This window comes from Caloenas nicobarica, chromosome 18 (genome assembly GCF_036013445.1).
Source record: "Caloenas nicobarica isolate bCalNic1 chromosome 18, bCalNic1.hap1, whole genome shotgun sequence".
Lineage (NCBI taxonomy): Eukaryota > Metazoa > Chordata > Aves > Columbiformes > Columbidae > Caloenas > Caloenas nicobarica.
The window spans coordinates 2,188,287-2,259,478 of record NC_088262.1 but is presented as its reverse complement, the minus strand read 5'-3'; the positions used below and the strand labels follow the sequence as shown (position 1 = coordinate 2,259,478).

General features: G+C 44.9%; 2 protein-coding genes and 1 long non-coding RNA gene across 4 annotated transcripts; 2 read left to right on the top strand and 1 right to left on the bottom strand.

The window, feature by feature from the left end:
* Positions 1-29,513: 29,513 nt before the first annotated feature.
* On the top strand, positions 29,514-30,803 carry KCNJ16 (potassium inwardly rectifying channel subfamily J member 16). Its single transcript, XM_065647930.1, has one exon. It carries the CDS (start codon positions 29,514-29,516, stop codon positions 30,801-30,803), a length of 1,290 nt encoding a protein of 429 aa, XP_065504002.1.
* A 5,402-nt stretch (positions 30,804-36,205) lies between these two features.
* Positions 36,206-46,890, bottom strand: LOC135996335 (uncharacterized). Of its 2 annotated transcripts, none has more exons than XR_010607256.1 (5): positions 46,700-46,890; positions 43,964-46,062; positions 41,733-41,808; positions 38,516-41,051; positions 36,206-38,105 (listed from the first exon to the last, which is right to left on the bottom strand). It is a non-coding gene; the product is annotated as an uncharacterized LOC135996335 (long non-coding RNA). The 2 variants fall into 2 exon arrangements; XR_010607255.1 differs by having other exon boundaries at positions 46,722-46,890.
* On the top strand, positions 46,589-57,029 carry KCNJ2 (potassium inwardly rectifying channel subfamily J member 2). The gene is made up of 2 exons (XM_065648205.1): positions 46,589-46,742; positions 51,594-57,029. The coding sequence occupies exon 2, from the start codon at positions 51,810-51,812 to the stop codon at positions 53,091-53,093; it is 1,284 nt and encodes a 427-aa protein (XP_065504277.1). The 5' UTR covers positions 46,589-46,742; positions 51,594-51,809; the 3' UTR covers positions 53,094-57,029.
* Positions 57,030-71,192: the final 14,163 nt, after the last annotated feature.

Genomic DNA, 71,192 nt, shown 5'->3' with positions numbered 1-71,192 from the left:
ACTGTTGATTGTCATGCATTATTTGCCAGTGCAAGCAATATTTCTTCATTATTACCAAGGAGAATTACTGTTAGTCATTCTAGCAGAAAATTAGAAGCATGCACCATAGTTAGTAGTAAACATTAGGTATATTATGCTCTAGGAAAAAAAAAAAAAAAGATATTATGGGGACTTACGTAATATGGGACTGGGTACAAGGATTTATTGATACATCTCCTGCTATTACATTGGGGACTATCACAACAGCAGTGCCCTGAAACCAAGATTTGTGTATGTGTGAGCAAAAAAATCAGTTAATTGAAATTTCCTATTGGATTGAATTTTACTTGATTTGGTTTTTTGTTTTTTTCTGAGTGAAGTAGAATTATATTGATTGAACTCATTTGTTGTCTCTGCACTCCAGTAAAGTGTCTCTGCACTGAAGTAAAGAAAATAATAAGTAGGAAAAGAAGGAGCATCTGACCAAATCAAGGCTAAAAAGAAATGCAGAAATGCTACAATCATCAGGCAGAGCAAACGGCCATTGGTTCAAAGCAGGAGGAGCCAAGGCAAAAAAAGACGCTTCATATGCAGCTGCTTCGGTTCGAAGTGTGTGCTGTGCACATGCTACTGGAGCTCCAGCTTGTGTGACGGGAACATTCATCTGCAGGCAAAGGGGGTCTTGTATTATCTACTCCAAGATGATCTTGTTTTCATTTTTATCTTGCGTGTGTTGTCATCTCCTGCTTTGTAGTGCTACAGACTTGTCTTTGCTACAAGCATGAGGCTGCATTCAGCAGCGTGTGATAATTAAGCCCTTTGAGGGTCATGCATATTTTAATTATTACTTGTTTTATTGTCAAAAGCTTGCCCACATTAGATGCAGTCTTGCATTCCATGTGAGACTGAAATAAGGGTCAACACATTCCTTCAGAACCCCAAATATTAAACAGACATTAATTTGTTTTGAGCTCTGCACATTTTAGATGAGCATAAATCATAGATGTATAATGGTGAAAAAATTTCCTCCATATGTTGGAAAGTTGAACTGAGACACTAACTCTAAGTGACAAAAAGTGGTGGCTGCAACAGAAAATGATTAAATGATTTGTTTAGCGTTTATGTAATGTATGAATTCACCTTGTCTGTGTTAAAGCAAAGTAATGATTGGTTTTCCACCAGCAAGGGCTGTGAATTTTAGCTGTATTCCCTTTTGGGATTCTGAAGTTCTCAGGTTCCGGCTTACACAACAGCAAAGTCTAAACGCAGACCAGTTTTTCATCCATGGAATGGAAGTTAAATAACACTTGACTGAAGTAGACAAAACAAGAAGATACGTAGACTAACTGGAAACATCAAGATTTCAAAATTACCTGATAGGAAAAGGGAGGAGAGGGGGATCAAAGACGTCCCAGGGAATGAAAAATTCCTCCACAGCGCTTCCTGTTCTCTCTGTTATGCTAACCAAGGTAGGATTAGGTTTCAGCTGCCAAAAGAAATAACATTTGTAGATTTTTTTTTTGGTCTGGGGAAGTGGGATAGAAAGATTTAAGACAGCTTTTTCCAAACTATTTGCTTTTTGTCAAGCAGTCAAGTCTAGTTATTGTTATTAATTTGTATTACAGAACTACCAAACTGAGGCTGGATTTCCATTGTATAAGGTGCTGTACAAATACCCAGTCAGAGACCGGTTGTACCTCAAGGAGCCCAGAGCCTAAAGAGAGCAAACAGATAAAGGGCATTTTGCACTAAGTTGTGTGGCTGCTCAGCGCTTGAGCTGGGAATGATCTCTCCCGAGGCACAGCCTGGTGCCTCAGCTACTCGAGTGCAGTTCTGAAGAACGGAGCTGTTGTTAAAAGAAATGAGCCTGTTGCCTTGTGTCCAAACACAGGACAGCGTGAGACTGATTCAGCAAAACCAGGTCAATGTGAGTGTGCAGAAATAACTCCCATTGATGGCTGTGTGAGCTGGAGAAACCTCACGCCACCTTGCACCAAGTCAGTTCTCTGTTTAGTCCTTGTGGTTTGCTTCTGGTTTGGTTTTGTTACAGCTTCATTTCATAGAAAAGGTTCAGAAAGGGAGAGGATCTCCGTGCGAGGATTGCGTTGTGCTCTGCTCTTGACCTTGTGTGGTACGGAACCATACCTGGAAATTCAGAGGGCCTAAATTAATCTTTAAGTTCCTAAATGAACAGCCTGAATGTCATGTTATGAAAAGTAAAGGCAGTAGCTGGTACACTTTCTGAAAGGTCCTGAGACAGCAGAGCTGCTGAGCAGGGAAAAAAGCTGCACTCTACACTCACCTTTTCCAGGAATCTGCCCAGCAGGAGCTGACATGTAATGCTATGTGCTCTGTGATTGCGATAACAAAGGAGATGACACTTCTTGTGTAAACTGGAAGTCTTTGCCTTAGCCTTATGTTAATATAGAAACAAAAGAGTTTCTGTAGAAAAAAAAAAGAATAAAGTAGAATGTAAGTATAAACTTGAACCTGTTTATCTTAAAGTTGTATGTCAGTGAGTAATTCCAAGTCCAATCCCATGTGTCAACATTTGAACTTCCATTTGAATTGTGAAGGGCTTTTCTTACATGGGAGAATTTCCTCTTCCTTATGTTCGGGCTCCTGGCCCGGGCATGCACAGGTGGGTTCACCTTTCGCTGTGTGTCCGAGCTGCGGGCAGGGAAGTCGCTGGCCTGGCAGCAGACGGGCTGGCAGTGCTTTCTCCAGATGCCGGCGCTCAGCAGAGCAGCCCCTCGGAGTTTGCTCCCAAGAACGAACTGGAGTAAATGTTTAACTTGAGTCTTTAGAGTCTACGGCTCGTACCTTTCTTTATTATTAACCCAACCCCTGTTTTTCTTTACAGTTGCACAGCTGCTGGCACACAAGAAACAAAGGACCCTTGAAATAACTTCCTCATGGAGGCATGAGCAAAGGTAAAGTACCTTTTGTATTGTTTCCGTACTTCTGCATGGGAAAGCAGTTGCACGTTTCTGCATTCTGCATCTCTGTTAGGACAGAACAACCTGTCAATAGCAAGCCTGGTTTAATCTTTTTTAAACTAAATCACTAGATACATCCAGCTAATTCATCCTAATTGGACACAAACTGGAAAAGCCTCTATATACGTAGTATAAGGGTACTCATGGTGAATTTGTTCAGACATTCACATACTCACGAGTACACACACTGCTTTCCATCACTTTTTTCTTCACACCAATAGCCTTATCTTTGTCACTATTGTTTTCCTCCTCATTGTTTTTTGTGCTGCTCAAGTCTGAAAAGGTCTGCCTCTTCTTCTCCCTGAGGAAACGCATGACCGCACTATGAAGATCTGAATTTACACCAGCCCTTTCACTAAGTTCACACAAACCAGCTGTACCATTTGTTTTGCATTCATTCTGCACCCTTGATTTTTTCTCTTCTCTTGGGTAAGCTGGGAATTGTAGAAGAAAGCCTCCTGGTGAAGCAGGCAGCCATCAGCAAGTACAGAAATGTCTGGGAGACTTGTACCACAATTGTTCTGCTTCCTATATTGATACGGTGGGAATACTTGTTTTAGATGTTAAATACCTGTGTATGATATGTGGCAGCTCAAAATTGGTTTGCAGGGAGAAGGATTCGCTTGATCAACTCTTCTTTTATTTACCAGGACATAAATTTACATGGAAAATTATATAATTGAGCTTTAGCCATTAGATTTGTAGGCACATTATGAAATGTGGCGTGATTGCAAAGCGCTGTGAAGACATCTTCATAGCTCCTGAAAAGAGACTAAAAATAGCTGTTCGGGAGTAGTTCACACATCTCTGATTCTTTTAAGCCTATTAGATTAGGAAAAAGACTCTGCTGTTCTGTGTTTTGATCAGATCCAGCTGTTTGTTTAGCCCTAGAGATCGTTGGCACCATAAGCGAGGGATGGTGCAGGGATGATAATGTGGCTAACAGATATTTCCAAAACATCTGTCATATATAGCTAAATTCTGTCACTTTACTCTCACTGAAGGATACTGAAATGAATGGGAGAATTAGTGGAATAAATTAGTATGTATTGGAAGGATGTCAGAATACAGGCCCATGTGACTATGAAAATCTGAATTATAATGCAGAAAAAGTAAATGAAGAGTTGCATGAATTTCAAGAGATTTTCACCTTGGTTGTGATGTAAGTGTGAAGTCAGTTGTGAAGCTTCTAACCTGTTTCTACAATGGTCAAATTCAGATTTTGCAATTTACTCTAAGAGAGAAACAAGCAAAGAAAACACAACAAAACACAAACCCATTCTCTAAAAGAATGGGAGAGCTGGCAAGTTGATAAAGAACCTGTTGTCTGTTCAAAGGTGACCCAGGTCAGCAGAGGTCGAATTTGCCTTCTTTTTTGTCAGGAGTTTAATGTTTGTTAAGGGTCCGGGGATTTCTCCATTTCCTGAGCATTTTTTTTTCCAATCTGGCAATTCTACAAAGCATATGTTGGACTTTAAATGTGTTTGCCCAGCTTGTTCTGGGTGCTACGAACTGCAAATAAAGACGCTGGCATCAAAAGGGGATGGGGTGCTTTGAAGATGAAGGGCTTGTCAAGGAGCCAAGCAGCTGATGGACCAGTGAGAACTGGGATTCTCATGGGACTTAAAGGACACTGCCGGTTGGTGAAAGCAAACGCTCCCGAAAGGAACCGGGGGAGATCGTCATTGCTTCTTAACGTGCTTCTCATCTCCTGTATCACTCGGCAGCAAAAGACTCAATTGCCTGGGAACAATGTGTGGTGGCAAGTGTTGAAATGCAGTGGTGATCACAAAAATAACAATAACACTGTCCCGTGATATGATCAGGGTTCCTTTTTCAGAATCTAATGATGCTAAAATAAATGGAATTATATTGCTTTTCATTTTTTTAAGTCAGTAAATTCCAAAAGAGGATTTGCCCCATTTCTACAATGTGCTTAAGGACTTAGAGCGCACGATCAAATGCAGATTTATTAGGCATTCAGCATACGGCATTCTCTGTTCAAAGCTGCTCAGCACCTTTTCGTTCTGGTCAAGGAGGATTTTTTGCATCTTAATCATTATTTGTGAGACCATATGTGGCATTGCATTTTCGAGAGCTTTTTTTTTTTATTGCACAGAAAATGTGATGAACACTCTTTACTATGAACAGCAAGGAAAGCTGGTGTTATTGGTAAGACCTAGAAAACATGAATTGGAGAAAATACCACAGAAAGGTCTCTAGCGGAAGGTTTTTCCCTTTTATTGATGTGGTCAGTGAGAATTCTTCCCCTGACTTCAGTGGACCTTGGATCAAATCACGATGTCTCTCTTAACTCTCCCCCTCTGCTGGCAATTGAGCTCTTGCTGTGCTGTCAGAGCTGCACAGCATCTCTGAGCTTTGCTAAAAGATCTTTTAACAAGTCACATAGCGGGAAAAGTAATAGACCCTAGAGAAGGACAGGGAGATTCTGAAGTCTGAACTGTGTCTGTTTATTTTTTTGTAGCAATTGGAACCGAGTGCAGAGACTCTGATTGATAACACCGGGTCAAGAAGAGTTTGTTTCTGGTTCAAACACATGGAGCAAGTGTTCGGTAAGGGCACCTCAGACTTTTACTGTACTTTGTTTGATAAACCGAATCAATCTCCACCACTAAGTCAACAAAGCATTATACCATTCTTATATTTTGAAACACAAAATAGATAACATACAAACCAGTGACTGCAGATAAGATTATTTCACACACTTTTGAAATCCACTGCAATTTACAGAATATACAACACCGGTGTGGTCTGTGCTCTGCAATATCGTATATTATAGATCTTAAAAATTGTGCTTTGTAATGTGCAGGATGGTTGTATCCAAAATGTTTAGTTTTTATGTGTACATAATGTGAGAGTGGTTTGTCTGACAGGAATATTTTCCTGCTCCGGTTTCACAGCCCTTCTTGATGCAGTTTGGTTTTTTTTTTATTCTTAATCTGCTCTGCACAATTCTGTGCTTTGTTCAGCACAAAGGCATGAAAGTTGCCAAAAGTAAATGACAAACTCTATTGGAGGAAGAGAAATCCAGTCATTTAAGTAAACTTTTCCACCAGTGTTTAGAAATTTCCTCTCTCAATAGAAGCAGAAGCATTTCTTTTCAATGTTTCTTCTGGCCAGCTGTGAATGTGTTTTAAATATATAACACAGAAAACTGGGGTACTATGAAGTCCTGATTTTGAACAGAAGCTTGAAATTCTCTGTCTTTGATGGAAAAATTCTCGCCTGAAAATATTTTGGTGCTTAGGAGGCTATTGAATTCCCAGGTATTTGCTCAGTTCTAAAGACAGCTGTTTCCTCCTCCAGACCCAACTGGAAGCAGTGATCAAGCCGGCAATGAACTAAGTTGATTTAGTTAGTAGGGAGATTACTTTGCAGTAGTGGAGTATGAAACAGTCTCGGCCAAAAATGAAATTACTAATGTTCAAGAGAACGGCAGAGAAGTATGTCTTAGACAAATCAGGCTCTAACCTTCATCAACCCAAATGATAGTTTTATGTAAATTGCCAGATCAGCTCCACGGTGTCCATGGTTGCTTAGTTTTCTTCTGGTGTAATTATATGCACAGAAACATTTTTTTTGAGGAGAAAGTACAATCAATATTTTACTGAAAATAGTTTTTAGACAATTTTTTTGTTAACTCTAAGTAAAAAGCTCTTTTTCTCTTTTAGTGCTGATGAAAGGTGAGAGAACATTCAGAGAAAGAATTTGCTAGTTTGGGACTTTGGCACGTTTTCAAAATTCAGACACTTTCACCTTGTCTTTTGTTCCTAGCTCAAATTCAGAAAATCCTCTTAGGTTAATTTCTTTTCCAGTACAAAACCCTATGAAACCTAAACCGACAGAAAGGCATTTTCTTCTTGTCTGTCCCCGCCACCGCAGGAGGGGATGATCCCGCTGCGGGTGAGCGGGCAGCACTGGGCAGCTCCCGGCTCCGGGCCGTGCTCGGGGGTGCAGGTTTGGGTTTCACAGCTGCTGAGCGGGCCCGGCAGGGAGGCCGGGGGGCTGCCGGGTGCCCTGCTCGGTGCTGGCTCATCCAGCCCGCCCAGCGCTGCGCTCGCCCGGCTGGACGGAGACCCCCCGCCCCGGTTCCTCCCCCTGGTGCCGGGGCTCGGCCGCCGCCGGCCGTGGTGCTGAAGGGAGAGCGCCCGCCCCGCCCTGGCCCCGCCCACTCCCGTCCTGGCCCCGCCCACTCCCCGCCCCGGCCCCGCCCACATCCCCGCCCCTGCGCCACCGCCCCCTCCCTCCCCTGTCCGTTCAGGGCCCGCTCCTGGTGTTTTCGAGTCGTTTTGCGAAAAGAAAGGCGGTGTCAAAGTGCTTCTGCAGCACTTGCTAGGAGAGAAGTTGTTCAAAGCAGCGTTCCCTCCCCAAATTCTCTCGAATCATAGGATCATTTAGGTCAGAGAAGACCTTTAAGATCATGGAGTTCGACCGTAAACCCAACACTGCCAAGTCCACTGCTAAACCATGTCCCTAAGCACCACATCTACACGTCTGTTAATTATCTCCAGGGATGGTGACTCAGCCACTTCCCTGGACAGCCTGTTCCGATGCTTGATAACCTTTCAGTGAAGACATTTTTCCAATTTACACCTCCCCGGCCACAACTTGAGGCTGTTTTCTCTCATCCTATCTCTTGTTACTTTCAGGTAGTTGTAGAGAGCGATCAGGTCTCCCCTCACCCTCCTTTTCTCCAGGCTAAACAACTCCAGTTCCCTCAGCTGCTCCTCAAAGGACTTGTTCTCTAAACTCTTCCCCAGCATCATTGTTCTTCTCTGGACACGCTCCAGCACCTCAGTGTCTATGGACAATGTCTACTGTGCTCTGTAGAACTTAATTTCTCCTTCTCAGTAACAATTACTGAGATCTTAAATATTACAGCAGTACTTAATGCCCCCAGTAATGGTCTGTTGTGCTGCTTTATTAACACAGGGCAAAGGATTGGTCTCCAGCCTCAATTGCCTACAGCTTAATTAGGTATGACACATTACTTCTTGTGCTCAACTCTTGCAGGGGGATGTTGTATGTTGTTAAACAGCTGCTGGAATCTGCCCGAGAGGGAAATCTATTTATAGGTTATATTTTGGGTTATAAAGTTTGCGACTCTGCTTAGGAAACAGCAAAGCTATAGAACCGCGCTGAATTATTAAGAACGTTCAGTCGCACAGAACAATAACCGTACAACAAGGGGTCAGACACCGGCGGGCCCCGTGTGGGTGGGGTACAGGGATGGAGGGCACAGGTCACCCCGGGTGCAAGGGCTGCTGCTGAGCAGCAATACCTAAGTGGTCAGAGACCATTAACAATGACCCTCTGGCCTGTGGAACTGGCTGGATCCAGACAGCTCAAAAATAATGTAACCCCACTGGAGAGACTGTACTTATGCAGTGGGAAGTTCTGGGAGAGATTTTCTGACTCAGTGAGGAATCTGGGACCTGGAAATACACAGGTTAGTGAAAATAAAGACTTTTTCTATTTCAGGTACTTTGGAAAAAAAGGGCTTCCTGATGCTCAGTAACATCTTAAGACCAAAAGGTTAGCTATGCAGTTGGCAAGGACTGCGCCATTTCTATTTATCAGGTATCCCATTTGAATTCCCCTGCCAAGAACTGAATATTTAGAATTTCCATGGCAACATATTTCTGAACCCATGTTACAGTCCAACTGACGCGTGTCAACTGATACAGGGATGCAGGAGGCAGTGGCTGAATTTATTCAAGCAATCACATTCTCTTTTCCAAGGCTAATGCGCATGAATACCGAGTTAGCAAACTGAATTGACAGGGATTCCATCTCAATGAACATGTATAATGTTCCAGCCCAGGAAAGTAGCATTTAATTGATGAGTGGGATTATATTTGCATAGCAATTATAACAAAGCCAAGGTTGGCTTTATGTGAAAGACTATTTGCTGTAATATCTTGCTGCTTGGTTGTCCAGGAAAGCTGTTCCTTTATGGGCAAGAAAAAAAATCAGCACAGATGCACTCAGTTTTTACATGTGCTTTTCATATTCTGCAAATACTCACTTCATGAAGCCAACTCAATAGTCACATTGTGGTTGCCTTAGATACATACATTAATTTGCTCCAATATAACTTAGATGCTGATTGTTTAACTGCACGAGTATTAATAGTTATTCACTGCTATCCTCAAATGGCTGTTCGGTGGCTAATGTAAAATGAATAAGAGCTCATGCTAAATCCCGTATAAGTCAATGGGCGTCTTTCTCCTCATTTCATTCAGAGCTGGAATTAGCTATCCCCATTGCAGTGCCCCCAAATATTCATTTTTTGTCCTCAAGGCACCTCTGCAAGGTAAGATAATGCCACTGACTCAGTTTCACAGATGGAAAGCTGGGGCAGAAAGTTACCTCAGAATCATCCGGCAAATACACAGAGGTCCTGACCCTCATCATCCCTTCAGTCTGGATTTCTTTCCATGGATAGTGGGATGTGGAAGGTGCATGCCAGGGTTTGGTCCAACATGGGGTTGGATTCAAGGGGGGGGAAGCAGCTTGAATTCCCAAATGGTCAGACATGATCGTCCTCTTGAACTTTGAGAACAGACCGTGGTTTGGGTCCGTCTTCATTGCTACACTAGGAGGATGTCCCCAAATGCCTTACGTAAGGATCTGCTGTGCTAGAGACAGGGAAATAAACTTAGATCTCTTGAGGCTTTTACCACAAAAAGAGTTTTCTGCTCTTAATCTAGGCTTTCACTGCTCTCAGTCTTATTGCCATTGAAATTGTCTCCATAGCTGGTATTAGAATTGCCTTGTTGACATCATTAGTAAAGCACATAATAGATGGCTGCACTGCTCTGATATTTGTCTTTAGGTCAGCAGCTATTGAAACTCCAGAGGCAAATTAGAAAAAGCATAGACTCTTTATTAGTAGAACTTAATTTAACTGTATTTAAACTTCATTAAGGAGTAAAAAAAAAATGACCTTTCTTAATGCACTCTTTCTTTATGAAGTATGAAATAAGGATATTAGATTAGTTTGATCCTGGTTCTTATTATGCACACACAGTAGATGAGAATGCAAAAATTCCCTCATTCAGTTAGGTACTCTTGGATGTCAAATCAAAGACCAGGTGCTCCACAAGCCCATTTCCTTTCTTCAGTGTTTTATGTTTCCTAGCCCTGTAATTCCCCCCAGGAAACCAGAAGAAATCTTAATTTCTTACCCCCTTCCCCCCCATTAAAGTAACAGTTCTGGTCATTTAAACAATCAAGCACATGTTCTTACACTGTCTGCACCTCATGCTATCCATAAATGGTGATGTGGTAAGAAAAACCATGGAGGAAAGGAAAGGAAATGACATTAACCTTTTCCATCTGATAAATAAGGGCTCTATTCAGCTGCAATAATCCACATCCTCCCCTAGAGATCCAGTTAATGTAATACCTAAGGGCTCAGTTCATTTAAAATCATTTCCACGCTGCCCAGCTGATTTCTTGGTGAATTATTTAGTCCCCAGACTGAAATATTCTCCCACAGCACATGTAAAAGGGCCGGAGCCCTTCTGTAGCTCCCAACAGCCTGAATGTCCTCTCAGAGGTGCCAGAGGGTCCACGACATCCACATGCTTTATCTGCGCCTTCTAAGTTAACAGGAACTTTTGCGCTGATTTTCATGGGACCACCAATCTGTAAGCACTGAAGATATCACACCTTGTCCCTCTTGCTGCTCTTCTCTGCAGGAGGCTTCTCACCTCCCTATCAAACTTTAAGCACCTGCGGTTTATAGGTGATAAAAAGAGAGTTTGAACTTTGAATGGGTGGAAATTTAGAGCAACAGACTCAGGCGGTTCAAAAATGGCAGCCTGGATTATGCACGTTGTTGCTGGGGCTTGGGGTAGTCGATGCAGATCCGTGACCGCTGCAAGGTTGCTTGAGAGATCCACACTCCCAAAAGCTAAAAACGGGAACTGAAATGCAGGTTTTTTCTTCCTTTTCCCCCTTTGCAATACAGAGATGGCTCCAGTGTGACTGGTATCTGCCCAGCTGCCCCTGCCCAAGGAAGCTGCAAAGACAAAGGACTGTTTGTGTGCATCGAGACAGAAGTTTTTAAAGCAGGACAGGGGAGCAGGGCACACAGAATCCACCTGCAAATCAGTGGGAAACAGTCGTCTAACTTCAGTAGCAATATGTGAAAATCCCAGCTTTATTACATTAGTTGTATTGATCCATAGTCAGTTGAAAGCCATGGGTATCTTGTCATTGGCATTTTGGATTAAGTTCCTACGTTACAACACATGTTCCTTCCTTTTTTTTTTTTTTTTTTGTTTTTTTAAAGGAGTGTAACTAATTGAGTGTAATAAACCAAGGTCGTATGTAATTTTCCGACGTTTCTGATGCTGTAATAAGCTGCGCTTTGAGGGTTCATTAATAGACTGCTGCTAGTTAAGCAGGAAAAACAAGAAATCTGACCTCACTGTAGTACTTAATTGAAGTGCATTTATTGACCGATTTGAAGCTGTTATAGCAAGTCTGTTTGCTAAGGGCTGTGGGCCAGCTCTTGGCCCCTTAACTCCTGAGGTGGACAATGACGAGCCACACAAATTCGTGGCACATTCCAGGCTTGGATCAGGGGCTTGGTCTGGCTCTGAGCTGGAGGTTGGTACATTCTCCCTTGGTGCTGCTCAGCTTCCCTCCTCCTCCAGGAGCCCTTGTGGGGTCCATATGCCAGAGGGAAAGCAGGAGTGTTGGACCAGGCATCCTTTAGTTCTTTGCTCTTTGCTGTTGCAGGTAACAGGGTTCAGTAATAAACCCCTTTGGACCTGCCCTGCCTCCTGAAGGATTCTGCTTGTTGCAAATCTTTAGAAGGATCTGGATCTCCAGCCTCATAACTCTGAGGAGGGAGGACTGAGAAGACCGTTATATATCAGTGCCAAGGCAAGTTATGGCTGCATCTCTCTGCTAGTAAATCTGCCTTTGATACTGCAATGCTGAGACTGGCACGCACTTAAGGCTAATACATTCTTATCCCCGTCCCATCTGTATTAGAAATTAAGGCAGAAACATGAAGACCGTTACCACACTGTAACCTTAAGAACAGTTTCTCACTTCATAGCAGCACTCAGCAGGCACTGGTGCGTTCAGCCATGATTCATTAGCGCTGAACTTTGGTGCTGGCCTTGGCCGGTTTTGTCTGGATTCGGTTAAAGTTAACTTGTTCCACTGGCAGGAAGGATTGCTGAGCGGTTGTGTTATCTCTCTAGAAATCTTAAGTAGGGAGCTGAACACGATTGAGAACAGTTGCCTGATAGAGGAGACAGAAAATGCATTCTGCAGGAGACGGGAGGGATGGAAGTCGGTCCTGGAACTGATGGACACGGCCCTCCCTGGTGGAGGAGAAACCCAAGAAGCTGAGCTAGCGAGAGGTGGAACTAGACATTGCTGTATTTGATTTCAAACTGAATTTGTGTGATGCCCCTTAAATTCACTTCTAATCTAAGTCACCGTAATGTGAAACTAAATTGGCTGCTTTTTTCCAAAAGTTTCGGCACACTCAGGGCTTTGCGGAGCTGTTGCTTAGCGGCGTTCTGAATACTGTAACGCCAGCCGTAGTGACGCAGGTAAATGAAGTCTCTGAAACTTCATTGTTATAAACCAGCTGCAAATCTGACCCAGAGGAGATACGGATTCTATTCATGGAGTCTGCAATGCAAATTTATGCAGATGACTGTCATTAGTCTACTGTATGTTTGCTTGAAACAGCGGGGTAGGGAAGAGACAGCTACTCTGCAGAGAATAGGCCATAGAAATTGCAGATTTGTGCCCAAACTGCCATCTTAGGAAAAGTATTAGAGCACAAAAGATGCTTGCCTCTCAATTCTTTTGATAGATTGCAGAAAAGTAGAAGTGTAAAGGCTGTTTCATCATCAGCCACCACCCCCTTGCCTCCCATCTCTTGGCATTTATTAACAAATATTTCTGCCCGCGAGTCCCCAGAAGCAAAGCTCTGTGGCCGGGTGTGCTCAGAACCAGGAGCAGGCAGGGCGCATTTGTCACAGCCCGAATCTGAGGACCATATTGATACACTCAGGGTAAGATCACTGCCTGCGTCTTGCGTGTAACTTTGTAGTAGCAGGAGTTCCCAGGAATGCATTTGTCTGGGTGAGCCAGAACACCTGGGAAAGCCTGTGCAAGCACAACTGATAGTATTGCTCTGTACTGCATGCACGTCTTTTTACACTGACCTCATTTTTGTGGCCTGCTAAAGATCTCTCCCAGCTCTCTGGGATTACTATCACATTTCAGGTGACAGTGACAGAAGGTGAGCTGGTCTCTATGCAACCGAGGCAGAGGATGGAGTAGAACAGGAGTTGAAAATAACCTGCTTTCTGCTGCGAGTACAGGCGGGTTAGCAGCAGCAGAGGGTTCTGGGAGAAAAATGAAGAGTTCAAACATCTACTGGTGGCTTTTATTATACACAGTGGTGGTGGGATGCAGGATGAAATGCAAGGCCCAAAGATAACTGTGCTGCATGCAAAAATCCATTTCCACTTTTACAAAAATCCTCTTGTCAAGGCTGCCTTAAAGGGGCTGTAGTTGTTGGATCAGTTATCAGAGAAACGCTAAAGGTTTGGGGTCAAATTAGTTCCTGCTGTAAATCCTCTGGTTGCTTCATACTTACTGCAAAGTAAACCTTGAGCCTTTTCGAGGGAAAAAAAAAAAGGAGGAAAAACTGCTGGGCTCCAAAATGTAGCATATTTCTCATCAGTTCTAGTGTGCTGAAAGGATGGGATTTTCTGTGAACTTTTCCCAAACAGTCTTGCATTTTTTTCTCTCTTTGAGAGGGGGTGGAGTTGTGCCTAAAAAAACAAACCCAACCTGTCGTTCTCAGCTCTGCCAACCTGTCAGTCCAGCCATGCAAGAGAGAGGGAGAGAGACAGAGAAAAAGAAAGGAGGGAGTGAAGCAGAGGTTCTTTCGGATCTCAGCAGACATTAAGGTAAAGCCCATTTCTCATTTCCTTAATTACGCCTGCCTCTCTGTGTGTACATGTAAACAGAAATTCTGTTACCTTAGGGAGTTTTAAACTAACTAAACAACCTGTATGGGAATAAACTGTATATCTTGTTCAACTGGAAGTATGTTTTGTGTGTAAACTGGCAGCTCCTTAGTTGTTGTTTGGAAACACAGCTTCTCTCTCTGAAATTCAAGAGGAGAGTTTGTGTTCATTTCAGTATTAAAAAGAGGCAGAGCTTCAGTGCTTGTATGAATACATGTTTGGGAAGGATATTAAGCTGTGTATTTCAGGGCTGAAGCTAGCCTCTAATTACTGAAGATCAGGGTAAGAACTTGTTAGAGGAGGGAAATTCTTCCAAAGCTGCCTGTTGCAGGGTCTTACACCTTCTTCTGGAGCCTTTGGTATGAGCCACTGGTGGAGACAGGATATGAGACCAGACAGACTGTGGGTCTGATCCAGTTTGGCAGTTCCTCCATTCCTGTCTGTCCATTTCTGGTGGGGTTTATCCCACTTGTCATTACCAGAGGAGGAACAAGAGCTAAGGTGCAGCACAACTGCCCGTGTGAATTCTTGAGTGAGGAGGGCAGAGCAGCAGAGACACTTTCAGCTCATACCAGAGGAAATTGAAGGTTACAGACTGTGAGAAATGTTGGCTGAAATGAGGGTGAGTCAGAAGAATCATTCTGCCCCAGAACTCGCCTTGTGAGTCTGGTCTGGGCAACCAGTTTGTTGGAACGATCGTAGTAGAGGGAGCCTAGTAGTGAAGGCCTGAAACACAAGAAAGGACACGATTTTGTTACATCTGAATACCTGTGCGTGAGGACCTGTGTGAATGTGTACTTGTGCACAAACACTTATGTGTAAGGAGTCTGCTGAGAGATTCTGACCCCTGGTATGCCATGAAAATCCACAAACAAAGGTAAGAAAGGAAGAGTTATGTTAATCCACCTTAGAGGTACCCCTATTTCTGTATTTCTGAATCCATTTTAAACTGTCCTGAAGACTCTGTAATGTCTTTCCAAGTAGGCTGAGACTCTAGGAAGGTCACGTAGAAGGTAAACAGGTAGACAGGATTTCCTTGCTGTACATTTAGGGTTTTCATGCGTCCTGCCAAGGTGTGCCTGCTGGAGATAACCTGTCTAGTAATACTAACCTGACAGAACAAGTTGAAAGGTGGCAGAGAAAGACAACACAGTCATCACGTTGCTCAGTGCATGGGTTGCAATGCCCTTGCCAGGGGTTTGGTTACACACATACTGGTCACTGCATCTTCCTTGTTGCTAAACTTCCTCAAATACTTGCGCCCGTGCTGTAGTTTTGGATGGAAGCAGCGGCCACAGCAGAGCTGTGAGCCCGGGAAGAAGACAGAGGTGATCCAGGGTAGAAAGGGGTGGTCTGGGAGGTGGTCTGTTCATACAACCGTTCCTATAAAAAAGCTTGAATTACATCACTTTCCTTTCTTCTGGTAGCGTGGTCTCCTGGGAGCGTCGAGCTGGTGTTTCTTATTACCCCTGACTCATTCCCCATGGGGATGCTGATACAGAGTGAGACTATAAGCTTTTAATACACAAAAGAAATTATTTTCTAGAGAGTGTTTTTTGTATTATTATTATAAGCTTTCCTGCCTGAACCAGAATGGAGAGGGAAGTGCTTTTTCAAGTGACCATGGGAGCTGGAGAAGAGGAAATAAATGCTTCAGTTTTGGTGGGGATAAACATTCCTACTGCTAGTTACAGTAACAGAAATTAGTCACTGAAAGAAGGAAAGGAAGAAAATTCTTTAGCTTTCATGATCTGCAAAGACTTCACTAACTAACCTCAGCACTTTTACATCTTCTCTTCTTTCCTTTTCTTTACATGATTTAAAGCAATGCAAAGAAGTCTTGGGGCATCTACACGGCACATTCTGTAATGCTGATGGGCATTTCTGAAATGGGGGCAAACATTCTGGTGCACTTGTTTCATTACGGCTTTTGGAAAGGTGTGAATGTCCTGTTTGGTGCTACTAAGTCAGCCAAGCTCACTAGAGATCAGACAATTGATCTATGTACTGTCAAACACAAGATTACGGTACATATTGATAAATGGTTCAGCACTGCTGAGCAAATGTCACTTGATCAATGAGAGTTAACCAGCTGCAAACCCGCTAAATTCAGGCAATGTCCAGGCAATCCATATTTTAGACGGGCTTCATTAATGTAGCTGTAACAACTCAGCAGTGCAACAGGAGGGAAGAAGTGTCAGAAATACAAGTCAAGTTCTTCCCAAGATTTCTGTATTTGTCATACTGGAGTCAGAAAAAGCAGGGACTGATGTATTGCTAATTTGTTTTCCAAAGAAACTAAGAAATAAGCTTTTGCAAAGGAAGTGTTACCAGACAAAAAGGTTGAAATCTGAGAAATCCTTCTGCCAGAAGAGGGTCTGAATGGTTCTTGGAAAGATCCATTGGAAAAGAAAGTTTCTGCCTTTCAACAGGGCACTGCTAATCCACCTCCCTCAGTATTCTCCGATGTGAATAAGAGGCTCTAGACTGGCTGATGCCTTGTCCTTTCTTTCTTTTATTAGTTGCCTTTCTCGCCTGGTATTCTATTCTCACCATGAGCTTTTGGTGAGAATGTTTGGTAACAGAACGTCCATTTCCAGTAACCTATTGTGCAATTAAAATGCCACAGGAGAAATACAAAGAAGCCAAACAACCAAAACCAACTTCAGGTTTCTTCTCTGTTTGCTTTTTGAATTGGGATAAGAGCTTGATTTGATTCTTCGTCTTTTCATCTCGTGTTGTAAAAGCAGGTTAGTTGTCCGTCCTGCCTGGCGGGAAGCAATGCTGTAACACAAGAAGCCGTCGTGCTGCTTTTCACGAGGAACTGTTCATTTTTTTCTAGTTTGCACTCAGATAGTAGCACTGCTTCCTCCTTTTAAAGCAGTTAAATTTGTGTTTTGAGAGTGCAGACAGGGAAGAATATGCTTCAACTCCTCAACTGTTATTTGTGGTGACACGCTGGATCGGAGAACTGGAAGGGTGGGGAGTGTTTCAGCCCTTCGCTTCCTGTGGAAAGATTCAGCTGAGGAAGCATTGAATTTTTGGTTTCTCTTTGCTGTCAACATGGCAGAGGGTAGTAGGTCAATACCAGCCTGAGAAGTTCTAAGAACTGACATTTGATAAAAATCAACAGTCTGAGAAGCAAACTGAATAGAGGCAATTTCAATGAACAACCATTTTTCAGACGAGCTTTCTTGCACCCCAAAGGAAAACCAAGAGAGGGGCTCACAAGGCAGTGCGAAATGAAGACTTAGCTGGGTAAGAGAGTAAAACTAGCTGGAGATTTTCCCTGTATAAGAACTAAAGGCATCTCCATTCCTGAGGCAACTTCGAACACAAAAGATCACCAGGTCTTTTTAAAATGTTCTCTCTCAAGTTATTTTCGATTGGCACCCAATTCCATGGACATCAAGGTGAGGGCACTGACTCTGTGTTGCAGGACCAGCATCACCTGTTGTTTCTTTGCAAAGCTGCATCCTGGCAGGGATCAGACCCCAAGTAACTTTACTGGCCTGATTTCTGACATGGCCAGGTGGCCCAATTTGCTGTCCAAGAAATGCTGATCCTGAGCAGCTATGGGAGAACAAGCACATTTTCTAACTGGCATTCTCCCACTCAAAGATAGCTCAAATGAAGACAAATCTGAGCCACGGAGATGTTCATTTAATACATATAAAAGTAGATGCCATAAAACACAGCCTACTTTCCACCAGAAATCTCAATGGGGAAATGCAAATATTTCTATTTCCACTCACGAGCCTTAACCAGCTCTTTGACTGCTAATGAAAATCCTTTTATTTTTCCACAACTAAGTAAGAACTCTTTCCAGGAGTGGCCTGTGGTGAGATTCCTACTGTACTCTTGCTTGCGATAAACTACAAATATTAATTTCTTCACGGCATTTTGTCACCACAGCGAGCTATTCCACAAAGAAGTGAGGCAATTGATGCCTCATGCAAAAAACCCTCAAACAACTTCTATAAGTTTCTGTTATTCAGGTTTCAGAAAGATTTGATTTAGACTTTTTCAATGGGAATAAATAATTAGTGCTTCACTTTATCTACGTGAGTCTGTTCAAACTGAGTTAAACGATTGGTGCAGCAGAGTTTTGGATTGAGGTGCAGTTTCCCTGGTAACAATCGAGGGTGAAATCAGAACCTTTTGAACCGCCAGTGGAATGTGGTTCTACTTGGATGACAATAGGTCAAAGCATTTTAATGGGTAAAAACGTAATCCAGTACAATAAGATTTATTGCCACTATGTCATCAGATTGACACTATTCCTGCAAATTCTTTAGCTTGTGACAGACTTCAACTGAAATCTGTTTAGTGGAAAAACTTGTAAAATGCCATTAATCATTTTGTTTTCCAAATCAACCAAAGAGTCTGTGTGTCTCAGGGGGTTAGAAAGAAAATCTTCCAAGCGAGTGAAATTCAACCTCTCTGCACAAAGCCCTAATGAAGGGCTGTTCTGGACACAATAAATGGTTCTAAGAACTAAAGGTTCATTTCTGCAGGGTGCTGAGTGCTCTGGTCCAAGTCTATTGGAGAACTTCCGCACTTGCTTAATTTTACACTAACAAAATAGTTTCCAGGGATTTCTAGGATGGTTATTCATGCTCTTAAACCTGATTGTATTTGCTGACAGACAAGACCTTGCAGGATTAAGTCCTAAACCAACACTGCAAGAAAAGATTCCCTGTTCCGTATGGCAAGGGCATGGGGCAATATTTCATCCCTTCTGCTGACATTTTTCCAACTTCTGCAATAACAATCCTTTTATTCTGAAAGATCCCAAAGTGCTGTCTAAGCTAATATAATGCAGCCGCAGCTTGGAGCAACGATGCAAAACATCAGGACAGGAGAATGTGTCGCCTGCAGCTTTAAGGAGGTGGCAGGTTAGGGTGCCCAAGTCTGCCCCGAAGCCAAAGACGTCAAAGGCTTGGCATCCTTTGGGGTGGCAGTAAGGGACCTCTGTCACACACAGACCTCTAGAGCCATCTGTTTTGGTGACAAGATAGCAGAAATGACCCTTAACGTTCGTTGTCGGTGGGTACCTCGTTGAAACTTGTACCGATTTTCCTTCCAAGTAGATGGATGTCATTCCCATTCATTTCCCTTTAATATGAAAAGCAGATTCTCCTGGATCATGTGCCTGGTACCGTGCGTATCCTTTCATTGTTGATAGGAGGCTTTGACAACAATAAAACTTCAAGTTAGTAAGTATTCCTCTCTTTGGAATGATTATGTAGTTATGAAGAACAATTGAGCCAGACAATGACACAACCTGTTTCTTGTCTTCCTCAATGGGAAATGGGCTTTGAGTTTTGTGAGGATGTTCATAAACAGCCAAGAGTGTGTAAGGCAAAGAATGACCTCAAAGCTGAGTTTTACACAGGAGAACAAAGGGATCTCAAGTCCTGATTTGAAAAACACCCGAAGACCAAACCAATGGCATAATATCATAATTATCAACACGCGTCATAATGTTGCTGGAACCTACTGGCCGCTTCTGCCTTTAAACACAAGTAAACACAAGCTCCTCTCCTAATTGCTCTGCAGCTGTCAAGCTTCGTCAAGGCTGTTTGTGCTGGCAGTAGCTGGAGATAACTTCATCTACCGAGCATTCATGTGGACTGGAGATGCATCCTTGCTTCTTTCCGCGGGATGTTTTGTGACATTATTGTTTTCACATTGCTTTCCCTTTGTTACAGTACTTCTGGCTCCCTTCCAGAACCTTTTCGGTTACTTTTTAGCCTCCTTAAGCTGGACTTTCTCTCCTGAGCGTAATCAGCATTGCAGTTGCTCCCAGCCTAAGACACCCTTGCTTTTTCTGTGGGAAACACCACTTCGTGTTTTTCACAGGCTTCATTCCCAGAAGATCTTTTCGGGATGAAGTGAATACAGCTTAGCACTATACAAAATGTTCCTGAGGAAGAATGCCACCAATCCAAGCTCATGTGATCCGGAGCTTGTCAGGCCTTGAGAGCGATTTGAGGTTTAATTAATCACCTACGGATTTGGGTGACTTCCGAGTGACTCTGGCTTTGTGGCAGGAGAAAGTGATGCTTTTGTGAAAACAGGAATAAAAATGACCCAGGGAAAATATAGGATGAAATATCTCCCATTTAGGCTGGGTGTATCACTTTGGAACTTAACTTTTTTGGCCAATCACTTATCTAATTCGGAGTGAATTGGGTGACAATGAAAGTAAATTTCAAACCAGAGGGAGCAATTGTGTTCAGGCATGCTGCTGTCTCCGATGACAGCACCCCTGGAAAGTTAGCGTCTAATAAACAAGAGAGACATTTATTTCCCACGCCCACAGCACCTATGAAGAAAAACAACAAAGTTGTTTCTCCAAACAATCTTTGGGAATTGCTTTGGCAATAAAATCAGCTCCACTGTAGTTTAGATATCTTTTTGAGTGAGTGTTGACATCTGTAACACAGCAGACTTTTATTTGATGTGTTTTTGTTAACATCGTCCTGATAAGATCTGCTCGCTTGTTCACAGTGTTTGCCTTTGAGAAGTGAAACAGGCAGAGCGCAGCTGACTGAACAGGTTCATGACAAACGTCTTGAAATGAGCTGAACCTCCCGTAAGTGGCTCATTCAGGCAAGAGGTTCTGCTGAGGGAAAATCTCCAATGCGAAGATCAGCTGTGGAGGCCAGACCATGGGCACTGAAAAGAATGTATTGACTTACCCTGAGACAACTGAGGGATCTGCTGATTAAATAAATTCATTACGATGGGATCGAGAAACCAGTTTGTTGCATTCCTGCAGTGATTCGTTGTAAAGCCTTCAACAAGTATTTTACCTCTCTGCCTCCAATCTCAGGAAGATTTGACGCAGGCTTACGTTCATTCTTATTATATGCTTATAGTTAAGCATATGCACAAATGTTTTCTTAAATTTAAACCCAATGGTGGGGGAGAAGAGACAAGCTTTAAGAGGAGATTCTGCTTTTTTTCATATTTCTTAAAATACTAATCACTATGTCCAGAAGCTCACTCAGGTGGTCAGGAATAAGCTGTGGGACAGCTGCAAGAGACTGGAAAAGAGGTTATGCAACCCGCACATAGAGGTGAAAATAAAATTCTTAAATGTATGGTCCAAACACACAGACGATTTTCCAGTTCCACGTTATTTTAATTATCTGACTTGCAAAACACCAACATACTGTAACTTAGACCTCTGAACTTGGGAAGAGAACGACAGCTGAAAACAAGAGTGGCCAACATCATGCTGTGCGTAAGTTCTGAATAAACAACTGCAGCGTTTCAGAATAACCTGCCTTTCCAGATCCACCAAGGCTCACGAGGATCCCTGCACAGAGGTTCAGCCGTCTGCTCTACAAGGTTGGAAGTCATCTCTGAAAGAAGCAGCCCATTCCCAAATTTCCTGTAGGCTACGGTGGAGTTAAGTAGCAATATGGAAAGTCAGCATTCTGCCAAAGTCTGTGAACCGAAGAAAATGAAGATTTTTTTAAAGCCCTTGTTCCTTAGAAAGTATTGCTGTCATTCCAGCAAGCCCAGCCAGCTCTGAAGAGCAGGGATGGATCCTGCCCGTGCTGATACTGAGAAACCCAACAGCTCCATCTGATCCAAAACCAGAAATCAAAGACAAGCCCTTCGCTGACTTCAGTAGGGTTTGGATCAGGCCTCTGATCTCTGAAACCGTTTAATACATTTCACAGGCTTTTAAAAAGATGTGGCATGTATAGCCCAACAAATACGGCAGCGTGTTTTGGTTTGGATGAAGAACCTGAAACTGGAGATGCCCTGGAGGACTGGGGGCCTTGGCTGAGCAGCTCCGGTCATGGGAGCTACATGGGATCATCCACCAGACCTGAGAGAAAATCATGTTTAGACATATCAGATGTATCTATATTCACAAATGAGAGTCATACAAAGCTGCTCAGAAGAGCAAGTAGTCATTCTTGACCCTAGTAATGATTGATAAATTGACCCATGGAAGCACAGGATTTGATTGCCTGGTTTCTCTGACTGCGTGTGTTTAATGTGATGTGATTAATTTTATGTATTTACATGTTTTATTTTGTTTGGTTTTTCCTTCTCCCTTTCATTTCTTAAAGAATGTAGTGTAAAATTATATTTTCACTGTTAGACCCTACTTTAGTTTTGAAAATGTAAAGTCTTTGGTGACTTAACTGGCATTTGAGATATTTTATTAAGTGGACTGCGACAGCTTCTGGGTATTGTCGTGGAATTCCTGCTGAGGTCGGTAGCCCAAAGTTGAGATTGGCAGAAACTTGTAAGTGTTCCTGTTTGACCTTGGAAGTTAATAACTGGTGTCAAGCTACATCTTAGGAAACTTTCTGCTGGGGTAGAGGGAAAAAAAATTCAGAGATCCTCAGGCCTCCTACTCACATCTTACTTCTCTCATCTGTTGAACAGAGCTCACTCACGCTGTTAACTTGGGGTTCTGTTTTATTCTATTCTGTTCCGTATATGAAATACAATAGCGAGGCGTCTGATCCAAACTCCGCTGACACCAGCACAGGGCGTTCCATTGTCAGAGCCGCAGCCTTTGGAGCTGGCAGGATTCAGGCTTGCACAGGCAATGTAAGGCGCTCTCTGATCTTCACATAACTCTTTGGGTAAAGCCACCTAAGTTTTCCTTCTCTCAGCTGTTTTGCAACATGTGCACACACAGGGAGCCACAGGACCAGGGAGCACCGAGGTACATGGGACAGCAGGAGCTCACTGGAGTGCCCCAAAAGTACAGCCCTCTATATCTCCTCATCTTTCTTATTCTACTGACATACTGGAATAAAGAGCACAAGTGGGAAGACAGTCACTCCGCGTTCTTACGTTGCAGTGCCTTTCCCTGGGTATTTGGTTTACAGTGCACTCCAGAAAACAGGAAAAAAAGGAGTACGCGTTCTGCCTCAGGAAGCAGAACTGCACAGTGTGACGTAAAGGAAACAGCTCCCGAGACTGGAAGAACCCTTTTAGAATATCAGCTCTTGCTCACCCCCAAAATCTTACATTTTTAATAATCTGTTGTGTTTTGAGAAGAGATATAACAGCACTGAATTGTGGCAAAAACAGAGCCGAGGGTGTTGGCTCTGTTAAACAAAAGTGGTCAGCATTATCTTATCTGATTCTATCATTGTTCATGACCTGCCACTTACCTATTGTTTAATACATTATTATATTACATCATGTCTATTAAGAGCTGCAACAAACTGTTCTACTGTTCCCTGCCAACCAGATCTGGTGGAAAAGTTCCTTGAATAATTTTTCCGTGCCTCCATAGGCTGAATGTAACCCGTAAGGTTCAAAGTGGGGAGAAGTCCCACTGTGCACATCCATCTGCAGAACTACTGACATGAAGTGGCGCTGAGCGTTGCTGCAGCCGTCAGTGTGTCAGGGGAGGAGGGAGGAGGAAACGATAATTAGTGCTAACACTTGCGTTCGATTGCCTCACAGCTAACTTGTGTTAAAACCCAGAGGATTCTGCCTGCTGAAGTGCAGAATAGGTTGGCTACTGTTTTCCAAAGGGAGAAGACTGGCTATAAAATACATCTTTTCAGCTGTTCTATGTCTGCATGTCTGGTAGATTTTCAAGTGTAGGATGTGCACCAGATATACCGTTTTTAAGAATTGAGGCTACAGGGCTTGAGCAGAGGCAGAGACTCTTTGGTCCTACCAGCTCAATACCAAAATGCAAAGGGCTCGGAGCTGATGGGCAGAGAACAGGAAGGAGGAATTTTCCAGCAGGAGGAGATGACAGTGGCCCCGGCTGGATCCAGCAGCTCCATCCAGGTGTGGGCTGTGCTGGACACACACCAGGCTCACCTGGGAGGGCTGGCTCAGGTGCTTCTGTGGTCATTCTGTCCCCTGGGACAGCAGCTACTGAGAGACGAGGGTTAAAAAGAGGAGGAGAGTCCTGAGAGTCAAGAGTTGGAGGTTTCGCCCCTGCCAAATTGTCTGAGACAAAGAATGGCAGGGAGGCCCGACATCAGGAGTTTCAAGTTGCCAGCACTTTCCATTTCTCATGGTATTTCAGTGTTTCCACTGCTTGTTCCTGGCTAAAACCAAGCAGTGCATACAGTGCAAATAAATTAAAATAGATGTTTTCGGCTTTGTACAGATTTGAGGAGTTGCTCGGAGTGGTGAGCAGGGGGCTGGGTCACTTTAAACCTGTCCTGTGGCTCTGAAATGGGGAACCAGCGCTCAGCAAGGAGCAACTTTGAGAGCCTGTCTTCAAACTTAAGGAGACAAACTGATTGCCTTTTTTTTTATGTTTTGTTTTAAGGAGATCTGGTTTCACTTAGATGAATTAAATGTCAATATATCTGTTACTTTGAGTTGTTTCGGTGTAGATTACAGGACCATTGCATGACTTTAAGATCTGTGCAAAGGTCTCCTTTTCCTCCAGCTCTGAGCTAAGCCTATTCAAAGTTTTCTTTTATTTCTGTATTTGCAATCTTCTCTTTTGCTGCTGCAAGACCTGCACACACGGGAATGGAGAGGAAAGTGCTACGTGCACGGTGACCCCTGCAGAACTGAGTCCCGTTGCAGCCCTACCAACCTCTGCTGCTCTCCAACATCTAAGCTGAAGTGATCTGAACAACGAAACTTTTCTAAGGGGACAGCTGAGCCATTTAAAAGCTTTGCTCCGATGCCTTTGAAGGTATTACTGAGGATGTAAGAAAGTTCTGTGACTGAAGCTCCTGGCTGGGCTGTGTTAGGTCCCTTTGCAAGGAAGAATGGAAGGAAAGAAGGAAGAAAGCAGGAAGGAAGAGTCTCAATGCTGTCCTATAACAGACTTAATTAGATTTTGTGGGTGGTGTTTGGGGTTTTTTTTGTTGGTTTTTTGGGTTTTTTTTTTTAAGGAACAAGTATTTGAGTCAGTTCCAAAGCAGCTCAAAAGGTTCCTACTTGTCACATTTCTGGTCTCTGAGCTGAACGCCTTCCAGGGTTACACAACAATGACTAAAACTGGAAACCTTTCAGACCATTTCCAGAATGAAGCAGGAAACTGAGGTGATTGCTAAACCGAGGCTGGAGAAATCCACTTCCATGTGTGTGGGGTTAGGGTTAGAGTACCCAATTTCATGGGGAGGTTTTGTGTTGTTTTCTTTTTGATTTAATCTCAGAACAGAATTATTCTGGAACCAAGATCTTCACATTGTTTTGCTTAATGTTTTACAAACAGGCTGTTGACTGAAGTTGTCACTGAACAAAAATTCACCCCTACTTGTTTACATAAGGGGAAAATGTAGTCATAAAATGGGTGTAGCAACAACTTGGTAGGTATTAGGTTAAGGTGCAATGTAGAGATTATCCTCATAAAACACTGAGCCCTACACTCAAAATACCAAGATTAAATCGACGATTACATTTAGTGAAACTCTTTAAAAGGCTGAACTCAGTGCTTAAGGCTCTTCAGTGTTGTTCTGGGCGAGCTGATGGAAATCAAGAGCTCAAGTTCTTCTCTTAGAGCTGCTCTATTCAAGAGGAACTAGATGCAGGTGATAAATACGATAAAAAGCCTTGTTTCTGCTAGCGTTTGCTTTGTGGGAGCTCTTCGCTGGATAGAAGTGTTGAGTTTGTTCCTCTTCTACCACTGCACTGCTTTGTGACCCTTGAAATACAGGAATTTACTCACCTTTGTCCCATATCTAACTGGGGGGACATTTTCAAAGGTATGAACACAGGTCCCTGGAGCAGTTCTGTGTCTCCCTGGGCATGTTTCGTTATCCAGCACAGTAAGATCCTAGCCTTGGCTTAGATAGTTAAGAATATACACTGATTTTCTGCACTCTGAGTCTGATACATGTATGCTTTGAAAGAACTTCTGAACCCTCTCTGAAATCTTTGAGATTTCTCTATTTCTGTCTTCCTGCCATCCTGCCTGGCTTGTCTGCTCCATTTTTAGCTCTGATAAGTTTTTATGTGGAGGGGAAATACGTTTTTAAGAATGGTTAGCAAAAGTACTGCAAATTTCAGCACAGCTCCTCCTCTGAACAACAGAGCAGTTTGCAAGAGGAGGCTCATGATGTGTACAAACTTGCCCAGAAATAAAAGGAAAAACCACAGAAAGCAAAAGCAAGACACAAAAGGGCGACAGTTTGTGTGTGAGTGTTAGAGGAAGGTGAAAACACTTCCCGGCAACATCTGAGAATCATTTGCAGCAACCAACTCATAAACTTTAGTGAGTAGAGAATGTTTTTAAATCCTCCCCCACCCCCTTTGTTAATCTTTACCAGGTAGTAGGACCTTTAATGTAGTTCATATGGTTTTCTTAGGGATGTGTAAAATATTTCCATTTTGAAAAGGAAGATTTTTGAAATGGCTCTAAGATTTAAGTTGGTAAGTCTGGTTGTAAGTCTGTGGCCTTCTCCCCTTTAAAATTTGGTCGTCATAATAGTCTTCAGAATGTTCTGCGTGTCTGAGCAGAGCGAGCGATGAACATCTGGCTTCACAGCCTCGCTGCCTCTCCTTTGGAAGAGGAAAAGCACGTGCCTGCTTAAAAGTGTCCCAATGAATGAAGTGCAGATTGTAATTCAGACTTACATAATTCCGAAACATTGGCGGATGTTTTTTGAGACTTAAATGTTTTTCTGAGCGACATCGGACAATGTAAAAGAGTTATTAATGATGATGCATGATTGCTATCGCACTCGAGAGACTGGAAGAGGTAGCCTGGAAAAGCGCAGATTTGGCTTTACCTTTAAGCACACCCCAAATACTGGGCAGCGTTTTGAGATGTTTTTGAGTGGCTGAGGAGGCTTTTTCCTAAGCCTTTCAAGCACATTTGGGATTTTAGGTCATCTGGGGCACGTCTCCACTGTGCGATGCCAAATGGCTCGGAGCAATCCAATTTTCAACACGACAGAGAAAGATTAACGCAGATCCTGAGAGCAACGTATGTCTGTTAGCGTTCTCTGCACCGATTCTTTTTTTTACCCCGTCCAGCTTTAGGGCTAGATTATTTGCTCGTGGTTTAGAAAGCTCTGTGTCACGTTCCCTTTCTTATTACAGACAGACTTCTGATTGTCTGGCAAAATCCAATCTAGCATCTTACTACATGGCTTCATTTATACCAGTCAAAAACCTGTCGCAGGCATCCGTGAGCATATAAATGGTACTACAATCTGTACTTAGGAGACACCCTGAGTAAAGTCAGAGTTCCTCGTGCGGGATCCCTCACAGCCGCAGTTGTGTCCTGTGTGTGACAGGCTACCGTAAAATCAGAGTTTTGCATGTGTGACAGTCCGGGATTCTTCCCAGCGCCAGCGAAATCCTAAGATGGTGCCAGCAAAACACCATTTTTGAAATACGATGATTTGCTGATGGCAAGAGCAGAGAGTGGAATCAACTCAGTAGCCTTTGATTCATGAACTGTTTAGTCCCTTTTAGAGTCCCAGGATGTTTGTGAATGTTTTCACAGAACTCTAGTTTGAATCAGTCAATAAGGAAAACAGTATAAGCTTAAATATGTTTTTTATTTAAGATTATATTGGCTCCTGATTACAGTTTGCTTCATTTTCACACCTCACATTATGAGGTTCTTAAAAAAAAATAACTCAACAGTTTCCAGTTTTTGTTTGTTGTTAAATATGACTTATAAAATGCTAAGTCAAAAGTCTTCAATAGACTGGGCTACACTGTTTGTTTAAAGCTATGAGTAAAGCAAGTCATATGAATGTTTCCAAAGACTGTATTCCAAGAAGTATTTTTGGAAACATTAATGTCGTGTTTTTTAATGAAGGCCACATTCTGAGGCTACGACACCATATGTCACATTCATTTCTGTACTGAATTAAAAAAAAAAAAAAAAGAAAAAGAAAAAGAAAAAAGAAATGGAAACTATGTTTGGCTTTTAAGTGTTTTTGGAATAGTGTCTGTGCATGCTTGTCATTGTTCCTTGGATGGGAGCAGAGTTCTCGGTCTGTTAATCTAGTCCATCCAATATATATTACGCTCTATGGGCCTGGCTCTCCTCTGCCGTGAAGTGTGTGCAGTCACTTATACTCAGGAGAAGTGAATGAAGAGCTGAGGAAAAAGACTACCGCTAGGAAACTTTTTTTTTTAAAATTCATTTTCCATGAATATGTTGGCTTCATTTTAAACCTACAGCTGAACTTTTGTCAGCTGAAACCTGCCGAAAAATGAGAAAAGTATTTGTGATTTTTCCATCGAAAGCTTAGAATTTTTGGAAGAATAGTGACCATTTTCCCCTCAAAAATATTAGCTTTTTTCCTTCAGAAATATCGGTTAGAAGCATGGCATTTGGCAAAAGCTTGTGATGGTTCTAGCTGCGTCCCCTGTCCCTTCCAACTTGTCGAATTTGGTGTGTAAGCGGTTGGGATGTGGCAGAACAAGCCGGAGACCTGCAGGAAAAAGCATTTGCCTTTTTCAGTGCTGTATCCTACCAGTAATTCATAAGCATCCTGTAGCTGATTACTTCAGCTGAGTCTTTCCTTTTTTATTGGATTCCAGTTGATGATGTCTCAGTTTCTAACATAAGTTCTTGTTATTAGTCGCTGAACGTATAGCCTGGCGCTTCGGACTGCGGGAGCTCATCTGGTTGCAATCTGCAAAGACATCCGAATTCACAGCGCTTCCTAAATTTGTGTCATCCACAAATTTTATTAACATACTGTGTGTTTGTTTCAAACTCATTAATAAAAATTTAAATACTTTCTGGCAGCTGGATTTTTTTTGGTTGTTGTTTTAAGGAGTGATTTGTGAGGGTTTCCAGGACCTCAGAGAGGTTTCTTTTTCATTTGAAATGTAAATACTTTTCTACAAATTGAACAAATATGTCTCTGTAGCACTAGCCCAGTAAAGTTCAATTCCACAACCAGGTTTTTCTGGGCAATAGTCAAACACAAATAATGATGAATGATTGTGCGGTTGATCCATTTGCTGGTTAAAACACATTAGCACTGAACTTGGCTGCCCATGCTACTGAAGCTTATGTCTAAATGAGGGTGTTTTCCTACACATTTCTTCTAATGGAGGAAAACAAACAAGCACGCAGCAAACAAATCATTAAATACCTCCAATATTTAGCTAACTTTAAGAGGGTTCGTGCCATTCCTCTGACCCTTCATGAGAGCCCGTTTGAATGTTATCTCACCAAAATATTAGAGAGGTACTTACAGTGGGGTGACCACAAAGGCTTTTGATTTCTGGTTTCATCTACATACCAAATTTTGGGATTGATATGGACATTTCTAACTGGTTGAATTTCTAGCTGCCTCGTATTTCCAGGCCTCAGTTTTTGAGCTGTGTTGTGTAGTGAATGTCAGAGTTCGTTCTCTTCAGAAAATTGCTCATGACGGCCACAGAGTGAACGTATTTGGATTTGGTGTTACACAGTTCTGGCATAGGAAATTAAAGCAAAAATAAACTTTTTCTTTTATTTCATAGATTTCCAATGAACAAAGAAAACAAGTAGCCCCTGGGACCGCCAGTGTGTTCTGCAAACTGCTACCACAAGGCAGATATGAGAAAGACGACTGAACACGGTGGTTGCTACAGGCCCGTAAACACACAGGGAAATAAGCTCAGTTACCGAGGCACTTGTAAAGAAAGCCCTGAAATGGGGATGAAAAGACTGCAGAAGCGATTTCTCCACAAGGATGGCAGCTGCAACGTGTACTTCAAACACATCTTTGGGGAATGGGAGAGCTACGTGGTGGACATTTTTACCACGCTGGTGGACATCAAGTGGCGCCATATGTTTGTGATATTCTCCTTGTCCTATGTTCTTTCGTGGTTGTTCTTTGGGCTGGTCTTCTGGCTGATAGCAATCCAACACGGAGATTTACTCAATGATGAAGAAATAACCCCCTGTGTTGCAAATGTCCATAGCTTCACAGGAGCTTTCCTGTTCTCCCTGGAAACCCAGACGACCATCGGTTATGGTTATCGCTGTGTCACAGAAGAGTGCTCTGTCGCAGTCCTCATGGTTATCCTACAGTCGGTATTAAGCTGCATTATTGACACTTTCATAATCGGAGCAGCCTTGGCTAAAATGGCCACGGCTCGAAAAAGAGCTCAAACCATTCGTTTCAGCTATTACGCTGTAGTTGGCTTAAGGGATGATAAATTCTGCCTGATGTGGCGTATTGGTGATTTCCGACCAAATCACATGGTCGAGGGCTCTGTCCGAGCTCAGCTCCTGCGCTACAGGGAAGACACGGAGGGGAGGATGACTATGGAATACAAGGACTTGAAGCTGCTAAATGACCAGATTATCCTTGTTACACCAGTGACAGTTGTACATGAAATTGATAGTGAGAGCCCCTTGTATGGTCTAGACCGGAAAGCTCTGGCCAAGGACAACTTTGAAATCTTGGTCACATTTGTCTACACAGGTGATTCAACAGGAACTTCACATCAGTCAAGAAGCTCATATGTCCCCAGAGAGATTCTATGGGGCCATAGGTTTAATGATGTCTTGCATGTAAAGAAAAAATACTATAAGGTGGATTGCTTACAGTTTGAAGAAACCACAGAAGTTTACGCCCCTCACTGCAGTGCCATGCAACTGGATCGGAAGGAGCAAGAATGGAGCCGAATCGGGAAAACACGGGAAAAAGAAACAGAGACATCAGCACTGGAGATCAAGACATTTAATACTAACCAAAAGTCATTTAGTGCCGTTGCCCTCATCACCAGTTGCGAAGATCCAGAAGACCCAGTGACAGCTGTCAATCAGCCTTCTGAAGAAGTTTCTTATCAGAAAGCGGCTGTGACCTTAAGTAGGCTATCAATCGAGTCCCAAATCTAGCTTTTTACTGCAATTAATATCACTTCCAACGAATTCTCCCAGCATAGCTTTTAGAATATAAACAATGAACTCATATGCACAAGTATTTATATGATAAACCTCACTGACAGCGTGTACGTGGTAATACAGCGCTGAGCTGCTAGAAGGAGCTTCATTCTGCATAGCGTGGGTATCAGTAGCAGATAAAACCAGCGAACATTTGGTTGACTAGACAGCTACTGCACTTGAGCAAACTTATTGTAAACTTTATTCCCCTGCAGGGACCAATGTTGGACATACCCAGAGACAGACAGAGATCTGGGCAGGGAACAAAACCAACAGAGTGTGCCCTCAAGGGCAGATTTTTTCAAATTGATTTGGGAGGTCGGTTCCCAGCCCCTCCAGGAGGCTCTGAAACTCCTCCACCATCACAACCCACTGTGCTTTGGTTACAATTGCACTTCTCAGGGTGAAGTCCCCGTCCTAGGGACACATCGGTGGATTTCTGGGGCTGTTCTTTGTAGGAGGGAGTGAAATTCCAGTTCAAAATCAGCAAAATCAGGTTGAGCCTCAGAGAGACGATCACGTTTTTAGTGTGAGCTGTGCAATATTTTAAGTCAAAATGTCTTTCATTTCAGAATGTCAGCCTTGCATTTCTTTTGAGTATATTATGCCTCTTTAAAAAGACAAAGATCAATCTGGAGACCAGTGTGATTTTGTCGAAATGTAATATTTTTATTCATCTGAAATGACTGTGTAAAAATGATCGTTCGCAGAGAAATTCAACATAGTCAGCTGTCAGCTCAGTTTGGAAAAAAGGAAAATGTTCATGTTTTGAGGTTGTCCGTGACGTGGAAGTTCCATACTCTGCACATCTCTGTAATTATTCAATAAGCAATATCTCATCATGCTTTTTTTCCCCTGATGATTACAGTTCATTTGCATTGTGTTTAATTATCATGCTAAAATGAAAATAATTATCTCTGAATTTGTAGTTGCCTTAAATGGGATTTATCTCACCTGACCTCAGCCATCAAGCAATTGTTTGTCTGCTGGTTGAGGCTCTCTGTGGTTACTGGAACTGCTCTCCTGTCCTCACAGGGGAGTTCATCCCTTCTTCCTCAGGCATTTTAGGGAGCTGAAGGCAATAGGATGTGTTTATCCTGGAAATGTTCATCCCTCTCCATTTATTGTTGAAGGAGATGTCTGCTGTGGAAACGCTGGCTAACTTTAGGCTGCTAAAATTAGGCCTGACGAGTCATTCACATCGTCCTGACTAATTAGAAGTTTTTATGAGCTCATCACATTTAATGAAGAAAAATCACATGCTGAATCCTTTTTTTCCTGAAATATACTCCATATTGTAGTAGTGCTGCATTATTTGAATGTATCTTGCTTTTCTCTTTTGCTAGCACTTATCTTTGGATATATGTGATCCCTTTAGGTAAAATGAAGCATATTAACAAGTCTGGGAGGAGGTGGCTATTGTGAAGCTCATTAATTAGCTTATTTTATATCCTGAATCATCAGCAGCATCCATCTAGAACTGCAGAAGAAAACATCTTATTGTATCCCGGAAGTGAGCACTGGCAGACATTGGAGAAATAGTCTAAAAAATGGGAAGGAATGTAGGAAAATGTGTAAGGGTCTCAGTACTTATGTGGTATTGGAAAAATGGTATAAAATAGAATATAATCTTCAAGACACGTGAAGTAATCCTTCCACACTCCTCTGCCTTTGAAAGGTCTTGGCTGGGTTGCTTTATTTGATGTTTGGCACTGCACTTTGGGGGAGACATGGAGCAATTTGAAGGAAAACTGGAGATCTAGAAAACCCATCAGTGAGGAAGCAGGGCAATAAGGTGTTTCAGTGCAGAGAAGGGTTAGGAAACAAAGCAACAGTTCTCAAATAGAAAAACTGCAATTCAAGAGAGAGGGACAATCTGTTGCCTGTATGTGATGGGCAGGACGGGAAAACGTGGTCACTTAGTGCTCACACACGTGGGAGTATTTGCTTAATTACTTAGGTAAAGCTGCTCAGAGAGATGAGATACTACTGCGATATGTAATCAAAATCTCCACAATATCTTCAAAAGGTGCCTATTTCAGGTGCTGTTTGTAAAAGTAGTTTCCCTTATGAAGCTCGGCTGCCTTTCCTCTCCCGGCCGTGTGCTGCGTGAGCCTCCTGCGGTCATCAAAATTCTTTCCTTGAAAGGATTTTCCTGTAAGTGAAAGTACCAGGAGTCTGATTTAGCATTTTGTCACATGCTTCTTGGTATAGATAGAGATAAATACGTGAGCATATATAGTAATGTATGCTTTGGCATGTAAGTCAACCACTAACTGATGAGGGTCAGGAAGAAACTTCTCTCCTGGGCATGTTAATTCGTAACAGGCTACTCTACAGTTTCTTCTACTTTTATCTGCAGCATCTGATACCAGCCAGTGCTGGAGACAGGATACTGGTTGAACCACTGCTCTCAACCAGTCTGGCTTTTTCTGTGTTCCTCTGTTTGATATTTTAATTTCATTTATCACAGTATAGAAACTATGTACAGTGAAGCATGCATCACATTTTTATGAAGAAAGACACAGAAATAAAGAACATGCCTCTACCACACTTGTAAGAGCACATTGGACTTTTCTTCCCTTCAGCCGCAGTTTTAAGCTTCCATATCTTTTGCACTAAGAGGTCATGGAAAGATTTATAAGGTGCAGAGCGGTCTTTTGACTTTAAAATATGCCAAATCACAAGCAAACCCACAAAGTTATAAATACCTTCTGTGGAAGCTTCTTAGCATGAGCTCCGTTTGTTTGGAGGAACGAGCCAAACAAAGCCCCGCTCAGACACCCCCCACGTTTCTGTCCAAGCATCCTGAGCTTGGACACCCACCCCACGACCCCCTCACCCCGCAGAGGGTCTTTGGTGGCACCAGGTGGATGAGACAGGAGTGGACAGAGGTGCAGAAGGGCTGCACAGCCACGCTAAATGTGCAGGCTCCTTCCAAAACTATCGTTTAGGTGAGGCCTAACTGTGCTCTTGGTAGAGCCAGTTCTTGCCTCCTTGCCTAGGAGAGGGCTTGGGAAAGACTCTTGCAGGACCCTGGTGTGCAGCAGTTTTGGGTAAGTAAAAGGAAGGATCCTCCTCACCCGTCTGCTCTTTCTAGATGAGGATATTTCCCAAGGTTTTATTTTGGCTTTTTTTTTTTTTTTTTTTTTAAATAATTCATCCTCACTGCAGAGCTGAGCAGTGCAGAAGCAAACCAGACTATCTGAAACCCAAGAAAAGTAATAACACCTGCATCCTCGCAGCAGAAACTCAGCCCCGAACCCTTGAGCCGTGCCTAACGACTGGATGAAAGTGCCCACCGGTCCAAAATGAGTGTCTGGCTGCAACCTGGGCTGTTCAGCGGCTTGGGAGCCGAAGCGAAACACAAGAACCCTCCTGATCTCCCAGGAATTTGCACATGGGCCCGGGGGCTTCAGGGGGCCAAGGCATCGGGCTGGCGTTCAGCAGCCTCTTCCCGACCACCAAGACGCGGCGATGGGTATTTTTGAGCTGGAAGCTGCTCACCCTGTTCCCCTCTTTTCCACGAAATTTACCAGATGAAGCAAAACTTTATTAATAACAACAAAGAGAAAATACAAACCACTTTGCATTGGACTGCTGTATCATGATTATAGCTGCGTCTCAGTTATTTTCTCTTGGAAAGCAGCACTATTGTTCTGGGTTAAGACTAGTCTATGTCAAAGGGAATATAATAAGAGATTATTATATCATTTATTTTTCCAGATTTGCCTTACCACCGTTCATTAAGGCGGCTGGCATTTCCCTCCCAATTACCATGTATCATTTAGTGCATGTTTTCTGTGAAGCTGATTTTCAGATGTGGGCATGATATGTATCCCTTTGTTTCTCCCTTGTTTCTTACACCCTGTGCTGCCCACCTCACCCGGAGCATTCCGGTTACACAGTTAATGCAGGAAATAACGGGTACCTCTCTGGGTATCAGGAGTGTTTGTGTGGGAAGGAAAAATTGCTCTCAAGGTTTTTTTAGCTCTTACGTCTTTGCTGGTTTTGAGCTGGGAACCTGCAAACAGAAGGAGTTGGTGTCTCTGTGGTGGGACCAAGAGGCCCATTTAGGGAAGCATCTGACAACAAATTCGCTTCCAAGCAGACAAGGGGAAGCATGAGAGAAATGAAACAAAAACGAAACAAGGAGCAGTTACAATTTTAGTTGGGGCTGAAAAATGTGGATCGCTTAAAATCACAACACAGGAGCTGCTTAGAATCACAACACAGGAGCTGCTTCCAGAACTTAAAGCTTTTCTTGGGGTCAGTCCCCGTGGCTGAGGAGATGATGGAAGAATCAGGAAAACATCAACCAAAACCGGTATGAAGTTGGATAATTCCGCTTCGGGCTCATGTTGCTCCCTAGAAAGCTCGGATTTTTTTTTTTGAAGCTGTGAGAATAGAATCATAGAATCATTTTGGTTGGAAGAGACCCTTCAGGTCATTGCGTCCAACCGTAACCTGACTCCAGCGCTAAACCGTGTCCCTGAGAGCCTCATCTGTGTGTTTTATAAACCCCTCCAGGGATGGCGACTCCACCACTGCCGCGGGCAGCCTGTTCCAATGCTTTACAACCCCTTCTGTGAAAAAACGTTTCCTAATACCCGATCTGGCGCAACTTGAGGCTGTTTCCTCTTGCCCTATCACTCTTGGAAGAGGAGACCAACACCCCCCCATGCTACAACCTCTTTGCAGGCGGTTCCAGAGAGCGATAAGCTCGACCCTCAGCTTCCTTTTTTCCAGGCTCTATTGCCACCCATCAGGAGATGCTTCCTTCGTGCTCCGCAACACAAACTTAGGTGGAACCAGCAGAAACGCCCAAGAACTTCCACCCCCCCGGGGCACCGGCCGCGCCGCCGCGGGCCCTTGGGCGCCACCTGGCGGCCGCCGGCGGACCAGCCGCGCCGCCCCCCGGCCCTTCCCCGCCTGTCCCGGCCGGGCCTCCCCCGCTCCCCCCGGGCTCTGAGCCCCGGCCCGGGGGGCACCTCGTTGGGACAAAAGCGCCGCCAATGGCAGCGAACACCCGCGCTGAGCCCCCGGCTCTGTTTCCCTATTGAGGCGTTTGCACGGAGAATCGCCATGATTCAGGATTTGGCCCCAGCGGTGGGTCCCCCCGGCCGTTTTTCAGAGCCGCGTAGAATGGCGCTGGTATAACCACGGCATAAGCGGAGAACTTGTTGCCAGCAAATTCCCCGACCATCCCGGGCAAATTTGGGACCAGAAGCTGGGGCTTTCTCTACCTGCCTTCTCAGGCTCAGCAGAATAAATCAGACTCAGAAAGTAAAAGATTTTGGTTTAAAAGTTGACCCGACATGTGCTCGGTCCAGCTGATTTATTCTATATCATTCCTCTTTATATATAGAAGCAAAAGCTGAGAGGTTGCTCGATTTGCCAGCTTAGGTATATATAGCCGGTCAAAACTGGCCACACTCCACTAGGAACTTTTCAAATAGGGCAATGATCTATTTGTGGCCAAAGATACTGACTTCGAGAGGTATCAGTGACGAGAAGCAAAAAGCTGCGTGTTTGTTTGGACCAGGGAACGTGTGTGCGTGTAGAAAGGCAATACTATTGTTTATTATGTAAAACTACACACAGAAGGGCTCCAAAATAGAAATGCCTTAATAATTATCTCACATTCAGTGCCATGTCCACTTTCTGAGCGCGCGTTTTCCATTGAACAGCTTCGTGCGTTCTCTCACGCATGGGAGTAGCTCCAATTAAACATCTGCTGAACCATCTATATCATCATCCTTCTTCCCATCCTTTCTTCGGGCTCTCCGTGGTGCGGAGGAAGCTCCACAACTGTCAGGCAGCTGCTCCGCTCCCGCTCCTGGGCATCGTGTGTTTGTTCCTCGCGTTTCCCCATCTTTGATCACGGGGTGTCTCTCAGTCTCGCCTGACGGGGGAGGGACTATTTTGGGGCTGATATTTGTTCGGCAGGATTCCTGCTTGGCCCAGGTGCCAAAAGGAGCTGACGCCCTATATGTGACTGTTGTACAAAACAGCAGTCGGGGAGACAGTCCCAAAGCCTCCCCAAAATCACCGCTCCCTACTGTGTCTATATTGGGTGTCTCTAGCACGTTTTCCTGGTAGAGGCACCTTTTCCGTGTCATAAACTTTCAAATTTTGAGTGACAAATGTTTAATTGTGATAGGAATGCCCTAAATAAGGCACAAAAAGAGGAATTATGCATGAATGCGCAGGTCTCGTTTCAGAAAGCAAATCGAGCCCGGGGGCTGTACCCAAGGGGAACCAGCCTTGCCCACCCGGGCCAGGGGCCTTACTCATGGTGAGGAAATGTGACCCCACCAATTTCAATGGGACCGTTTCCAGAGTGACCTGCCGTAGGATGTGGGTCGGGACGCAAAATTCACCAAGTACTTTATCGCAGTTCTTGGAATTACTCACTGTATATACTGATTAAAACCTCTTCTCATCGGTGATCGCTTTTTCCATAGGCAAAAAAAATCCACCTCTCTTTTGTCACTTGTTTCATTTGAGAGGGTACAGCGGAGTGCCGCTCCAGAGTTGGCAGTTGCTCTTTTTTTAGAGGGCCCGTAACACTTTGTCTCACTGTTCCTTCTTTCTCTTTCCTCCCATTTTCTCCTTCTTTTTGGGGAAGCAGCAGGTAAAGTTGTCAAACGCAGCTCTCCGCACTCAGCCCAAACATCAGCCCTGCACATCTTCACACACCACCAGCCACGAGCCGCTTCCCAACACGCTCCAGCAAACCCGTGGCTGGGAGTACAGCAGAGCAAAAACCACAGACGTCCCTCGATGTCGTCTGTCCCAAGGATGTGGAGGGATGATTTGAAAACCTCGGGCGGGCATTAACGACCCTCTGGAAGTTGGGTGCAAAGCTGTGCCAGGGAAAATCGCGGCGGAGTGGAAGCGTCGCATGTGAGCGTGTGTCTGCACATGTGGGTGTGCGACCGAAATAGCTCCCAGCATTTTCCTTACGTTAACCTTAATAAAAGGGGACGGCACCTCCCAATTCCATCTCAAGTTTCGTCCCTCTGAAATATGTGCACTTTCACCAGCTGCATATTTGGCCCAGGGTAATTACTGTAGTGCTAATTTTACTTGAGATGATGAAAGCGCTGGAATAGCCTAACCATATAAAGGGAGGACATCCATACAGCTGATCCAGTCTTCTGGGTCCTTTTTTGAGCGAGGGAAGTCATGACTTTGACTTGTAGATTTGCTCCTTAGGGAGGCTGCTTCTTACAGGAGTGAGCTGAAACACAACTGAGGCAGGAGAAGAGCAAGGTCAAGGGTACTTGTGTGCTGGAAAATAAAAGCACTGAGGACTGAAGTGTTGCCTTGTAGTAAATTACCTTATATAGATTAAATTACTCAAATAGATCTGCTTCTTTTCTTTTCTCTCCTGTGAGAGAAGCCACTTCCAGACACCAAAAGCAAAAAGATGCTTGAAAGTCTTTTATTTCTCTCTGAACCTTCCAAAAAGATTCAAAGTCAATTGACATTTCTAATGAAGATTCAGAACAGACACCTACTCTATCCAAACCAGTTCAGCTTGAAAAGATTACAGTGAAGTATGGTCAGAGGAAAAGCAATTTGCCAGAGCTTTAGGAGTGTGAATAATGCAAAGCAAACAGCTCTGTGCTGCGTTCACTCATGCTTTCAAACACACTCACCTCAATCCTGCGCCCTCCTCGGCTTCACCTGGAGGTCCTGGTGACCAGTATCACAGATGGTGATGAAGGAAAGATGAGCTGGTTGGTGATTTCGAACTTCTGTAAACTTGGAGGACTTTTTTTTTTTTTTTTTTTTTTTTTTTCCCTAACAAAAGACCCAGCAATGATTAATTAGCATTGTTGGCACTCGATCCTAAGCACTGGAGTCACCCCATCAGGAAAGATGAACAAAGCCGGCCCGTTGTGCTCTGCTCTGGTCAGTTCTGCAGAGGGTTTTTATGTCACCTTTGCTGTCAGAGAGCACAAGCACCTTCCAGTACCGTAACAGCGACGTGACGAGCCTCTATCCATTCTCTTTATCTCTTTGTCTCTCTCGCTCTTTACTTTTTGCCACCGATTGCCTCTACATGTGATCTCTGGCCTTTGTCAAATCAAGATAGTCAGGATGTGGGTGCTGGATGTTCCCTGTGACCGATGGTCTCGGTTGGCATTTGGCTCCCAAGCGTGCTTAGATCAAAGTGACTTGTGTATCGAAGTGCCGCTCTGAATAAAGGCAGTTCCCTGCTCTCAGGCCTCTGAGGAGGAACGTGAGCTTCTTGTAAGCAGCCTGTCTTCTCCAGGAGCTACGGACCAGCAGCGCGTTCCTGCAAATCCCTTTACGCCAACGACAAACTGCAGGAGATGCAAACTGGTGCCAGCCCAGTGTGCAGGCGGGGAAGGGACGGGCACCCTCCCAGGCACCCTGCACCCCGCAGCACCCATTCGCATGGGTGAGGAGCAAGCACAGCCCCAATGAACCGCCGGGGTCCTGCGATGCCACCACGGACCATTACGTTTCTGAGACTCGCGGTCACCGTGGGCTGCAGCAACTTTGATGTTTCACGCATTTCCATACTGATTTTTTAATACTCGATGGGAAACGGCACAATCCTTTCCCCTCCAGTCTCTGTCACAAGGTTGTTTAATAGGGTCTGGGCATTAGCTCAAATAATATCAGAGGATCAAAGCCAACTTTGGAAGTATTAGGGAGATTACAAAGAAACGCGTGGCTTGTGCCTTCTGACGTGCAACATTTCCTAGCGCCAACCAGGGGAGAGCCCCCTGTGCAGCCATCCTTGCCCTCTGTGCATCCCCCCAGGCAGCAGAGAGCACAGGACATGCGGTTTGCCCCGAATTTTAATGCAGGATGCCCAAGGGTGGCTGAGGAATCCTTCTTCCCCTGTGCGTCTGTATAGAAATGAAAGGCAGAACTCAGCCTGGAGGCACAAAATGGCATCAGAAAAGCAAATAAGCAGCACAAGATCACGATAGCAGAAGAAAGGAAGCTGTGGCATTTACTTGCTGAGGATTATTTCCTCTCTGACGACAGATTTTTCAAACGACAGAGGTGTTTGAGCGGGTGGGCCTTGGAGGGCTGGTCCAAATAATCAGTCAAAAACAATATCAGGAAGTTTAACCCACAATTTGAGCTCGGTTTGGTTTTACTCATCTGTTCAATTTTAGTTTTGAGGGAAATTTAGCAAGGTGCCAGCTAATCTAATTTGTCCACCTCCTTCCCAGCCACGCAGGAGTTCCGAGCAGGGCTGGAGTGACATTTTGTGCCAAGGATCTCCTCTGGTTGCCCAAGAGCCGCATCCCCTGGCCAGGCTCCGCTCAGCTTGGCTTCCTGAGCGGGGAAGCGCAGGGACGGGAGATGCTGCGGTGGCCATGCAAGGTCTGGAGCTTCTCCCCGTCCAGGCGGGACCGTTCCACACCAGCTCCAGCAGCTCTTTGCTGAACCTGCAGACCTGGGGCGGGAACTGTTGCCTTCAATCAGAGCTGACGGTGCTTTGGAACAGCCGGTGCAAGCACCGCTCTCCTCCCCGTGAGCGCTCTGCAGCGCTGCCGTTGCCGCGGCCGTTCACATTTGATGTTCGTAGGCTCAGTGCTGGCTCCTCGGGAAACTTGGGCTTGTTTTCTGCTGTGTTTTTCCTCCCACAGTGGCCAATGATCTAACTCTCTGTTTTTAGCAAAGTTTATTTGCTTTTCAGGAGAGAAAATAAACTCTTATATCGTCAATTACATCGTGGCCACGGAGCCCAGGCAAATTCTTAGGTTCTGGTACAAACTGATAGAAAACACTGAAGGCATTTGCATCTAAAGCAATATCCTAAAATAAAAACTGTGACAAAGTAAGGAGAGCAGTAGTTTATGCGGTGTTAACACAAATCCAATGCTGCTGAGTTTATAAATGCAGTTTTCACTGGAGTGGATACACTGATAGGTAATAAAGCACAGTGATAATAAATGACAATCAACAGAAGTGCAATATGCACGTTGCAATGCAGGAAAACTGTGCAGGGTTTTAAGAGAGGTGCCTCTGAGTCACTTCTGGGTATAGTGTTCTGCTCTTGGAGGCGGCTTACATCGTGTGCCCACGGATTTCACATCGTCTTTCTCTCAGGAACTGCCAAACGTCGCCTTAGAAATTGAAGCTGCCCAACATGAATCACTTTGGTGAACCATGTTTTGTAATACAAATGGGTCAGTAGGAGAGCTGCAGAAAAGGCAGGTACTTTGCATTAATTTTGCTTAGCAAATATGAAAGGTGTCTAGTTCTTTCTGTCGCGATTGACTTTTTTCCTTTCTTGCCGCTCCCTTTCCCATTGGAAATTCTCCGCATTTCCGTCCCTGGTGGCACACACGTGGTGACAAAGGCCGAAGCAGATCTCTGCTTCATCCCTCCTCTCGCAGCCACGGTGATATCAGAGGAAACACGGCTCTGTAATCATTGCCCCTTCCTCAACCCCAACACAACACCAGAAGGTAGATTACCTTTTTTTTTTTCGCTAACCAGAACGCTGTTGTGCCAGGAAGGTTGATGGCGAGATGCAGCAACACATCTCCAGCCCCTGCAGCTCTCCCCACCCTCACAGCTTGGCTCACAACCGTTCCTAAAGCATCCGCTCATCAACCCGATGACCCCCGAGGACGGAGGTTGAGGGGAGGGACCCGGCCACCATCTACGAGCACAGGGGACGCTGCCGATGGACAGCTGACAGTTGGCCGAGCACCACGTGGGCTTTTGAGCAAGGAGGTGACTTGACCGGTGGGAGCCCACAGCAGGTTCTCATTGGAAAACCTACGAGCGTGGACTCCCTGGGGAGCCCTGCTGCTGCTGTGCAGGACCGACACAACCGCAAGTTTGCAAGCCAGAGAAATGCAAAGATGTTCTTACCCTGTTCTCTGCAGCTGAGCGTGAGCCTGTCCTGATTTTAGAAAATCTGGCAGGCCAGGAACACTCGCAACGGGAGCTGTGAGGAAGAGAATGGACGCGTAGTCACAGTTTTGTATGGGTGAGCTGCTGGCTCTTAACCCTTTTCCTTCCAGGAATTGTCAGGTTCCCTCTGTCAGCTCCATCGGCATGTTCTCACCGCTCTGGCAAGTTTTATTAACCATTAACTCCCTTTTCCCTTGAGATATCCAAAGAATGGGAAGGGTGGAAGATCATTAGATAACTTTGAGATTAACAGGAAAATACTGGCCTCATTAACATGTAATTGCTTGGAGAGTTTCATCACCTATACTAAGGCCATTGTCATAGATCCGAATATACATTCCCCATTGCTGCCTTTGAGGACAAATTGCCACAGCTGACACAGGGCTGGACAAGAAAAAATAAAGAATATTGCCAAGCCACAAATGATGCGAGATGCTAGCTTACTGCATTTCTGAAAGTTTATCCAGAATCCTCAGCTGTGAAAATAGATCACTAAACGATAACACGACTGTCTTGCCACAAGGCTTCTAGAAAACAAAGAATGGGCAAAGTGTACATTAAATAAGATATTAACATTTCCTCATCATTTTCAGGCCTTTGACACTGCAGAGATGAGCATTTGTTAAAAAGTGAGAGAGCTCACTTTTTGCCAACAAGTATTTATCATATTTGGTTGGGTCTGAAAGTTTAGCTGGAAATTAAAGGTCTTTTAAATTAGGCATCTTAATTTATTGAGAATGGAACCACATGGAATATAGTGTTGGAAGTCAGTTTTATTTGGCAGAACTTCCTGGGTTGCTGTTGAATTGCTGGTTCCGTACGGTTACTGTGAGCAGTGGATTTCTGTTTGTGATTCATTAATTCAAGGTTTCTTCACCTTGCTTCCCACATCCACCATCTGCAGTAGCAAAGACTGAAAGGATGTACTTAATTTTCTTCAAAATATAGTCACTGGCTGGTGATTTCACTTCACAATAAGACCAAATAAGTCAGCCTGAAATCTTAAGCAAAGATTTTGGACACAAAGTAGCTGGGAAAGGGAGAAAAAAAAAAGTGAATGATTCCTCTGTTCTCAGACATATAAAACAATTCAATCTCCTGTGTCATATTTTATCCCTTCTATGAACAAACACGTTATTATCCAATATAACTGTATCACTGGCAGCACATCTGTATATCCTATTTGGTTGCAAAACACAAAATATATTTATTTGCTCTCTCAAGTCTTATCAAACATGGAATTCTCATTGGATTTACCCATTCCTTATATTACAAACGTGGCTTCATTTTTCCTTGGAGATCCCAGCATTAGATATATAAAGATCCAGTTAATGTCTAAACCCCACGGATTTACTGTGAATGGGGAAACCACCTTTTCCTGATGAATTTTTTCCAGTTGACTTAATGGTTAGAGAAGAAAGGCTCACTTATGCCAGTTTACATGCATGGAAATGGTGAGGCCAAAAAAAAAAACCAGCCCAATGCCTTATTTATGGCACTACTTCTCATCTTGTGGAAACCGACTGCTTTGATTCTACCAGACCGTGTTTTCTTTGCAAGTACAATACAATTAAGCTATTTTCAGCTGGCAATAAAATCCTTGAGAACCAAAGCAGATTTGGCCACTTTAAGAGATGAAGACTAATGCAATCTGATAATTAGGTCATTTCAGTGCCAAGACAGAAAAAGCAATTTAATAACATCTCCCGTGCAGTAAGACAGGGGCTAAAGCCTCTGGTCCCAGCTGGCAAGGACTGTGTCTGCAGCACAACTCGCCGCTTCACTTCCATGGGCATCTGCAGAGCTCGGCGAGACCGAGGGTGTGTGATGGGCAAAGGCAACAATGATGCCAGAAACCAGAAAATGTGGGGAGAAAAAGCCCTTTTTTCACTGGGATGGCCTGGCTGAAATGTGTCTAAGAAAAAGCATCTCGCTTTGTTGCTGGCTCCTTTTCTTCCACCTCCTATGAAAAAAATGAATGTTCTGCCTTCCCAGGGCCCTTCCCATCCCTCGACACCATTTCTTCTGCAGATAGTGGTTATAGCCTTGAGAATTCCTCCAACTGTGACCACTTCACAAAGCTCTTCTAACATTTCCATTCAGGAGGCTCTGTAGTGAGACTTCTGTAGCTAGACCGCGTCAAATTAGAAAACCATTCATCAAGAGAAGAAAAACAAACCCTCACTCACTCTTGAGGGTTAAGTTTTCAGCCGTCTTTCAACCCCTTTGTCCTGGCTTGTTGCAACAGGAAAGGGTTTTTTAGACACTGTTCTTGTAACTTCAGCTTCCCTGTTTGGGGGGTTTGGAGGTGCTTCTCTCGCTGAAGTCCACGCGGACACGAGCCGGCTTTGTTATGGTTCTCATTATCTATATAAGAGATGAGAATCGATATTTCATTCTAAGAAGAGCTTTCCGGGCAGAGCTGTTCCAACTTTAAGCAAGCTGCAAAACAGTGGTGATGTATCTGCTCTACCCGTCCTCAGGATGAAACGCTCAACAGCTCGACCTGCAAGTCCCTACTGCTGTGATTAAGTCTTAGTCACGTCGGCGGGTCTGGGATCCCTGGGTCTAGTAGTTCTGCAGTCTTTAGCAGTTGGTTTGTATGAGTAAAGGCTGAGTAAGAGTCCACAAGGTCAGGCTGTAATCTGTAATATCTTGTGGATTTTGTGCAGAGATTTGGCGAACCCACTCCCGAGCAAACTGGGTCTGTTCTCAGCAAAGCATCTCTTAGCAATAGCGATCACAGCTCTGCTTTATTTCACCTGTGTATAGATGAGCACATACTTCTTCAAGGTGGCTCAAACTGTTGCTATTTCAGCTGCTCACAGAAAGCCCACATACACTCAGAAGAATGAGGGATGCTTTTTCTCTGATATAGGTACATGAACTGTGCAGTATTTGTGCCTATGGCTTTCAAATCCTGTGGATTTGATGATTTTCATCTTACTGAATGAAGAAAATAACTGCAGTCATTCCCTCTTCCAGATTTTTTTTTCCAGGTTTGTCATTCATAAGAAACTCACCCATGTTGTAGGACTTTTCTTCCACTTACAAATGAGCAGAATCGCCCAAGAATAACTCACAAACAATACGATTGCCCAACATGCCAGATTGCTCAATGTACACAAGCACTTATCTTTTCTTCCCCTCTCCCCGTCGTGTAAATTTTGTGTATCCTGCACACATAACACTGGGGACTTTTAAAAACCAGCTGCATTTGGCCATTGTATTTGTTGCTGCAACAATGCGGCGCTTCCTCATTCGGAGTATGGGGAACTCGGCAGATCCTGTAAGTGACACTAAGGGCAGGCGGTGGAAATTGTTCAGCAGCAGTATGTTCCTAAAGCATTTGGGCAAAGCGTTTTCACTGAGTATTTAAAGACAGCTAATGTCAGGGTTGTAAACTTGTGAAACAAATGAGGAGGAGGAGGACAGTCGAAGCAACTACGAGTGACTGCAGGCACTGCCGTTGCTGTGGGAAGCAGGGAATCTGATTTAGAGCTGTTTTGGACATTGTAAGGAAGCTCTTGGATCAGTCTGTCCCTCCGCAGCTCCAGGCAGAAAACCTGACTGCGGATTAACGCTGCTTGTCCCACACCATCCCCAGCACACGTTTGCTGGGTGTTGCAGGAGCTACCATTGCAATCCTGGGCTGCAATTTGAGGTGTGCACAGCAATTTCTGAAGCCTCGTGTGGTCCACAGCCCTTGCACTCAGCAGTCACCTTCGCTCTTGAGTTTTCCAGTGGAGTACACAGGGCTCCCCGCTGCATTTCAGCTGTCGGCCCTGGGGAACGCGGCTTTCCGAGGGCAGAGGAGCGCGGACACCTGCCTCGGAAACCAACACCCCTGCACTGTCCGTCAGCGCCGGAGCTTGGCAAACTTCAGAGTGTGCTTACAAGGCTGTTTTTGTTCCTGCAAGGCTCCCGGCCAGACATTTCATCCTTTTTTTTTTTTTAATCTTAGGCCACGTCCACTGTAGGGAGGACAGGCTATTAAAAATCCTTCTGATTTCTGCACATTTCAACACCGGCCAGCCAGCTTGAGGATCGAGCTGCCACAGGTGATCTATGAAACAAAGAACTGGATCGTACGCGCTGCAGCCAGGCAAATACTTCTCTTGCTCCCAGCCTTGCTCCAAAAGATGTTAGTTCAGGGATCAAAGCTCTTGTGTTGGAAGGCACGTTGGATCTCAGTGAAAGAGAAGGATGTGAGGTTTAATGCTTGAGTGTTGCTTCTCTTGCTAGGGTCAGGCGTTTGCGATGAGATCACAAACATCTTAGCATTTCACTGAAATAAAGGAACAAAAGGAATAAAACTATTCCCTCTCTGATATTTTTCCTTAGTACACAGGGTCCGGACACCAGCTCAGCCACACAGATCCCACCCGGGACCTTCCCAAGTTCCCAGTAAAGTCTCGCAAAAGCTTTTCTCGGAGCTGGGGGGGGCGGGTGCCCGTGGCAGGTGCTGGGTGCCCGTGGCAGGTGCTGGGTGCCCGTGGCAGGTGCTGGGTGCCCGCGGACACAACCGGAGGGACCCGGGCGGAGCGGCTGCGAGCGGGACCCGGAGAACGCCGCTGCGGGGGGCGCTGCGGCCGCAACAGCCCAGCGGCCGCGGCCGCCCCCGGTTCCCCCGGCAAGTCCTCGGGACCCCCCGGCCCGGGTGCCGCCCGCCCCCCGGCCGCGCTCCCCGCGCCCCCCGGCCGCTCCGCCGCGCTGCCCCGGCCCGGCCTCCCGGCTGCCATTGGTGCGGGGCGGCGGCGAGGGCGGGGACGGCGGGGCCGCTATTAAACATCACATGGCAGCTCGCGAAAAAAAGGGGCAGCGGCTCGGTGAGCGGCTCAGTGGGAAGCGGTGCGGCGGCGGCCGGCGGGCACCCCGGGATTGGCTTTGCTGCGTCCTCCCCCCCACAAGCCGCGGGATCTTACACCCTTTGAACTCTCCCAGCACCTCCGTTCGGGCCACCGGCAGGTAAGCAGCGCCTTCTTTCTCCACCTATTCGAGACGCCCACCCAGGGTCGCCCTGGTTTCCCAGGGGCAGGGGCGATGCAGCGGTCGCGGTCTCGGTGCGAGCGCCGTGTCGCGATCTTCCCGACATAAAGCTTTCCTGCTCGGCGAATGTGTGCATGGACGTTTGGAGGGGGAACTCCTGCATTTCTCATGCACCATCCACGAGCTATTCTCAGTGCCTAAAATAATTAGATAGGTATGCTGGGAACACTCGAGCATCTGCTTGCAGCATCTGTTTATGTTCATAACTTTCCATGCACCAGCTGCTTCCCCCCCCCCCCGCCCCCGAAATATTTTATTCTGGGGAAGGGCTGGAAGTTTGCATGACAAGCTCGTGTCGCAGGAGCAGCACCGCTCCATCCCTTCCCATTCTTCTCGCCTGTTGTTTCCTGTACAAGAGAGAGGTCGAAAGTATCGAGTCTTGGAGATCAGATGTGTCTTTTTGGAAGGAGTGTCCGAAACGTTCTGGAGTGGCATGAAATGAACCTGTAGCTTCATTCATTGGCATTATGGAAACGGGGGGAGTGTTTGTGTTTAATCATCCTGCCAAAAAATTAGGAAGAATGAAAAAAAACCCCAAACATTGCAGCTGGGAAGCCTGTGAAGAGGCTGTATTGTTCCGAGGTAGTTCATGACAGTTAAAGGAAAAAATACTGATAAGAAATGGCAGATTTATTCGCGGGGGCTCAGTGGCTGCTTTGTCACCTCCCCGGGGACCCGCAGGTGCCACCGCGGTGGCTGAGCCAGGACCCGCATCTCGGTCCCCCCAGCCTGCGAGGTGTCTGTTCCAGCCTCACCTTTACACTTGTTTGCTTTTCCATCCTCCCAGCCGGTGCATCAAGTACACCCCCTGGTGATGGCTGCTTCACTTGTAGATATTTTGTCATCAGCTTGAAATACCCTGAACCCGTCTCCTTGGCAGGACAGCAGATGCAAATGCCACTTGTCTTTTCCTCTCTCCTATTTCTTCGCACCATCATCATCTGCTCTTTTTTTTTCATTTAACTTATTTTTTTTTCACCCCCCTGCTGCCTGATTGTGAAGGACAGATCCTTCTCCTGAAGGCAGCTAAGTGCTTTGTGTCCCTCGAGTCTCATCCAAATCAGTGGAGAAGCCCTGGGGAATGACTTTTTAAGTAACGCAGGGGTCCGGAGGAAGGTTACGGGGGTGGCTGTCCCCAGCAGCGAGGGAGTGGGGACTGTGGAACAGGCTTTACTGGTGCAAGTGGCTCCTTTGTTCTGTTTACCGAGGGCAGGAGGGGAAGGTGCTTGGCTGAGCTGGTGCTGGTGCTCTCTTAGCAACATGTGCCCGGCTCTCTGCAGGGCTGTGCGCTGTCAGCCGGGGAATAACTGCTCTGAGCGCTCATTAGTGCTCCTCTCCCCACCCCTCTGCTCTTTTTGCACTTGAGAGTTTTTGCTCGGTATTAAACCTTGTGCACCGATTCCCTTCGAGCTCTTTGTTGCAGAGTTTAAACATGCGATGTGAACGTCTTTCCGGGGGGCAGATATTGAGGGGGATGCTTGCTGAAGGGAAAAGTGGGGGTTTGGGCTCCGCATCACGGCATTTGCACACATGTTGGGTCAGAAATGCTGTGGATGCAGCACAGCCCCGTTTTTCTCTGCCTCTCCAAGCATCCCCTCGCAGCAGAGCAAGCCCAGGGCTCTCCCATCCCATCTCATCGCTCCCCAGTAACGCTGTGCTGGTGCCAGTGCTGGTAATTACAGGCTGCGTTGCTCTAGTCCTGTATCCCCTTCCAGGAGGGAAGGCAGCCTGAATTAATAATAATAACACCACACCTAGTGACGATTGAATCTACAGCCGCGTGTGTGCGTGTGCGTCTGGCTACAGCGCGCTGAGCCCAATTATACCAAGATTTGGGTTGGTTGGTGGGTACTGAGTGGGCTCTTTGTCTAGTGAGGGTTGCAGGGCTGGTCCCACACTCGCTTGGCATCTTCGGTGCCGCCAGTTGAGAACGGGGTGTGGAGAGGAGCAAACTTGGCTCGTCTTTGAGCAGCAGGTGGATCAGCCGCATCGCAAGGACCGTTAGGTTTTCATCCTAGTTTGATCGTTTGTGGGATTTTGGGGGGGAACTTGTACTGGAACTCGTTGCGTGAGTCAGGGTGATGACTGATCAGGTGTGTGATGGGGCAGCCAGTGGATCTGCTGGGTGTTCTACTGGGCCAGGAGCAGGATCAGACCCTCTGGCTGGTCCCCGCGCCTCCGAGCGCTCACAAGGGAGACAATTTGTGCTGTAAAAGCAAGAAGCCAACTGTGCTGCAGTGGAGCGTGCCAGAGCTTTGTCCTGTCGACTTCAGGCAGTCTGTAAAGGTAGCGCAGGGTTTAAGGATCGTTAGAGCCAAATTGGTGCAGGTTCGGTCCCGAGGGCGGCTGGGAGGGAGACGTTCTGTGCAAGGCAAAAGGTGCTCAGCCACTCAGGGTAGGACTATGACGGCGTGCGGTACCTAATTCGAGTCCCAAACTTCTAAAAGCAGCCGGCTTGCCGCAGGAAGCTGGCCTTGTGATTTCAGTGGTTTGTGGAATTCAAACAAATGTCCTTGGGTCAGGACTTTTGTCGGGAGAGCTGCATATTCAGACACCTGAGACTTTACAGCTTATCTTGCCCTCCACCACAAGTTTTCCCCTAAAGCCCAAGAGACAATGCAGAGGAAAAAAAAAGAGGGGGAAAAATGCCCAAAACACAACAACAACTTCAAGATAAAGCATTTCCTGGGCTGTGAATTTCAATCAGCTTGGAACAAAACAGGCTTTGAATGTGGAAGTTGAACATGACTGTGATTATTAGATGTGGTTTATAAAAGTAATCGATTTGCGGACCAATGCAGTGGTTTTTGAAGAAGTTTTTTGTGTGGAATGTATTAACAGTAACTTCACCTTCCCTCTGTCTTCAGGTTTCTAACAAAAGTATTTTTCAGGCAAAACCCATCATTTAAGTCAACATTAAAAGATTTTCTTTCTATTTTTGAGAGCGATATCCTGACAGGTGTTAGAAACCTCATGATTAAAAGGGTGTGAGAGGGGAAAAAGTGAATCCTTACACAGGATAGGCAAGACAGATAAACAAGGGCAGCCATACCATCCCCTAAGCCGACATTGCCGAGAGCAGCACTCCAAACCGGGCATTACCGAACTGATCAAAAGCTGCCAAAATGTCTTGTACACCAATGAAGTCACAGATGACTAATCCCGGCAAGCAGGCGTTGGGACGCGTTCTTACACGACAAACACAAGGGAGGAAAAAAGAGAAGGTAAAAGTACACCCCACAGCGATTCTAGAGGGAAAACCGTCCCGCGTGCGAATGCGAGCACGGTGGTTTTGTTTGTCACCTGCTCTGTTCCTCACAAGTGTTTGCTGCCCCGAAGCGCTTGTCGTGTGCTGGAAGGATGTGGGAGGGCTGAGAAACTGTTTGAAATCCCTCAGGTTTTTGGAACACCTCTGCAGGGCTTTCGGGGCTGCTTCGGGGAAAGGAGAGAAACTCTTCTCTAGAGCTGTTGTCAGATACGGAGCAGAGGAAGAGCCACAAAGTACTGAAGCTGCTTCGTGGGCAGAGGTCGTGCTCCTTGGTGGCTGCAGTTTTGTTGGGTTTTGGACGAATGCAGACGAGTTTAGGTAATATTGGTTTACAAAGAGCATGGTGGTTTAATCTCCCGCTACTATATGTGGTTCTGAAGTCTCCTCTCCCCAGCAGACATTCCTCATCACTCAGTTTTAGTTTTATCTCCTCCGTGGGCCGCATGTGTGGATGGAGCAGTTGCATTAATGCATCTCTTCTCCTCTGCAGCGTTTCAATTACATTGCCTGATATACAGTACACGACTTAATGGATGACGCACTTGTTAAAAGCTAAACCTGGGTCTAAGCCAGACCTCCCTGAAACAAGTTTGGTGGCTCCTATCCTCGGGAAGAAGGTTTTGTAGCTTCTCTGCTGAGTCTTAATTGCCGACATTTGAGACCCACGGGCCCCTCAGACCCGGTACCCGTTGGAGATGGAACCGGCTGCCTCGGGCTCCCGCGGGGAAGGTGCTGGTCCTTGTCACCAAAGGTGTCACGAAGACGCTCAGCCGGTCCTACTCCATCTCAGCCTTTTACTAGTTGCATTAGCAGGAACAGATGAGGGTCATTATAAGGTTTCGTTTGCTTTGTTTGACTCAAGCCTAATGTGAGTGTAAAAACTGCAAAGATCCTAATGAGTTTATGAAGTTAAAGACGAATGAATGCAGCCTTTATTCCTGTCATTTGCAGCCAATACACAATTCCTTTTTCTTAGCTTAATTAAAAATAAGCTATATGCGATGTAATTTCATGGAAATCACTGGCATTTGCATTTTCCAAGTTTACTGCTTTTCCCAGTAAATGTCACCTTCGCTTTTGCACACTCCATTGTTTGTTGTAGGTAAAACAGTCCAGGAGACACACATGGTGTGTCACTGAAAGCTGCTTCAGTGTTTGTATTTGAACAGATGGGTGTTAACGCTAATCGTTGGTTTCAAAATAAACAGAAAGCACAGTTGTAAACGGTAGATAGATCCTTTGCATGTCCAGCTTTCAAGTGGGTATTTCTTGGAGACTTGTGTGACATGATCACTTCAGAGCTTTCACTCAAGAAGGGTGATGCCTTCTCCGTAGTAATGATGTCACTTCTGTCAATACGTGGTTGCGCACAACTGGCGTTCCAGAAAATGCTGTCATTAAGAATAAAGAAACTTCTTGCGGGCCCACAGGAGTCATTTTACTTGATTCTTTCAGGTTTGATTCCTCCGAGATCTAATACGACATTTCTCTTTTTCTTGCAGACCATGCCCTCTCTATGACGGTTACTTGTTAAGCTAACTCTGCATGCCAGAAGACCGTCCTTGGTTGATCCAAGGGCTTTTGGGGACTCCAGCCTCTCCCCAGTTTTTCTGTGTGTGTGTGTTCCTCTAGAACTTTCAAAACTGTTTCTCCAAAGGGTTTTGCAGAAACTTAGACTGTTTTCTAAAGCAGAAGCACCTCAGTCCACAGCAGTAGTGATGGGCAGCGTGCGAACCAACCGCTACAGCATCGTGTCTTCGGAAGAGGACGGCATGAAGCTGGCGACCATGGCCGTTGCCAACGGCTTTGGGAATGGCAAGAGTAAGGTACACACCAGACAGCAGTGCAGGAGCCGCTTTGTCAAGAAAGATGGCCACTGCAACGTCCAGTTCATTAACGTGGGCGAGAAGGGACAGCGCTACCTGGCAGACATCTTCACCACTTGCGTGGACATCCGCTGGAGGTGGATGCTAGTTATCTTCTGCCTGACTTTCATCCTCTCCTGGCTTTTTTTTGGCTGTGTGTTTTGGTTGATTGCGCTGTTGCACGGGGATCTGGAGAACCAAGAAAATAACAAACCTTGTGTCTCTCAAGTGAGCAGCTTCACCGCAGCCTTTCTCTTCTCCATTGAGACCCAGACCACGATCGGCTATGGCTTCAGGTGTGTCACAGACGAGTGCCCCATTGCGGTTTTCATGGTGGTTTTCCAGTCCATAGTAGGCTGCATCATTGATGCCTTCATCATTGGTGCTGTCATGGCAAAGATGGCTAAGCCAAAAAAGAGAAACGAAACTCTAGTCTTCAGCCACAACGCCGTGGTGGCCATGAGAGACGGGAAACTGTGCCTGATGTGGCGAGTTGGAAACCTGAGGAAAAGCCACTTGGTGGAGGCACATGTGCGAGCACAGCTCCTCAAATCCAGGATCACGTCAGAAGGCGAGTACATCCCTTTGGATCAAATAGACATCAATGTAGGGTTTGACAGCGGGATAGACCGCATATTCCTGGTCTCCCCCATTACAATCGTCCACGAAATAGATGAAGACAGTCCTTTGTATGACTTGAGCAAACAAGACATGGACAATGCTGACTTTGAAATTGTAGTCATATTAGAGGGTATGGTGGAAGCTACTGCCATGACTACCCAGTGCCGTAGCTCGTATTTGGCAAACGAAATCCTCTGGGGCCACCGCTACGAGCCCGTACTCTTTGAAGAGAAAAACTACTACAAAGTGGACTACTCAAGGTTCCACAAAACATACGAAGTGCCCAACACACCCATCTGTAGTGCCAGAGACTTAGCGGAAAAGAAATACATCCTCTCGAACGCAAACTCCTTTTGCTATGAGAACGAGGTGGCCCTCAACAGCAAAGAGGAGGACGAGATTGACACGGGGGTGCCTGAGAGCATGAGCACAGACACCCACCCGGACATGGACCACCACAACCAGGCCGGGGTTCCGCTAGAGCCACGGCCGCTCCGGCGGGAGTCGGAGATATGACCGACAGACTCTTCCTCTCCCTTTTGGTTGAAAGGAAAATTAAAAAACAAAAAATAAGTCTATCGGTCAAAAGCACGTTGACCTGAGAAGTTGGCCCAGAACAGTTTTCAGACGACGGTACTGTTGAAGATTGGTGGGAAGGCAAGCAGACCTGAGAAACCCGGGCTGGTTTTAGGGCTGTCCTGGAGGGACAACGGAAAATGAACTCTAAACACAAAGCACTAAACATGTCTAAGTATGAACAGAAGGCACATATGTTGTAGAATAAATTATGTATATATTTTTTTACAAAACTTGAACTTGCAGGCAAGCTTTGGTTGGGTTATTATTATTTTTTTTCAACTTTTTCCAGAATGCTTCTCTCTAGGGAACAAGAATGTTTTTAATGGCATAACAAAGGCAAGAATCTGCCTTATTATTATTATTATAATTATTTTTTAAAAAGCTGCTGCTAACTACATGAACACAAATGGTTATTTTTGTTGCAGTGTAGTTTTTGTTTTCTCTTGTGTAATTTAAAAAAAGAAAAAAAAAAAAAGTCAGTGTTGAACTTTTTGGGTTGAAAAAGCTCGTGATCGCTTCAGAGAGGCCAATGTTGCCAGAAAGTCTAAACTCCTTTTGAGGCCAGTAGGTTGATAGCAGGAATCAATTTCTCTCTTTCCAATTACATAAGGGGCATTATGTAATATCAGGCCAATCAGTAGCCTCCAGCAAAATTATGATTCTTGGGGGGAGAATTTAATTCTCTGTCTAAAGGAAAAATGAAATAAAAAATATATATACATAGACAAAGGACTAAGTTAAAACTACCTAAATGGATACCAAAGAATATGCACAGTTTTGCACAGTGGAGTTTATTTAAAAAAAGGAAAAAAAAAAGGAAAAAAAAAAAAAGAAAAAAAAAAAAAGGAACAGGCTGCTTTAAACAAAAAGAAATTCAAACCTCAGACACTTTTTTTGGTTTTGATTTTTCTTTCTTTTTCATTTTTTTTTTTTGGAGATCTTTATTTTGCACCTTATTCTAAAAGCTTAAGACTCAGATCTAAAGTGAGCTTGGACTCCTCCTCTTCCCCCTCTGCTCCTCTATGGGGAAATCAATTCCCTTTCTTGCAAGGAGAAATGCAGCTGGGGGAAAGCAAAAAAAAAAAAAGAGAAAAGTCCTGCCCAGTCGCTCGCTGCAGCACGAGGTCAAGTGCACAACCCGGCGCTAGACCTGGGAAAACCGAGGTTTGAATAACCCTGATGTGCTGCAGGCGCCCGAGCTGCCCCCGCGTCCGCTGATAATGTTGGGGGGACGCGGGGCTGCCCGTGGAGCTGGAGCGGGTGTTCGGGCAGGGACGAGCCGAGCGATAGAGAAACCCCCGGGAAAAAGGTTTTTGAAGAGGAAGGGAGAAGGCGATGGAGAGGAAAAAACCAACTTTTACAGCACAGCGCTTGGGAGTGGCACAGGGATTGTAGCATTTTGTAAAAAGAAGAAAAGAAAAAAAAAAAAAAAGGGGGCAAGGGTGTCAGAAAAAGCGTATTTTCCAGCTCGTTTGGAGAGGGAGGATTTGGAGAGGATGAGGCTGCCAAGCGAGGTCCGTCTCCTGCCGCCTTTCCCCAGCAAACACCCCGTGGGCGGTGGCTAGAACATGTCACCGGGCTCTGAGCAGATTTTGTGACCTGCGAAGCTCTGGCTCTGGCCGGGTTTTGGCTCCCTCGCCCCGAAGGAGCCAAATTTCAATTCTCTGTGCCTCTCAGCTCAAGGAGACAGCGACCCTGGGGCAGGTGGAGGGGACGATAATCCTGGTCAACTCTTGCAGTATTGCATCACTGTATGCCATTAAAAAACAGCTTGTTCTAGGTCTCATGTCTTCTGCAAACGGATATCTGTGAAGGCGTCTGGCCCCTGCCAGCCCTGCCTGAAAGAAATGCCTGCAACGAAATGGTTTCTGATAAGATGGTATCTGCAGTGGGTGGGTCCGAAACTGTGGAAATTCGACATTGTAAAAGCGGATTTGGCTGCTGGAGAGGGCAGATGATTTAAGTGCAAGTACTGAGGCTGTTCCTGGGGTGGGGGGGACGGAAAAGAAAGGAAAAGCTGAACATCTAAAGGCGACTTGATTGCAGTTTCTGGGTCAACAGTGGTGAAGACAACCGAGTGCTGCTAGTGCTGCTATTGCGATATTCTTGTGCAAGGAACATAACTAAACCAAAGAGTATTCAGTGAAACAGAGGGTGCATGGAAACGCAACGGGGAAGGGGCGGAAAAGGGAGGCTGGTGGGGAGAAAAGGGACCTTTTCTCCAGGTCAGCATCCCGCAGGTGCGCAGTGCTCCCACTAAATGATACTTGAGATATTTGAGAGAGGGATGAGAGAAGGGGGATGGGGAATGCAGGATTCGGCTTGTTTCTTTAAAGCAAAAAGAAATTCAGAGAGAAAAAAAAAAAAAAAAATCCCCTCCTTCTTTAACATTTCTGGTGCAGAGGTTTTGGGGTTTTTTTTGTTTTGCTTTGTTTTGTTTTGTTTTTTCAAGTCAGTTTTTCAGAAATATTTTTAAAATGTACATTTTATAAAGTTTATCAAGTATTTTCATATTTAAAGCCAAATGTAAATAGAAGTCTGTAAAGGAGGACAAGCAGAAGAAGATAAAGAAAAGGCGACAAAAAGTATCAATTCTGCTCGGCAGTCTTGGCTAGCTAGTACCTAGATGCTACCGGTTAGCATGAGTTTTAGCAATTACTTGCAAGCCTTATAGGATTCCTAATGCTATGAACTTCTCTTTATTTATTTTTAAGCATGGACTTTTAATTTGGAAACATGTTCTAGTTACTGGCATTTTTCGAAGTTACCGGCTTTCTGAGTGCGAGACTTGTCGAGGGTGTGCATTGAGGGAATCCATTACGCTCTCTGCCGCGTTTGTTTTTTTTTTTTTTTAATAAATAATCCTTTGTCTTTGCCGATTGAATCTTACATTGCAGAATTGCACTCAGCCTCTGGCTCTGGGAAGCTGCTAGGAAGAGACCTGCGATGTACACTCCATGGTACCCTTCCCCTTTGCCCATCAGTTCTGTATTTCTCAGCACACCGGGGTAAGCCCAGGAGAGGACAGACTATCGTAGCACACTTCTACAGCAGCAAATTGGCTTAGTCATTTAAAAAAATATATTATTTTTAAGGACTACATGGTGGCTGGCAGCGTTTCTTCAGTTCCCGAAGATCCTGGGCCAGGCTGATGCTTAATTAGGGGCTCGTTAAACTGACTGAGCTCTACCCGCAGGCTCCAAAGGACGTTGGTTTGGCCTCTTTATCACGGATAAAGTTGGCTCAACTGGCTCGCACGGAAGGTTTTTACTGTATTGCACTTAGGGGCTGGGGAGGAATATGTTATTTCTGCCCTTCCCTGAAAATACTTGAATGAGACACATTGTCTAAAACCTAATACTGCGTACAGTGACAAAAAGCATTTCTGAGGCAGGTGGGGATGGATCTCTTCTTTCCTCTGGCTCTTCCGTGCGAGTTGTCCTTGGGTCGGTAGCAAGGGTGGAAATCATTACTTACTAGCTGTATTTAATGATACTCTCTCCCAGCCATGATAAACTTGTTGTTAGTTTAGCACTCACTCTTCTCGGAAAAGACAAAGGGTCCAGATGTTTTATTTGTTCTCTTAGGTCTTCTTTTTCATAATGGATTACAAGGTAAAACTGAGAAGTACTGTAATGTCTTTAAATTATGGCTGCTCACGACCATTGTAAAGTAGAAGGGTGCTGCATAGTTGCCATCCCACAGCCAAGGAGAAACCGATTTTTGAATGACTTTTGGCCTGCAGCTATTGTAAGGTGAACAATCTAGGCATCTGACAGTTGTCCATTAACTATTTTCCTGTTTGCAGCCTTTTTGTATCAAAGTCTTCCTAATGTACTGCACAAATTGTGGATTGTACAGATTTTTATATATTATGTCTTATTTTATTATTTCTAAATAAATAAAAAAAAATTGAGAATGACCTGGTGTGTGCGGCATATACGTAAATGAACTGGGGAGATGGGTCTGTAGGTTATTATAAAGTGCTGTTCATGGCTGACTGGGCACAGGCATTGTCTGAAGCACTTTAGGAAGAGATGGCTCGTTCTCTCCCTTGACAAAAGGCAGGAGGAAAGGTGACCCCATCGTTATTTCCCAGGTGAGAACACAGACGCGGTGGAAGATCTGCCCCAGAGAGACTGAGAGATTTTCTTAAGGTCGTGCTTGGAGCTGCAGAGCTCCAGATCATTAGCTACAAGTTGTATGAAATAGGAAAGAAAAAAGCTCAAGGTCTGCATAAACTACAACGCAGGAGAGGTGGGGAGTGGGAATAAAAACACAGCGTAAGTGCGTGCATCGGAAAGATTGGGAAAGCAGGAGCCTCATCTTCATGTCTGCCTGGAACATCCCCTTGTTGCAGTGATGCTCCTCAGCGCAGCTCCATCCCCAACACGCTGGGATCCTCGTACGCGGAGGCTGATGGCACAAGGGTGGAACCGGGATTTTGTGTAACGGGGACAGGCCTTGAGTCACTGAAAAAAGACCCGATGTCCTTATTTGCTGGGGTTGGGAAGCTCTTCTCCCGCTGTTTGTGTGTGGCCTCCAGGGCAGATATTGAGGCTCCACAACCGTGACTCAGCCGGGAACTGCCGATCTCACTGGGATCGGACGCGCTGCAGCGGCTCAGCACGGCCAGGAAGCATTTCAGCACAAGTTTGGGCCCCTCTGCTGCTTTTTTCAAACTTTTTATCAGTCTGCAATGCTATTAAGTGATGCCTCAGATGGAGCCCTGACCCTGCCTAGAGGGACTCAATTTATAAATTCAGATTTACTTTTCAAATCTAATGGTCTCTTGGAAAGCTTATGATAATGATTACAGGGCTGGATTTAGAGGTACAGATTAGGTGTCACAGCCTGGATCTGCTTATTCTCCCTGCTGAGAAGCATCCTCGGTGAGGGGCGCCCGCTGACCTGCCCCTGGCTTCGATGTTTGCTGCAGGGGCAGCGGGTCGGGGGCCGCGATCTCCGCATTCCGCCTGGTCGGTTCCTGTTGCCTAAATCATTATTAGCACCCTCTCCTGTCGGTGCCTTTCCCTTCTCTCGCTGGCCCCTCGTCCGGTCAGGTGGAGTCAGCATAGAAATAGTTAACGAAACGCAGCGTGTTTTGGTAGCTAGCAAGGTAATAGCTGAACCCTTCTCCCTCCCGCAGCAGCTGGATGCATCCGGCACGTATGGAGCGCGTGGTGCGGGATGCAGCACGAGCTACCTGAATCTAGGTGGCACGAGTAAAATGCCACAGAAAACATCCAACAGGGCTGGTGTGGGCATTTCATGAACAGCAGGAGCCGGGCAGCGCTGCCGGGCGCGTGTGCTCTCCACACGCAGCACAGAGGAGGACGCAGGAACCAACTGTTCCAGGTTTTCTCAGTTTTCTCATCAAACCAGCAGTGCCTGTCGACTCTTTTGATGTGCCAAGCTCACGCTGACTGCAGGTTTCGCCGGTGGGCAGAAATGTATAATAATATTTAAAGAAATGTCCATTCTTTCAAAATGTTTAAACTAAACTCGTGACCTCGGGAGAGCCTGTTTCACGGTTTTAGATTCTTGGCAGGTGGATATTTCCATACGGTGAAGGTTTTGGATGAGCCGAGCGCTCTGGGATTCAATAGCCCCCTTGTCTGGATTAGCTCCTTTGTCCCGGTGTGACGGGCTTGTCAGCTCTTTGAGGAAGGGCTGTCAGCCCCGCAGGGGGGTCAGTGCATCTACGGGGCCCCCCCAGCTTCTTGCACCGCTCAGGGCAGCAGCGCAAGCAGTTGGACTTTGTTAAACCCGTGTGAGGTAGACGGGAGGGGAAGCTTTACAAATCTCTCAGACTGATTTTCGCTTCCCTCTCCATTTGCTTTCTGGTGTGCAAGCTTTGGCTGCTTTACCTGTATTTGGATAACACGGCCCCCACTGGCTTCCAGACAGGTAGGATCTAAAACCACTTGCAAACTTTTGTCCAAAGTCAATTAATTGGGAATTTGCAGGCGTGTTCGCAGCTCAGGAGCCGTGATGGAAGTCAGGACAGGACTGTCGACGCTGCAGACGCGAAAGCCATGCGTCCTCACGGGGGAAGGCAAAGAGCAGCAGGAGCCCTATAGAATTCCCTTGCTCTTGTAAGCCCAAACTTGACCTTGCTCTGGTTATTCCTCCTAATGAGGCGGCCGGGGGAGGATCCCCCAGGTGAATCCCGCTCCCTCCTGCTGCAAGAGGCACATTTGCTCTTTGGAAAGACCTTCCCTGCTGCAGCAGGTAGGAAACCACGGGCTCTTGCTTTCCAGCATTGCTATTTTACTATCTCTTTGGTTTCATTTTGTTTGGGTTTTTTTAAACACAAAATGTCTTGCTGTGTATAAACTGTATTTGATATGCAAATTGACTCACTAATTATTTTGTATTACATGGCATGCAAGGTCCCTCAGGGCTATGCCTGTGTTTCATCCAGGCTTGGGGGCTGTGAGCAGCAGGGACAGAGCTGCCGAGCTCGTGGGCTGCCCAGGCCTCCTGCCACCCCCTTGGGGACCCCAGACCTCCTGCCAGCCCCTTGGGGACCCCAGACCTCCTGCCACCCCCTTGGGGACCCCAAACCTCCTGCCGCCCCCTTGGGGACCCGCTGCCCCAGCCCCCAAATACCGACACTCAGCTGTGGATGAAGAACAAACCAAACCAGAGCACGCTGAGGTCACTGCCTAAGAAATTTCCTGGTTATTAGGCTTTGAGAAAAAACTGGCTGCTACTATTGCCCAAGACTGATAAATTTGAACCTACTACTTCCACCAAAATAATTGTTGGAGTTTCATTTAATTGATATATAACAGGCTGCTAAGTGGGAAGGATAGCTAGCTATAGTTTAATAGCACAGGATCTTCATGAAGTGGGATGAATCTCACCCTGGGGCAGAGAGATTACCCACAGAAATAATACCACTTTAGCTCTATTTTTGAACTCTTTTGATGTTCTGAAATGGTGCAGGAAGGATGAATGGCTACCTTTAACCAAAACACTTCCATCTCTGTTCATGTGTTTTTGTGTGAGTCCTTTGCATGCACACAGAGAATTCAAGACAGACCAGCAAATATATTTTTTTTTTTTCTTTTTTTCTCCTTTTTCGCATGTTGCTTCTTGCATTGACTTCACTTTTGCTGGAAAGGCAGAGCAGATCAAAAGTAGATACTTTTTCTCTTTACACCTTTATGCAAGAGAGCTTTGGCTGTCTGCAGGTGACTTAGGATACCTCTGTGACCTACAGATGGGAACAGAGGGAATTTCGTTCTTCCTTCTGCAAGAGAGTTTAGCAAGAGATGTCTACCTTTTAACAAGAAGCCTAGCAGCTAACTGAGAAAAAGAAAGGAAAATAAAGTGAATCAAGGTATGGATAGCTCAAATGCACGCACTGCATTTCAAAGAAAATGAAGTGCAAAAAATGTTCCATCAGCTCTTTCTAGCAAGCTCAGTAGCTCCATCCAAAGGTCCCCTCTCTGCAGGGGTTGGGTGACTGTAACAGCAACACCTGGAGAAGGAATGCAGTTAACTGAGGAAGGAATAACATCAGCTGTGTCTTGCTCTATAAAGGCTGTGCTGATGGCAAGAGGTGTTTTTGGTCTCCGTCCTCGTCTCTCTCTGGCCAGCCTGCAGATCCCATCCCGTACGGAGAGTCCCCTCTGGAGCACCAGCCAGGTAAGGAGCTGCTGTCTCTGCCATGGGGCCACGCGTTGGGCATGGTCACTCGTTTGCAAAGAGGCAATTAGGGAAACTCTGCCGTCCTAATTAGAGCCAGTACTGGGGCTATGTTAGAGTTGTTATTTCCAGTTTTCCGAAGCCGTCTCCCAGCAGACTCGGGAGTTTTGGCCCTTCTCATTCTTTCCCCCTTCTTTTCTGTCCCCTCCCAGTGACACTCTTCACACTTTGAGCTCAAGGACACTTGTGGATTTGGTACTTACCTTTATAGTTAAAACATTTTAATATGGTTGGAGCGTCACAATATTTTCAACATTTATAGCTCGTTAACTCCTGCAATGAAATCCTTCTGCAGTTCTTTACACTCGGTGTTTAATGAGGAGGGGTTGCCAGAATTGCCATGCCTGTCCCTTGGTGTATTATCTGGCGGTTTTTCTATTGAATTAACTCAAGGTATGCATTGACTAAACATCTTTAGAGCCACTGGACAAACAGACTATGTAATATTCATAAATTAATGCAAATCAGCTTCAAATATGTCAGCCTCGCTCCCCTAGGAATCCCTGGACCTCAGCATGTTGTGACAGTTCTTGTTTAAGCAAATCTGGATCTTTCAGTGAGAATAATGAGAGCGCTTTCATCCTCAGCGGTATTACCAGTGAGAATAATGTGCCATTCTCCTTCTTAAAACTGTAGTCTCATCATATAGAAATTAAACCACTGGGAGAGAAGGAAAAGAAAATGCGAGTAGCATTTGCATGTATTGTCCCTCCTTTTCATCTGCTGCAAGAATTGCATCCTGGAGCCTTTTTAATGACAATACTGCTATTACAGTGAATGATTAACTAGTCGCAGTCTCTCGTATTCTGGGTTTTCAGACTTGGAGATTTTGTTACACGTGTAAATTATTTGCATGTATTTGAGATATAATTAATTACTTGTTGCCTGAAAGCCTCACGCCACAGACTTCAAATCTTGCAGGAGGGCGGTGAGAGCCTGGCCCAGGTTGCCCGGAGAGGTGGGCATCCCATCTCCATCCCCGGAGACATCCCATCTCCATCCCCGGAGACATCCCATCTCCATCCCTGGAGACATCCCAGGCCAGGCTGGACGGGGCTCTGAGCAACCTGAGCTGGTGCAGATGTCCCTGCTCATGGCAGGGGGGGCACTGCGGGGGCTGGGGAGGCCCCTTCCACCCCAACTGTTCTATGATTCTATGATCTTATTCTTCTAAGCCAGGATGCAGATGTGCTATTTATTATTTCCACCAGCACTGTCAGGGTCCATCGTGTGACTGCTATTTACAAGGGCAGCACCGTGCTCTATTATTTACACTGAAAAATGTAAGCATTACCTCTCAAATATACTACTGCCCATAACACAGCTTCCTAACTAGACTTGTCCAGCCTGTTCCAACATGGCAGATTTTGTTTCAGATAGGAGATGTCCACATTCCTCCCTTGAAGTTCGTCTCCTCCACATATCAAAAAATGTTAACGAATAGGCATAATATATGCCCCGGGGAGCAGAGAAAGCTGCTTTTCTTTTTCTTGGCTGGCTTAATTCATGCTGGAGTTGTGTGACTTTTCATCTCTGCAGTTGGAGGAAAAGGCTAACTCGCAGTGTAAAAGTAGTATGATAAATTGTGGAAAAATAACTTGCTGGCTTTCCGAAGAAACTCTTCTCTGCAGCTCCTCCTCTCCCTGTGCTCCTTCCAGAGCCCCAGAATTCAGTGCATCGGTGCATGTTATGGCACCTTTGGGATGCGTTAGTCATAAGAACGGAGCTACTGGTGCTTTGCAGGCGTATTTTAACTTTGGCTCTCGCACGAGCGCTCTGACGCATCCGTGCTGTCTGCACGGCTGGGTAGTGTTTGGTTGCGGGTGCCTCCTGAGATTCCAGACAGCTCAAAAAAAAAAATAGGAAACCTCTAATTTATATTTGCTAAGGTGTGCGGGAGGTCCTTTCGGTGTTCTTTGGTGGTGGCGAGGGCTTCTGGGTACAGGGTTTGCATGAAACGAAGGCAAAACTAATGGCTCAAAGGGGAGCTTTGGGTTTGTGTCGTGATGTCCAGCTCCAGTTCTGTCCTTTCTCTTGTGAACGCTGCGGGATGGTCAGAGGGAGTGGGGACACTGTGATTGCTCAGCCAGTCTTGCTCGTGTGCCCCTGTTTATTATTTTCTGCATTGGGAATATTCACAGGTGCCTTCTCAGGCTGGGGCTGTGCTGCCCTGGCCCTTGGCACCCGGAATTTTCTGCCTTTTAATTCATTAGGATCTCAGAATTAATCTGTAGTGGCACATAATGAACTTCTTGCAGGGCACTTTCGAGATGAGAGCTGATAAGTGAGTGCTGTACATCACATTATGGACATTTTCTTCTGGAGGCAGCCCTGTCAGATTCTTTTGCTCTCAAATGGTGCAATTTGAACTAATTTCAGTGATTTCAGCTTTACACACAACAAAAAAGTGAGAAGAAAACTGACTCATTGAGCATCCGCTTTTGCATGCAAGCACAGCAGAATTCCCAGTTTGCCCCTGCAGGTTCAGTACTGACCCTGGTTTGGAAAACTTGTGCTTTTCAGGCCTAACTTAACATCATCAGCACAGACTGGTCCAATATCAAGGCTTATTAGCAAGCAGTGTATTTTCCATCAGCAAATATACCAAGGTCAGTAAGACTTACAATACTGAGGTGTTTTAAATTAAAATAGGAATTACGTGTATATTTGAGTCTTTCATGTCCTGAGTCATTTGCTGATGTTTCACACCTAACCGTGATCGTTTTATGCCAGAGAAGGGACAGACACGCTCTGAATTAAAACTGTCCTGGCCTGTCCACATTAAATGTTCTCAGATTTAAGAAGCTGTAGCGGAGAGAGCAATCTTTTAATTTTTCTTTCCCTCAAAATGAATGACCAGATAGAGATCTGGTGCACAAGCAGGGGAACAGAAACACATTAAAACAGCAAAGTACTGTGGTTAGTAAAGGTTTTGTTAAATGAAATGCTGTTTTTGTTTCCCCCCTTAGGGAACAATAAGAAAACTTCTCTTTGTACGTATCTGTTTTGAAACAAGCTCCATGACTGGTCACAACCTGTAATAAAAATGCCATATGCAAGAGAATATATTTAATATTGGGAAGGCAAAATAGAACGATATGATCTGTTTGGGGTTTGAAGGTAAATGTTTAGACATTTTTTCCTTTAAAATAATCTGTGCTACATGCTGGTTAGCTGACTGGGAAATGAAATCACGGAGGATTTATGCCATTAATGACAGGCTATGATGTCAAAGACATTTGGCCTGTAGCCATAACCTTTTGTGTGGCTCTGGCTGATTCTTATAAATAAACAGGACTGCTCAGCCGCTGCCTGGACCGGAGTCCCCATCACTTGGGAGCACTGAAAACTGGGCTAAGGAGAACACTTAAAAATATCGAGGGTGAAAAAAAAAAAAAAAAAAAGGAGAGGAAGAGATGTCCTGCAAGAAATGCTTTCTCCCCTTAGTGTGGCTGGTTTTGTGTGGTAGGGCTTGGTCAATGTTTAAAGAAGCACCAGATGACTGAAATAACACTAAACCCAATTGCACTTCCTGAAACTCCACTGTATCACGTTGATTTGCAATTAGTCAAAAGCCTGGACGTGTTGTCAGTAGTGTACATTACCATGATTTTGGTGCCTTTTGTCCCATTTGTAGTATAAAAGAGCAGCCTGGGTTGGCTTTTGCAGTTGTGCTGGTGTGGTACCCAACCTCAGCATCATGTGGAAGCACAAAGCCCAGGACACCCCGTTTGAGTACCCTCTGAAAAAAAGCTGCCAATCTGACTGCAGAGACACAGGGGAGCCCTGAGGCACATATAGCTTTTATATGTACCACATCTATTCCCTTAAGGAGCTTACAGGCATAATTTTAATCATATTTTGCCTGATAACTCACAGGATTTGCTCTCAGCCATTTCAGCCATTTGATACATGGGAGGCCTTCGTTATGTTGTTATGGGTGTCATTTTTCTTTTCGCACAGAGCTATTTTCCTTTTGCATTTCATCCTCTGGGAGCTGCGTTGCTAACGGTTCACCAGGTGCCAGACCCTCAGCAGGGTGAGGCGTTGCGGCTGCATTGCTCAGCGTTGAGTTTAAACCTTTGAAGGACCCAGGTCCCTTTATTAACATCATTCTCTTCTTTCAAAGTCTGAGCTAAGCCTGCTCTGTGTCCTGCAGGTGTTTGGTTCCCAAAGCCCTGGTGACTTCAGCAGACCCTGAGCTTACAGGTGATGCTGCATCATCCCAGCCCCGGGATTCCGATGTGGACCTGGCGGGGCTGCGCAGCACCTGGGGCTAGTGAGTGTTCCTGAAATTGTGACTATCAAACCTTAGGAGTGCATTAGCAGCCTAAAGGTTTTCTTGCTTAGACTGGGGCTGAGCAGCCTGCCACTGGCCACCAGGCATTAAAACACATTTATTTTCCCTTCTCCTCTTGCCTTGCATTGAACGAAGCAAAGAAAAAACCATCAGAAATGCAGAAATATTTTATTGCACCAACGATGAGATCCAGCCTGCAATTCAGTGGAGAAGCGTGTGCGTAGGAGCCCTTAGAAGTCAATCCCATCTTTCAGCTGCCGGCTGCAAACCTCCGCAGGGAAACCTGCTTGACTGGCGGGGCCATCGCTGTTGGTCCCGCTCTGGTTGATGCAGCAGCATCCCTGGGTTCCGAGGGACCAGGCCGGGCTGTCCCAGGCTGGAGGAGTGTCCAGGATGGGTGGGATGCTCTGTCTGTCCAGCCACCTGCCGCGGCTCCGGGGCAGCGTCGCCAGCGCACACAGGCTCCCCTTCCAGCACCCGTAATGCAGTCCAGATGTCAGAGCCGCTCTGCAGTTTGACGGTTGTATTTCACTATTAACATATTTGTTTTATGACAGAGTAGGGTCATTACAATTGTCACATTATTCTCTCTTTTTTTTTTTTTTTTTCCCCTCTCCTGTTAGTAGAGGCACTTCTTATCATTTTAAGAGGGAGAAAGAAGCTCCCTATGTCCTTTTCCAGTCCTAAAAATACAAGACTATATATTCCAGAGGAGCTTTTTGTTGTAGATTTAAATGTTCAACTAGAATACATTAAAATGCCCTAGATGTCAAGGAGAAAAAGGGAGTCCTGATACCCAAAGGAAGGTCGGGTGCTTAACTTGAATTATAGCAGCGTGATTATTGGTATTGTCAGATTTTACAGTCTACAACATTATTTTTAGGCACCCATCCAATTCACAAAAGTATCCTCAAATACTTTCAGAAGAACTTCACTTGAAGCCTGTTTGTTTTGGAAAAATATAAATTATTGCTCCATTTAAACATTTCAGCTCAGAGAGCAATAATATTTTATTTGTTTAGAAAGAAGGCAAGGGCTTATTAAATATTAATATGTGGTTTACAGCATGGGTTAAAGTTCCTCTCTTAATATATATATTATGACTTGGCCCAAGAGAATTAATTCCTGGGGAAGTGTAAGTTTCTGCTTAAGGGACTTGAAGGTAGAGGGAAAAAACTGTATTCACAAGGTATAAAATATGTGGGATGCTTTCTGTTCAAAATTCTGCTACATTTTGAACATTAGCGATAATTAATTAAGTGTCTGGGGTCAGAGAAAGGAAAGAGATGGAAAATGCCAAGGGGAAGGTACCGGGAGGGAACGATTCAGTGAGAAGGGAAAAAGCAGATTCTAAATCAGGGTGGGTGAATGCTCAGAAGGGAGTTCTGGAGAAAGGTGAGTGGGAATTTGTCTGTCAAAGTCTCTGGAAGCCACCTGTAAATTATGAAAATGCAATGGGATTTCAGCTTTTAAATCATGCAGGGACTTCTGGCAACTACAACACAAAAGTCTTTGAATCCACAGAGATGAGGGAAAAGCTTCAGGAAAAGGTGGGGGTTTTTAAATTTTATTTTCAAAGGCCAGACAGGTAGATTGGTGTTGACTGAATATTTATCAAGATTTTTGGTGGCACAAAGAGGGGGGTTTGTGTGAGCCAAGTCTGTTTGCTGCATATTTGGTTGTTCCAGAAGAAGTGAAGATGTAATAGTCTGGTGTTCCATTAATTTTGGGGGCTGTTTTAAGCTTGATCTAATTAGAGGCTGTGAGACATCCTGAGACAGAATAGTCATCTGTGAATGGAAGGGAACATTGTATTATTGCCACTGCTTTATACCACAGATTTGAAGAAAAAAAAAAAACAACCTCCTTGAAGATGAGATAATCCTGGTGGAACAATCCTGTAATATCTGCTGAAAAGTGCACGCAAGACCGAATTGTGAACTTTCTAATGGGAGTGTTTCAGATGTGTGCAGTGTGTTGCATCGAATTTTAATTCCCCTAATTCTATCCTTGAAGTTTTTGGTCCTTTAGACTTAAAAGGCAGAACGGCGTATTCTTGGTGCTTGGGAAAGGAGACAAAAACTTAATAGGCTCAAAATGAGCTTTTTTTTTTTTTTTAAATTAAGGAAAAATATGATTGCATAAAAACTGCAAACTCCTCTAAACAATTCTCATCGGTTGCCTGAAGAGTTCCTAGGCTGAATTGTAAATCGCTATAAAGTGTGCCTCAAAAAATTTTAAAAATCTGGGCATAAATGTGTTTTGGAGTTGTCTAGTCTGGTGTTCTGTAAGGTAATTAAATCAAGGAGACTTTCTGATCTATAGAAGGGTCAGTGTAACAGGGCAGTGCTTTGAACCATGGTCTCATTAAGCCACTATTGCCTCCTTTGCTTCCCAGATTGTTTATAACAGAGGACTTATTCCTAAGCAGTCAATAACTGGAGAACATAAATCACAGCACAGAAAGAGTTATTCCCAGTTTATGGGCCAGATCCTCATCTGGTATAAATCACTGTTGCTCCAATGGTGTCACCCGAGCCACGCTTTATTTATACAACCTAAAGATCTGTCTCATACTGGTCTCACTTTATTGGCTTTTATTGACTCACTCTGTAGACATAGATTTTCAAATATAAAATGAAGGTGGAGGTAATTGAGGTATGTGAAAAGTAATTTTGTAAAGTTTTCAAGCGACAATCTCAATTGTTTTCTTCCCCCTCCACTTTATTAAAAAATACTTACCATCTCCCTAAATACCACCATGGTCACTTTGCACCAAGCAAGCAACACTCTTCCAGCCTTCAGAGCTCCTCTAATAAAATATTATTACTGGTAACTAATTAAACTTACAAGAGTTCCTTTCTGTTTTTGTTCCAGCGGTTGCTGTGAGCAAATCTGGCAGTATGAAGTCATTTTGATATGTCCTGGTTGTATTTCATCATGCTGATGTCACCAGTGTCAATATGGTATTTGTGGAGCTGGGGATCAATATGAAATACTGGATTTAGGATCCGCTGGCAGAGCTGTAGCTCTGGCTGCATTCGACCTTCTTTGGCTGACGGAGCCAGAGGGGTTTTTCCATGTCATTCAGTTAAAGGAGTTTCCACTGTCTGGCTTTCTCCTCTCACTACACCACATTGCAGGGACAACTTGCATCTGGAATTTAAAAAAACCAAAAAATACAAAACCAAGAAATCTTCAGAGGAAAAAAAAAAGAAAATCCAACCAGCAAAGAGACTGAACATGGGAAAACAGACAAGGGATCCTGTGAAAAATGGATGACCAGAGCTGCAGATACTTGAAAACAATAAATAAGCAGAATCTACTTAATTAGCGATGATTGTAACATTACTTCTCTGGGTTAAAAATCTTAACTTTTATATCCCTCTGTGATTTTAGCACTCAGATAATGGCGTGTCCAGGCATTTCAGTTCTCTTTGCAACACACAAAAATTATGTCCACTGGTTGTTTTCCATGAAAAATGACCAGCATTTCATTCCAAACTGTTTCACAAATCAAACCTGTCAGTACAGTGAGGGTGAAATATCACCATCTCTAAGTTCATCACCTTCACTAATCCATCCTTTTCCTGTCAACTTTCTCCAGCTCTCCCAAGCGATTTGGAAGACTCAAACCCTCACAGGTGGCAGAATTTCGTTCTGAACTTGTGATAGCACTTGCTCTTAACTTCCTTTTAGCCCAGAGATCTTTCTTATGCTCCTAATCTTCCCCAAACCATCATTTCTTATCCAAAGCTGCTTAAGCAGTTGGAGGGTAACGTTCATTTGCAGGCGATACGTGCGCAAACTTGGACGAGGGCTGGTTTGCAAACAGAACCGCCTATAATCCGGAATAAAATTAAACCTTAATCACTATGTTCCGAAGGAAAGATTTGTCACTGCCCAGCAAACACGTACCTTAATAAAGACGTTCATTCTTGCGGAGCGCAAATCCGTTCGTACCCACGGGCTTAAAAGGATGCGCATCTGTGCACAGGAATTCTGGCTTTTCCCCATCTCAAGCAGTATTTTGCTGTTAAGAGAGAGAGAGAGAGATATATATGTAGGCACTGGGGACTCTTATAGAATGTACATCGTTATCGCTGTCCAAACGCCATTAGCATCAGCAGGTGTGGCTGTGTAAGGCACCTTTGAGTGAGGAGATGCTGCCTGTGCCTCTAGCAAAGGGCAGCGTCATCCCTGCCCTACGAAAAGGTCTGAGCTGCAGAGGAGTTAAAACTCTTTTTCTTGTCTGACACGGGACCATGACAGAGGTTAGGAATCGACCTGGGTCTCCCGAGCCGCTACCCTGTGCACTAACCACACGATATCTTTTGTCCTCTCATTTCTCAACTGCTGGTAATTACACTTAGAAATGCTCTGGAAGCCAAAACAAACAGGCGGGATATTTCCAGTGAGCTTTCAGTTTGTTATTAATCCTTCAAAAACGGTTTTTGTCCACAAGGCAACAGAGAAAGTTATCATGTTGCTCAAGCCCGCGGCTCCGCTTTGCATGTTTGCGGCATCGTTCCTCGCCGATGAGCTGATTTGCGTACGAGCTGACATCTCCCTCTTTGGACTGGACATTTTCTCCCTCACATGATGGGAAAAACAAATTCCACACTGAATCAGAACACAGCCTGCACAACTAATATGATCTGGATGCGCTTCAAAGGACAGGGATTTTGGTCACTCAGGACCTACCTCAGGATCAACTGGAAATAATTTTGTGCGTATTTTTTTTCCCCCATCATACTACAAAGTATTACCTCATCAGCAGAGCATCCTGGGATGACAGCAAATATCTACAGATACTGGGGATTTGTTTTCTGCCTCCGATTTCCTGTTGCTTATCTCTAATTTTGAGTAGAATCCGTGGAAAAAAAAAAAAAATAGGCATTTACTGGATTTTTTTATACTACATTATTTTTACAAGGATGTGAAAATTCCAGCACCTACTCATCCTGCACTGACTCACTGGGAGATGCTTATCGCAGGTGAATCTATCGAAGAGACTCATCCTTACTGACACTTTGCCTTTTTCCTTGGAGCTTATTCATACATGACCTCATGGAGCTTCACAAGACTCGGCTGAGGACTGGGCGCAGTGTCCCTCTAATTAGCAATATTATCTCACCTGGCATCATATTTTTACAATCAGCAGAACGTTATCTGGGAGATCTAATTCAAGAGGAACCAATGGGAGTATTTCAGTTCTGTTATTGACTTTTCTCCTCCAGCTTTGTAATTAATTCCCCGTGCCTCGGGCAGGCTGTAGCAGCGGTGGCAGATGAGCTGTGCTCCATCACACCACCAGCTGCAGCCCAGGCTGCCGTGTTTGATGGGCGTCCTGTCCCACCACGACTGGTGACCCTGCTCTGCTGTCACAACACCACACAGTGGTACATGCTGAGGTATTCCCCTAACTCAACCAAATACTGTAAGTACAGAGCACATTATGTGGCAGAAAATTCACGTGAGACTGGATTAGAGCCAAATAAACCTCCTAAGACAAAAATCTAAAGACAGGCTGACGCCCAGATATCTGCAGAGGCATTTAAACCCAACCTACTGAATATGTTTTACATCAGAAATTATGACCTGGTGAGGCATGGAGGCGACTCGGATGGCAAGAGTGTGAACGCTGCTGCTTTACCTCGCAGCTGTACATCCCACAGCGTACACACGGGCCGACCAAACCTTCTGGGCTGTGGGTAGAGCTGGACCTCGGCCAGAGCTCCAAGACACATAGATCGAGAGTTCAGACTCCGTAAAGTTCAAATACGCTGGCAAGCGGTGGTTTAGTGCTGGCCTGTTCCTAGTTTGAACCGCTTCAGATGGACTGGGTATAGCTGCTATAAAGTGAAGACTGACTGGCTCAGATTTATTTTTAAAAAGTAAACTAACCAGATGATTTTTTTATCTGACTATAGGCCAGTCCAACCCACATGAAGAAAAGGCTAGAGCACAGATCAAACACTTCTTGGCCAACATGGCACTGCTATTAGAGGAGATTT

Bases quoted from the DNA above. Each gene is read 5' to 3' on its own strand.
- KCNJ16 (XM_065647930.1), top strand. From the start codon at position 29,514: ATGAGAAAGACGACTGAACACGGTGGTTGCTACAGGCCCGTAAACACA.
- KCNJ2 (XM_065648205.1), top strand. From the start codon at position 51,810: ATGGGCAGCGTGCGAACCAACCGCTACAGCATCGTGTCTTCGGAAGAG.